We start from the raw sequence: 72,089 nt of genomic DNA, 5'->3' as shown, positions 1-72,089 counted from the left end.
ACACACACACACACACACACACACACATCAGATTCTTAGATTCTGAGGTTCTGGAGTCTGTCAGGCTTTACCACAATCAATACAAGCAGCTCAGGGAAACACCAGGTTTGCCATGATTCAAGTCTAGCGCCGACGCACAGTTCCCACTGGCAGATCTCCTGTTATGGACTGATTAGTGACATTCAGAAAACCACCATCACAAAGCTGTTATGGTCATTTGGTTCACAATTTCCATGGCTTCCTTGAATGAGTTACATTTGCTCCATGAATAAACACAGACTGGGCTGCAATGTTTTACCCTAGAAGTATAATGAAATCATTTTTCCCAATTATATATTTCCTGTGCTTCAAAACAAAAAGTTGGTTGTGTCGCATCAGATCAGCCTGGGTCTTCCAAGAAGCCTGTCATTCTTAAGCATTTGATACTCATGCATTTGTGACGACCGAGGAAATACCTGAAACCAATCATGTGAGGGTCTTTAAGAACAATGATGCTCCTTGAAGAATATTTTTCCAAAGGATGAATCTCACGTTTTATCAGTCACTGAGCTTGTACTAAATTAAAAAGAAATCATTCACCAGGCACCAGAGGCACACACCTGTAGTCCTTGCTTCTCAGGGAGGCTGAGATGTGAGGATCAAAGTTTGAAGCTGACATGGGGAGGGAAGTCCATGAGTCTCTTGTCTCCAAATAACCACCAAAAACCCAGAAGGAAAGCTGTGGCTCAAGTAGTAGATTGTCAGCCTTGAGCAAAACCAGGCCTTGAGTTCAAGCCTCAGTAATGGCAATACATACATACATGCATACATACATACATACATACATACATACACACACACACACACGTGAGAAGCCTCTCAGCTCCCCCAAAGGAAGCTTAGCTTCTGAAGAAAGCACAGTGAGTCAGCAAAGGATTCTGTACCCTCAGTGAATATAGAAAACCATCCCTAACATCTTCAATTCCCATTTATCTTTTAATGTGCTTAACACTGCAGGTACAAATTAAATGTTTCTAACATCTAGTCATTAACTCATCCAAAGAAAAATATTTTAAGTATTCATGGAATTCATGGAAAACCCAGATATTTCTAGGCAGACAGATATAACACATGAAATAGACAGAAAACACTCTGCCCTGATGGTCTTATTATTTTCATTCTTCTAAATTGTCACCAACATGACACAAACAGAATCATGGAGATGAAATCACTGAGATCACAAACCATGGTCCTCTTGGGTACCACATGGTTCTACCCCAGGGAACCACATGAGGAGAGTGGGGGGGCCTGGGAGTGGAGAGGGTGGGCAGAGGGATGGGGAGGGGAATGGATGAATGGAATGGAACTATGGGATTTACCAGAGGGACAATTGCTTTGCTAGAGCCTGGATTAATTGAAGCCATTTACAAGGTTATTGTTAAAAAAAAAAAAAGGTTATTTCTTCTCTTGCTTAATAACCTTTCAAGAATCCCTGAATCATTTCTTTTTTAAATCTTATTTCAAATAAACTCAGTAACTTTGCTTGTTGTACCAATAAAATCTATGAGTCCAGTGAAAGCAATCTAACTCAAAGTACTGAGAAGGAGAGAACACATTTGCTGAAATGGTCGAGACATCTGAGAGGTCACCTTGGATCTCAGAGTTTTGAGAGCTGTCTGCAAGATGCTAGCTCTTTTCCCCAGAACAATTCTCTCTCTCTCTCTCTCTCTCTCTCTCTCTCTCTCTCTCTCTCTCTCTCTCTCTCTCTCTCTCTCTCTCTCCCTCTCTCTCTCTCTCTCTCCCTCCCTCTCTCTCTCTCCCTCTTGGTCTCCCTCTCTCTGTCTCCCTCTCTCTCTCTTTCCTCCCTGCCCTAAATCTCAGCTCTGCTCCTCCCTGAAAATCAGCCTAATGGTCCCTATCAATGCACTCGCCCAGGTGGAGGGAGAAAGAGAATATGAGATCAAAATGTGCTCCGGCCTTAACAAAATCCCAGCCCAGTAATAGTGCTGAGAGAATGAGAGCTAGCTCATCCACACCAAATCCCTGAACGAGATCCTCCATCTTCAAAGCTAGTACCACAGCGTCTTCAAGCCTCCCTTTGCTTTCATCATCAAGTGCCTTCTGCCTTCTACATCAAATCATTTCTGCCTTCCTCTCCTAAGCACCCCTGGCATGGCATAGGATGCTTATCCCTATGCAGATAATCCAGGATAATCTCCTCCTGTTGGGAAACTCTCTCCACCACTGCAAAATCCCTTGTATCATTTAAGGTAGCTTTCACTGAGACCAAGGATTAGACCCTTCCCTCTAGGGGGTGATGTTCCCACACAGAAGATAGATAATATGACCAGACAGAAAAACCACATGATAAACTCTCTCTTAAAGGCAAAGCACTGTGGTAAACCCTGGAACATGGAGGTGGGAAGAGAGTTGATGAGAAAAAGAAATGTGTGTGTGCGTTTGTACTGAGACTTGCATTCCGGGCCTCAAGCTCTCTCTCATTTGGAGTTTTTCAAAGCTCCTATTCTACCACTTGAGCCACACCTCTACGGCCAGCAATTTTTTTTTGTTTGCTGGTTAAGTGAAAATAAGAGTCTCTCATATTTTTGTCTTATCTGGCTTCAAACTTCAGCCCTCAGATCTGTCTTCTGAGTAGCAAGGATTATAAGTGTGAGATACCAGCACCCAGTTGAAGAGAATCTTGGAATGTAAGGTTTGACTTAAAAGGCATAGATAGGAACACTCTCTTTCCTTTCTTTAAAATTACAGAATCTCAGATGCAGAAAAGATCTTTAAAATTACCATGCAGCAATGGCACTCAATGAACACTAGGTTAAACACTATGCAACTCATGGGTGGAGATGGGAAGGAAAAACTGGGAGAGAGTGAGGGAAGGGGTGATAATGTCCAAAAAGAAATGTACTCTTTACCTGATTTATGTAACTGTAACCTCTCTGCAGATCACCTCTATAATAATAAAAATTTTAAAACAACAAAAATTCATCTTAACAATTTCTCACTTTATCATTTCTAATTGGAGACAACTTGTAGCAGAGTATTATCATCTTTTAACATGTTCCAATCCAGTGAACTGTTCTTCATCATCTGATGTGAGCTCATAAACTTATAAAAACCAACAATACTCCCCTCTACCTGCATATGTTTACTTGCTTCTACAACCACACCCAAACTCGACCTCTATTTTGCAAGCATCCAAAGAGGAGGTGGATGAGCTGTACCCTCACCATCTGTGCTTCTCAGCCCTGGCTGTGGTATGCCATGGTGAAATCTCTCACTGATCTCATGCCAGATCAGAATCAACTCAGGAGTAAATGTGTTTAAATAGTATCTCCTTGATGGCTACATGGAAGTGGTGTGTAAAAAAGAAAAAGTATTACCATCATTCACAAAAATTATCACATTCTCATGATATGTATGTACAAAACTATCACAATGAAACACTTTGTACAATTAATACATGTTAATAAAAGAGAAAAATACAAAATGAAATGAAGACAAGCTCTTCTAGAAAAACAGACTCAATAAAGTAATTATCACCTTCTCATGTGCATACCTGTAGTTCCAGTTGCTCAGGAGGCTGAGACAGGAGAATCACTTAGGCACGGGAATTCATGACCAATCTTGGGCAACATATAGAGGTCATCACCTCCAAACAAAAAGAGGAAAAAATATAGCCCTCTCATACTAAAGACAGTGAAATTGTAGACCAGAAATATGAGGTGATTTCCTAAGGACCAGAATTGGAGGTGAATGAGGGAACCTGTAGGTCATTTTCCTGAGCCCAGCACGCTCCTCAAGCTCAACTTCATGGAAGTCAGGAACATAGGGGTCCTAGAACAGAAGGCTCTGATCATTTGGCCCGTTTATTTAGGCAAGAATCTACTGCTCTAATGTGAATAATTTCCACACCTCAAGAGGTCACTTGAGTCATAAAGATCAGAGTTATTGAAGGCACTGATTGAGAGCCACTGGAAGATTGGTAGAACTATGTCATCACATCTCCATGGAAGGCGATCGTAATTTCTTTCTTATCTAGTTTTATAAAAATGAAAGAAAATGGTCAGGCTGGGGTAGGCTAGCAGAGCCATCACTTGAGGACAAGGATAAATTAGAAATAAGGAGAAAATAGCTGGGTGACATTGATCAAGATACAACATATACATAAATTGACATGTTGAATTAAAACCCTTTTGTACTACTTAAAGATAATTTTTAAAGGAGAAAATAGCTACTCCCTCTATATAGTTCAGAGAGAAATCGCCGTGATAAAATCTCCATATTAAACAAAACAAGAGAGACATGAAGGAAGGAGTGGCATTGTCCAAAAAGAAATGTTCTAAGGCCAAGGATTTCCAGACTAGCCAATAAAATAAAATCACAAAATGAGCTATGAAAATGAAATATTAACTTCAATAATTCAGACCCCATTTCAAGAAAACTAATGAATTGTTATAAAGTTGTGGGGAGTTAATTTTTAAAATTAGATACTATATTAATATCTCATACCACCCATAAATTGTCTGGAAACACATACCTATACTAAAACCTGATTATACTTGTGAAATCTCTTCCCTGAAACATAAGTTACTTGTTTTGTAAATTCTATTTTTATAGATAGTAAAAAAAAAACAAAACAAAAGTACAAGTATCTGTCAACGCCCCCTTTTAAACTACAAATTCCAAGTGGAATCCAATTGAATTAATTTGGAAAGTCCCTTGAATTCTCAGGGATGCAACCAGACCTGTAGGTCATTTTTCTATTTCTTGCTTGGTACTCTAAGTATTTATAGTGACATTTTTCTAAACAATTTGAACAAGAAGAGAACAGTATAATCAAAGACAGTTAACCAAGTCATAAGCAAACAGATTTGTTTGAAGATAGCCTTTTTAGCAGCAACAGTATACTTTGAAGAAAACCAAATGTAGCAGGGGCCTCATTTGTCCAGGACTGCCAAGTTAAAAAGTTGTCTATACAGGCACATATTTCTGATAGCAGCTGGTCTCTTTTTAAATAGTAACATTTCAAAATGATGTTGATGGAGATTATTTATAAGATGTAACACATGCTTCCTTTCTGGTGTACTTGAGCTAATCTATAGTACCTTTGCTGTTTCAACAAATTACCTAAATATTAATTACCCAAATATTAATATCTATTATCACATTCATAGTACCCTAGGCTTGGCCACAGTACCTAGAGCTTTAGCTATCCACCAGCTGCAATGCTTTCTTGGGTAACCCTTTCATAATATACCCCTTTTTCTTAAAACTGACCATGTGTCTTGTCCCAGTGAACTTTTAATTTGATGCTTTTAAAAGTGTCCTCTTTTCTATTCTCAGTTATGAACATAGCATACTCATTTCATAAAACTTGGGAAAATGTGGACATTTTTCAAATATTCACCTACTTAAGCATTATGTTCCTTCCTTTTTAACTCACGGATTTGTTTTTAAGTCTATTGAGAAAATAATAGCTCTGTGGTTTTTTTGGTGGGGGGTGGTTGTCTGGGTTTTTTGAGATGGGTGTTTCACTCAATTGCCCGGGCTATTCTTCAACTCCTAAGGTAAAGTGATCCTCTACCACAGGTGTATGCAGGCATACAATACTAGGTGTGGATGTATGCTACATTCCATACTTAATGTAACAAATGTAGTTTTTCCTCACAAGAAATATTTTAGGTGTAATATAATAACCCATCCACCGGTAGTTAACACCACAATCTTAGCTACTTGGAAGGCTAAGATAGAGGTTCAAAGCCAGCCAGGAAAGAAAAATCTGCAGAACTCCTTCTTTAATTAACCAGTAAGATGCTGCACTAGAGGCAAGGCTCAAATATTAGAGTCTAGCCCTGAGTGGGAAAAGGTTAGAGAGAATCCAAGGCCCTGCATTCAAATACCAGAATGGGAATAAAAAATGTTCTTGTAAATCCAATATGGATGTCTACAGTTTTCCAATCTCATCTTGAAGTTGAATACCCTTCATATCATACCCCAAACTAAGTCTCCCTCTTAAAGCATGGCTAAAAATGTGAAGACTGCACTTATTATTGGAAAACAGATATTTCACTTTATAATTTAATAATACTCATCATAATGTATTGAAATGATCATTTAATGTTGTTATATAACACAGAGACTGGAGGCAATCATAACAGTCCAATTACATGGAGCTGTTTTTGTAGACCTATGAAGTGAAATGATATGTTTGCCACTTAAAAGCATTACACAGTGCCAAAGCACTAGTGGCTCAAGCTATAATCTTAGTTTGAGAGGCTGAGATGAAAAAGATTGCTGTTTGAGGCCAGCCCTTGCATACACGAGACCCCTTTCCCAACTAATACCTGGACATGATATTGTAGGCCTATTATCACAGCTATGTGGGATGCTTAGCTAGGCAAGCTCAGGCAGGAAAGGCCACAAGACACCATCTCAAGGGAAGAAACTAAGCATGGGGTGTTTACCTCCCATTCCAGCTATGGTTGGAAGAGAAAAATACATGAATTGTGGTCTGGGCAAGTTCCCTAGGCAGAGAAAGGCCCTATCTCTATCTCAAAATTAACTAGCTCCCGAACAAATAATGTTGAGTGAGACAAGCCTAGAACACAGAAAACAAAGGGGCATGATCTTCCTGATATATGACTGTTAACAAAGGGAGACGGAGAGACAGTAGAGACCAAGTCTGTGAATACTGTATATGTTCTTGATACATTGTATATTGCATATATGTCTACCTGACCTAGACAAGGGATAGAAAAACAGGTCGTAAGATATCACAAGAAATGTACACACTGCCCTACTATGTAACTGCACCCTTTTTGCACAACACCTTGTTAAAAAATTTATGTTCAATTAATAAAATAAAAAAAATTAACTAGCTCCAAAAATGACTAGCAATGTGACTCAGTGATACAGTACTTGTCTTGCAAGTGGAAGCAAGGCCCCAAGTTCAAACCAGTACTATCAGCAGAAAAAGCATTGTATACATTCTTATTGTAGACATGGAATGATAACTAAAATATGTTGTTCTATGAAAATATAAGTTGCAAATATATCCAAGAATATACTTGGAAGCAACAGAGCTGAGATTTAGACCTGGCAGATTGGCCTGAGTCTGCATTCTTAAGTACTAAAGCATAGAGGCATCTTGAAGTTGAATACCCTTCATATCATACCCCTAACTAAATCTCCTCTCAAAGCATGGCTAAAAAAGTGAAAACTGCACTGAAGATATTATGGGAAAACAGATATTTCATTTTATAATGGCATAAAGCCCTTTATACAGTCAATGGCAGTCCCATGTCCTTTCCTGCTTCCCACAACTGTCCCAGCAGTAACCCAAGCACAAACCATGACATGTACTTTTCAGTGAATTCTATTAGCTTAAGTTGTACTTCCAACTGTGTATTATTGCCAGGCACAATCCTAGACTTCCTTCAAGGCCAAGGCCAACTTTCAACTCCTAGGAGAAAATTATTTTGATCATCTACATCAAAGCTCATCTCTCCTTTGCCAGAGCATTCCAAACAGTTCATTCCCTGGACATGCAAGAATAAAGAATGCAAGTGATTTCACTTGCATATAGATGATGGAAATTGCTCTCTACCTCTGCCTTGCAATGCGAGTCGCAGCAGACCAAAAACAATGTCTTATTATTTATAACAACATCCTCACACTGTCTGGCACAATATTTCCATCAATACCCAATAAACAACAGCAAGAAATGGAATACTCTACGAGGGATGGCATGAGTCACGAAGGAAACCCCAGGCAGATAGAATGTGGCAGGGGTGAGCAGCTGAGCATGGGGGCTGAGACATCATCCTTCACCCAGGGCGGAGATGGAAGTCCTACTCACATAAGAAGCAGGGGCTTGCTGCTAAAGGAAGTGTGGATTTTGAATTTTTTAAGTGCTTGATTGGGGCCCACATTTCCTGCTGTGTTGGGATCTGAACAATATAGCAAACTTTCAAAAATTAAATGTACCTGGGAATTCTTGACACCTCTGGAGATGTGGTAATGGTATAAGACAAGTTTGGTCCCACTTATCACCTCAGCCTTCCCAGATCTGTGTGCTGTGTGTGATTAGAGTATGAAGATCTTGCTATAGATTATGACGGCCTGCATCCAAGAGGGAATATATATATAATATTATATAATATATATATTAGTTGTACAAGGGGGTTACTGTTCCAGAAGTTAGGTTATATGTACAATGCATTTTGATCAGTGTAACCCTTCTCTCCCCTCTTTCCCAACCCTATCCCTACATGCAAGAGGGATTTGTCGGGGGTTTGTTTTGTGCGATTTGTTTTTTGGCAGGAGGGTGGGATTGATTTCTTGGGTACAAGAATACAGTTACCAGAGCTTCTCTCATCCTCATCTAAACAAGTAGAGTTGTCTTCCTGGGGTAAAGGACAATCTGCAGGATTTGGTGGGATAAGAGGAAAGTAAGAGATTGGCCACAGGGAAAGGGACTCTGGGAGGCAGGCAAGGTAGGATTGCCCTATCCGAAGAAGAGAATTTTGTCTGCTCTCTGCTCTGGGCTCTGGGTGCATTCCTTCTGGCCTTGGATAATGGGTTAAGCCACCTCATGTGTATTTGCAGTTATTGCAGAGTAGGAGGCAACATGTGACCTTGAAAGAAGCCAGGGTACCCTGAAGTCTAGAACCCACTGTCAGGGTTTCATAGCAAGCCATGCCCGGTGACAATTTGGGAAAAAGAAATAGGTGAGGGGTGAGCACAGAATCTCATTGAGATCTGTAGAAGCAGGGAATGAAGGAGGTGACTGCAAGGTCAGAGGGAGTAGCTAGAAGCCCAGAGGACCCTCCTCCCGGATAAGACAGGAAAGTACCTCCTCAGCTGCTGGCTGGCCTGGAGAGGAACCCACAGGGAAAAAGAAGTGAAAAGGCAGATTCTGGGTACTATTCTCAAGGCAAGAACCACTAGCTCCGCCTAGCGCTAAAGCTAAAGACACTGGAAGATTTTTCTTCTTTGTTGGTCTCCTAGCTCCCTTATAACTTGCTTTGTTTTATTTACCTGGCTTTTCCCACCAGATTTGGAGCTTTAGGAATATGAAGGTGAGAAAAAAACATAATTTGAGCAGAACCCCCCCAATCTTCTCACTAAGTGATCCCATGTAACACAGATAATCACATAAATTGCCAGAATGGCTGCACCAGAGTTCTGAGAGTTGTTTTGCACAGACTTGCATTAGATTATGTCAGATGGGGTTCTTTCTCCTTTTCCTGTAGGACTGAAATGACAAATTCTTCCCAGGTGCAGCAAGGAAATTAGAAGTACAGCCCATCTGCATTCTTGTCTCAAATGAAAAAAAAAAAAGACAGAAATTCCATTTCAAATGAATCTCTGCAATAAACTCAAGAACAGTAACAGATGTGAGGCATAACAACTCCTCCCACCCACCCCATCCCACCTCCATCATTCTTCAGTAGACATGATCAGTAGTGGCTGCCATATTAAGCAGGGGCTTTTAGAATGCCACAGGGTCTGCCAGGAGTCTTCCTTGGAGGACAGCTGCCATTGACAATGTAGACTGCCAAGGGTGAGTTACTTGGAGAGACTGCTTATGTGTTTTCTGCAGAAGCAAGAGAGAATCGGTGAGGATGGAGGCAGGAAGAGTGTCATGGCATAGAGAGGATGAGGAATAATAAAAATGGAGAACATGGGAATCTACTCAAGAAGAACAACAAATAACTCTTGGTTATAAAGATCAGACATTCAGCCTCCTAAGGCCAAAGAGTTGTGTGGGTAAGCTGTTGTTCTTGCTAAATAGAAACCTTGTCAGATGCATTCTGGGAGGTAAACAGATGTCCGGCTAGGTCAGAGGAGCCAAGGCAAATATGGAAACCAAGGATGAGCCAAGATAAGCAAGAGGCAGTGACCTGACTGCTGGGTGGTTTTGTGTGTGGAGGTTGTGTCTTCGTCCTCCCTGTAAACTGATCAGTAGGAATGGTTTATGGTGCACCTCCATGCTTTGCTGTGCTGACACAGCACGCACATTCTTCTGGGATCAGCCATCAAGCTAACCCAGGCTGTTTCCAGGGTAGATGGAAGAATGTTTACCTTCATGCAAGTCTCCATGGGCACACAAGAAGACACACACTTAATGCTACAGCCAACTGCCCTAACCTACAGCCTAGGCTCCCTCATACAACTGGCCTTCCCCCAGCCCATCCTTGATTGATTGACCTCACCCATAGTTAGCCCATCTTTTGCTTCTTTTTTTTCTATTGTAAAGGTGATGTACAGATGGGCTGCACTTACATACAGGAAGTAATGAGTACAGTTCTTTTTAAACAGTGTCACCTCTTTCCTTGTTACCTCCCGTTTTTTTCCCTCCGAACTCCCTTCCCCTACAAGTTGTATAGTTCATCTCATCAAAATGTCTAGTGATTATCACTGCTGAATTCGTTCACCCTTTGTCCCACCATTTCTGTGCTTCCCCTTCCCCTCTCAAATCATATAAACAAAAGGTATAGAAATCAAAAACAGTGACAAAAGAGGAAAAACAGAAAAAATGGAAAAAACACAAAAAGTAAAATTAAAAAAACCTCTTGTCTCCATTTCTTTGATTTCATTTCAATAAGCATCATTTTCCATGAGCATATATATGCACATTAGGCCTTTGTGATCCTCTCCTAAGGAATTCTATGCTTCCATCAGAAAGAATGATATTGTTTCATTCGTCAGGAAATGAAAAGATTTGGAAAAAATTATATTAAGCAAAGTAATCCAGACCCTCCAAAAATAGGTTGCATGGTTTCCCTCATTTGTACTATTTAGAAGGTGCCTATAAATCAACAATGCATAGGAAAGGGCAAAAATATAACACTTGGACATGATAAGTTAACCGAGACTCTAAACATCCACACAGTGAGACCAAGTCTTTTGGCTTTGTTTTTGGCCAGTCCTGGGGCTTGGACTCAGGGCCTGAGCACTGTCCCTGGCTTCTTTTTGCTCAAGGCTAGCACTCTACCACTTGACCTACAGCACCACTTCTGGCTTTTTCTATATATGTGGTGCTGAGGAATAGAACCCAGGGATTCATGCATGCTAGGCAAGCACTCTACCGCTAAGCCACATTCCAAGCCCAGAGACCAAGTCTTTTTTTTTTTTTTTTCAGAACTAAGAGAGAAGTCCTCAGAAAGCTCTAAGGGAAATAGTTGCTAGGGCTCAAGATCATCCTTGAAAGGAGCTGGTTGACTAAGAACTACTGTGTCCCTCAGTGGATTGGCATAGCAAGGCCCAGAAGCCATGAAATCACTGAGGAAATCATTCATTCATGAGGGTCTTCTGTTCTTTGTACCCGTTTTAACATTGTTTTTAGTTAAAACAATGTGATATATATATGTGTGTGTGTGTACATATGTATATATATATGTATGTATACATATGCATACATATATATATATATACCATGTTGTGCAGTGTTTTAAAACGTGCATACATTGCTTCAGGATATCCCAACAGGCAAAAAATTTTGGACAAGACCCTCCTCCCCCAAAACATGGGAAACAAAAGCAATATACACAAATGGGGTTACATCAACCCAAAAAGTTTCTGCAGAATAAAGGGAACAATCCTCAGAAGTGAAGAGACAATATATAGAATGGGAAAATGTATTTGCAAACTACATCTGACAAGAGGTCAATATCCAGAACATAAAAGAAGCTAAAAAAAACAAACCCAGAACTAAAACACAAATTATTCTACTTTAAAATAGACAATAGACTGAAACAGACATTCCTCAAAAGAAGAAATCCAAAAGAGCCCAAAGGTTATATGGAAAAATAGTCTACATCACTAACCATCAAGAAAATGCAAATCAAAACTATAACAAGCAATTGCCTCTCTCCAGTAAGAAGGGCTAGTTATCAAGCAAAGTGAACAAATACTGGAAAGGCTGGGGAGAAAAGGGAACTCATGCTCTCCTCCAGCATTTCCTGTGGTAGAACACTAAAAGAATGTTGTCATATTATTCTATGTCCAGTCACCAAAGCTAAAAGAATGTTGTCATATTATTCCATGTCCAGTCACCAAAGGCCACATTTCCTCATTCCATGTAGAATCAGAACCAAAAAGATGAGCTCGGAACAACTCATAGAGATAAAGCTTTGAGCAGTGGTGATTACAGACTGCCCTGTGGCCTCCATCCCTTCCAGCTTGTAAAGCGGAGACAATAAAAGAGAAATGAATGGCATTGCTGCCAACAGCATAACATTACACGGAGAAAAACTACCCATGCACCAGAAAGGGAACAGGAGAGGGAAAGTTACAAGCACATCTTCAAAGCTACATCCAACTGTTTTGTTGTACATAGTCTAATGGGATTCTCCCAAACCTTAAGGTATTTACTTTGTCTTTAGTCAATGAAAATATAATTTTAGCTAATGAGATAGTCTTTGATATTAAATAGGAGTCTTATGGGACTATTAAAAGAGTACAGTTTGAAAGGATCAACATATATGACTATTATTTAAATATTACAAATATCATTAGAATAGGTTGTTATAGATGCTCACAGAGCACTTGGGACTTGTCTCTATTATTTTCTCTTTATTTAGAGCCCATTATTGACAGGAAGGATATTTATTTATTTTCATCATTTGTCTTAACTTGTGGACTTTCTAGAAGTATCTGAAAAACATAACTTCTGAAGGACAGGATACATGCATATATATTTAACAAAATCAGCCACTCCAATCTGCTGGCTGCACTTAGTACAGGGGCTACGAGAACAAATACACCATGTCTTCAATAACAAGATCATCAGCACTTTCTACTGGTCACCCATATCATGGAAACCAAACTAGTGAGCTCAGCTTGTGTGTATACCATGCAACCATCTCCATGGACAGGGTTTCCCTTTCTAATTATCTCCCTTGATCTTGGGATTCAATTTTAACACTCTGTTTTTTACCAAAATCCAATGGGTTGTCAACCTAACCAACTGCAGAGGAGACTTAATGCAATCAATTTCTCACAGTCAACTAGGGCTGCTTGGGAGCAGGTTTGCTCTTGGAAAACAGCCTACATTCGTGTGTGTGTGTGTGTGTGTGTGTGTGTGTGTGTGTGTGTGTGTGTGTGTGTATGGTCTGAGGGTAAAGAAATGTGGAAAAAAATTATTGAAGAAATTTAGCCCAAATCCATGTTGCTAACCTCAAATGATTAGTTTCCGTATAGAAAACAAAAATAAAGATGAGGACAAGATAAAGTTTATGCCCCAGACTGTTCTACTACATGAATCATCCCAACCATGTAACCAGGATACTTCCGTCCACAATACCTCAAAACAGACTCAAATGGCATTGAAATAAATTGTATTTCCCCAGTTTTAATGGCATAAAGTTCATTTGAGTTAAGAAATGACCTCATACACAGAGAAGAAAAACCAGCAACATTTCATTGTATATTATCATGGTAGACACTTTCCAAGTATGATATTTGGGACCTATCATAACAATAGAGTCCACAAATATCAATGTTAGGACTGTAGTGAAGCAACTGATAAGATCTGCAAATTCTATTACAGTATCACTTGTTTAACAAGGCAAATTATTTCCCCTAAGTAAAGTCACTAATCCTCATAGTTCTATTATGGATAAACATAAACATTTGCCTCTTTTAACTGGTGTGATAGAAGGAAATTTAAGGCAAGCTAAATTGATTATGGAGCAAGCCAGTGAAGAACCAACATTTCTAAAGAACAGTTGGCCTCCTACTTCTGAGTTCAAGCCTTTTTCCCCTGCACTGCTGAGAACCCATCACAGAGACATGAAATAGGCCAAAGAGAAATCACTACATGATATGTCTTGCTATTTGGGTTTGGTGATGCAAGGCTGCTTTGTGGGACTCTTCTTTACAGTTTTCTTTCCTAGACATAGTAAATGACCCTATCTAGGAGGGGTAAGGTAGGGCAACAAATAGTGGTAAAAAAAGGAAAAAGACCTACTTATGCTTCCTGTTTTCTGTTAGACCAGAGTTTCTAGTTCCTTCAGGACAATTATTTTCAAGATGTACTTAGCATCTTGCTATAACTTGTCCAGGTGCTTTCTGGAGTCAGCAATATCAAATGCATGCTCTACAAATAATCACTGAGCATGCACCAGTCATCCTACTAAGTGCTGAGGATATAAAAAGCAACACATCTCCTCCAGTAGTCCAGCACAGGAGGACACAGAGAGTGTGGCTTATCAGCCTGTGTCTGCCATTGTCACCACTTACAACTGGGGAGGACAACAGACTCTCAACATTAAACTCCTATGACATTACTTTTTCCACTGACCTGTTGAGATTATGTAAATCTTTCCTGCCTCATCCATCCATCCATCCAACCACCCATCCAATTATCCAACACACATTTTGCTGCTGGCTCATTGCACTCCCCACACTGTTCCAGGGTTAGGGACCAGCAAAGAATGAAACTGGCAAAGTCCCAGTTCCTCAAAGGTAAAGAGATGACAAATGAATAATTATGTCAGGTTGCATAAAAGCTAACATGGGAAATTAAGCAATGTAAAAGGACAAGAGAGATGGAAGTCTATTGTTCTTCACAGGGTGGTTAGTGAAGCAACATATATGAAGTGATCATCGGCTGGGCGCCAGTGGCTCACACCTGTAATCCTAGCTACTCAAGAGACTGAGATCCAGAGGAGCTCAGATTGAGCCTACCCTGGGAAACAACAACAAAGAGTCTACTAGGTTCCATCTCCAAAATTTAAGACAGGATTGAAGTTATAGCTCAAATGGTGGCATGCCCACCAAGCAATCAAACTCAGGGAGAGTAAGACCCTGAGACCAAACCCCAGAATTTGGCGGGGGGTGGGGCGGGGGGGGGGGGGAAGAAGGGGCAAAACAGTGAGAGTAAATATGGAGTACAACAAGCTTAGAAAAGCTAGTTATAAACGACATAGACATAATGGAGGATGGATAAGGAGGGGAAAGAAGGAACCAGGAAAGATGCTGGTATTGTGGGTCCAGTATGCTTCCTGAAACGGAGCTCAGCAGAACATGACTGCAATGGCCCACAGCACTTTTTGACTTCCCAGGTACCCTATGCTTGGTGTGGCTCCAACTGGTGCCTGTTAGAACAGACTGTATGCCCGGCAGGGAGGCCGATCTCCAGGTGACCCTATGAGAGAGGAGTTTCCTTTTCAGTGGCCAAAAAAATCGGGGACTTCCGCCTGATTCTGACAGGGGATGGAAGAGGTCAGCACATAGGCATTGGTGGTCAGGCTAGCCTAGGAGCCAAGCTGTTTGCATCAAGCTATGCAAGAGCCTGAGAAATGGCTCTGCAGGCTCGCCAGGACGCTTTTCCCGCAGGCTTTGTTGTAAGCCATAGGCTGTGCTGCTGTACCACCTTGAGGCTCAACGCGACACTGCAGCATTCGGATGGCAGTTTCCGTGGATGATCAAAACAGGGAGTCTGGCCTTCTAGCAGATTGGCAAGGATGCCCTCACTGCAGCAAACCTGAGGTGCCCCAGGCTTGCTCACAAGTACTAAGTGCTTCCTTTAAGGGAGCCATGGAGAACAACCTGTAAGGGATTTGGGAAGTCCTCAAAGTGAATCCTCAAAGCAGCTACTCCGTTCCTGAATCTCACCACCAACCTCCATGCCACCAGCATGGCGTATTGATAGCCGAAGGACCACAATGACCAGGGTGCAACTCTGCCCTTCTACATACTGGCTAAGGGCATCCTTCCTTCTCTCTCCTGGTGTTTAACGCATCCAGTCTCTTTGCAGGATTGAAGTCTGGGGCTGAAACTGTACATGGGAGATGACTGGGAGTCTGGAATAAGAACAGGGATGGAAAGGATTCCAGACTAGAAATAGGGACTAGGTGTAAAGACAGACAGATGACAGGCAGCTCAGCCCTCTTCTGGCTGCCTCAGTGTCACCGAGATCCTCACCCCATCCACCCCAATTTTAGGAGTCTAATAAAAGCCCCATAATGTGTGCTTTTCCCAAGAGGAAACTCGGAAATTATAGAAATGCTTTCTGGCTGGTTTTCCTTTCTTTTTAATAGGCTATCTTCTATTGTGTTTAAAAATATATGTCTCTTCAAATACCTCTGCAAACATTTCAGAAACCACCTAATAAATTCTCATCAACTCTGCTAACTGTCTTAGATTCTGTACTGGTCAAATACACAATTTTAAGTAATATATTTTGATGCATACATATATAAACACATATATGACTATAATCAAGTGCTGGTGGCTCATTTCTATAAACATAGTTACTCAGGAGGCTGAGAAAGGAGGACAGATGTCCCAAGCCAGCTCAGGCAGACAAATCCCCAAGACCTGTATCTCCAATTAACCACCAAAAAGCCAGAAATGGAGGTATAGTGGTAGAGTGCCAACCTTGACCAAAAAAGCTAAGGAACAGTGAGCAGACCTTGAGTTCAACCCCTAATAATTTCCCTAAACATACATGTATACAAGTGACAATAGTCATATCCATCTATTTGTGTGTATGTGTATCCATGTGTATCTCCTCCATACAACAAACGTAGTTCTGTCTTTTAGCCTTATTTAAATAAACACACTCCTGACATTCTTGCTTTTTCTTGCTGTTTCTACACTGCAATCATGTTGATGCATATCAATGTAGTTTTTGTTATGTTATATAGAAGGAACACAGCAATAGTTGTCCCTTGGTATCCATTGGTATCAGGGAGCGATTGGTTCTAGGACCCCCAGTAGACACAAGGCTCATATGAGAATTAGCTTATAAATTCTTAGGAGAGATATTTTTCCCCTGACTTACTACTAGAGTTTGGACAGAAAACTTGTCTTGTATTCTCCAGAGTGGAGGAGATTTTTTTTCTTCCTTTTCTTCCTCCTCCCAACTTCACCATTCTAATGTGAAAGTAGTCCTTTTTAGTTTAAATTTATTTTGAACTAGTAAATAAAAGCAGAAACATTATACATATTTATGAGGCATCATGTAATGTTTCAATACATGTACACATCATGTAATGGTTGTCAGGTTACAAACATCTATCTCCTTTGATATCATTTATAGTAAAATAAATAACACTCGAAATGCTTTTTATATTAACAGTACATAATTTCTTATGGAAATATTTTTAATATAAATATATATTTATATATAAATATAAATATATATTTATAATGGCTGTCTACCATCACTGTACTGTGCAATAGCATACCAGAACGTGACTGGCTCTGGTCTAACTTTAATTTTATTCCCATTGATCCACCAGTGTGCAAATTCTTTTGGGGTACACACTTCAGGCCCCAAAGCTTGGGGTGATAGTTGATTTTAAGTGTCAGCTTGGTAAGGCCATATCATCAAATATTTGGTGGAGATGCTGCTGTCAAAGTTGTTTTTAGATGAGATGAACATGTAACTCAGTAGGCTCAGAGTAACGCAGATGACACTCCATGAGGTAGGTGGGCCTCATCCAGTCAGCTGAAGGCCTCAAGAGAAAACAGATTTAAGGTTCTGCAAGCAAGTAGGAATTTTTGTCTCCAGCCTGTCTGGCCTGGGTACTCGCACTTGCCAGTCTTTTCAACTGCATGAGCCAATTCATTGAAACAAATCAATCTGCAAACAGACAAAATGAAGAGATAGAAAGGCAAACACCCACATGACTTACTGGTTCTGCTTGTCTAGACAACCTGACCGTGACCATGTTCCATTAGCCAATTAAGTCCAAAAGTTCAAGTGTTCCACAAATGCCTCCATAGCCAAAGTCAGAAAAGTCAGCTTTTGTACCTACTTGACCTTGCTACTTACCTTTACTAGGTTTCTAGTATACCTGTTCTATGCTCTCATGTTAGTTCATCAATATACACTTAGAATGATTACTAATGTTTTATCCAGAATGTTCAATGATTCCCAATGGAGAAGTAGGTTTTTCCTGTCCTATGAATAAAAACAGGTCAGTCAGCAAGCTGGTGGACAGCACTGTTCCTCAGCTGATCTCATAGACAATTTAGTCATGGAAAGGGGCTCATCACTTTGGTAACTGCTATCATCTGGGTATTACTCAGCCACCTTCTTTCTGCCAGACTCAGCGTACTGCATCAAATAAGTAAGGTGGTAATAATTATAATTATACACATCAGATCCAAAAATCACTGAGAGGCAAGGTAGATCTTCACTGACTCATGGCTGTGGAGTATGGGGTTACATCACATTATGTAACCAGCTATCTGACATATCTTTTAACTCTTCACATGCTCTTTGTTTCTTAACACCTGACATCTCTCCCTTTTCTCCCATGTGGCTCCCTCTCCCTCATTGCTCCTAGAGAGGAGTGTCAGGATGAGAGGAGGCAACCAAGAAGAATTAAGGATTACTCAAGAGGCTGTGAATATGGCCTAGTGGTGAGAGTGTTTGCCTTGTATACACGAAGCCCTGGGTTCGATTCTTCAGCACCACATATATAGAAAAGACCAGAAGTGGCACTGTGGCTCAAGTGGCAGAGTGCTAGCCTTGAGCAAAAAGAAGCCAGGGACAGTGCTCAGGCCCTGAGTCCAAGACCCAGGATTGGCAAAAAAAAAAAAAAAAAAAAAAAGGATTACTCAAAGGAGTTAAACGCGAATGGCTCAATAATGTAGAATAGGAAAGAGGAGATGTGTTTTCTCAGTTCTAGACAGAATGGAAAGATGCTGGGCAAGAGCAGAAGGGGCTGAAAGCTTGGAAAAGATGTCTGTCTTTGTCACTTTTCAGGTCTTAGGAGCATGGACACCATGACTGAAACAGCTCTGCTGTCAGAAGGATTATGCAGGAGACTGGCTCTGGCCTATGTTCTCTCTGAAGTCTCTCCTTGGTATCTCCTGCTGTCAGATGAGGGTTTCCCATCTGCTTCCACTTTACCCTTGAGGAAGACCTTGTTTGCAGCCTCACATTCAAATATTTAGTTATTTGGGCCTTACTGATGTCTTTATTGTATCTGACTGTCAATTTAACATACTGACTACACTCAGCAGCTCTGAATCAACTGTAGACCAACCAATGTGGCTCACTCCACCAAATGTCCCTCCTTTTGGAAGCCAGGGTTTCTTGGGGGTCAAGATTAGTGAAGAGGGAAGGGGCAGAGGGCAGAGCTCAGTGATACAGTGCCTGTTGAGCATGTACCTAACCCTTGTTTTCGCCAGCACCAAACAACCAAAAACAACAACAACAAAAACAACCACATGGGAGTATTGTGGTTCAAAGCCAGCCCAGGCAGAAAAGCTCACAAGACCACTTCCCATTCCATATGTTACAGTGGCATGGACCTGTCACCCCAAGCTGCTAGAGGGGAGGGGACTGATTGGGGAACACAATACAGTTAGACTACTACGGACACAAGTTTGTGAGACTTCTATCTCAAAGGAGAGAAGCTGGATGTCATGATGTGCACATATGATCCCAGCTACAAAGAAAGGCCTCAAGGAAGAGGATCATGGCTCAGGTACATGCCCAGGCAGGAAAACAAAACCTGAAACAAATAATTAAGGGGGAAAATTGCTGGAGGTGTATATCAAGCAGTACAACATCAGGCTCGCAAGATGAGGCTCTGAGTGCAAGCCCCAGTGCCAATTTAAAAAACAAAAAATACCTCAAAGCACGCTGGGATGCAAAAGCTTAAGTTGCCTAACCTTTCTCTTAGCCTTTGCCACAAACAGGCTGGCTTCAAAACAGGAGCTTATAGACTGTGCATGCTATTGTAACACGTCAGTCTCCTCCTCCAAGTGCCTTACAATCTCTCACAACTCATTTGCAAGCAGAAAAAAAAAGGGTAAGAGGAAGGCTACCTATTAATCCTGCATTCTTTTCTTTTGTTTCTTTTTGTTGGTGATGGTGGTCATGAGTCCTGGGTGCTGTCCCTGAGCAATTTTGCTCAAGGTTAGTGCTCTACCACTTTGAGCCACAGCTCCACTTCTGGGTTTTTAGTGGTTCATTGGATAAAAGAGTCTCTCCTAGGGCCTTTTCTGCCCAAGCCGGCTTTGAAATATGATCCTCAGATCTCTTAGAATTACAGGTGTGACCCATCCATACCTGGCTGCAGCTTCTCTGATGGCTTTGTTGCGTCTTTTCCAAAGCCCACAGCAATTTAAGTCATTGGCCTCATTCCTATGTTTTCACAAGTTCAGGATTCATGTAACTTAGAAAAAGAACCAACTTTCTATCAGGAAGACTATTTTGTAAAAACACAGTATCCAGAGGCAAATATATATAGAATATATATAAAAGCAATACACAAACATGGGCCCTTTCTACCTTTGGAGGAAAATGTCAAAATCTTGATTCAAAGGATAAAGGGAAGGATTGTACTCAAGTCCCTCACCAGCTCCTTTCCTTTCTTTCTAGTGGACTGAATATTGTCCTTCAATATGGTTTCTATGCAAAGCTCAGGGATGCTCTTTGGCACTGTGGATTAGCACAAACACAATGGCTGTCTGTAAAGACAACACAAGATGGCATTTGACATACCATGGTGCTGACTCCAGGTAGACTGTGAACTATTAACTACATTTCAAATATGGAACATATTCTTGAAATCCTAGGCAGCTGTCTTTATCCATTTCTTCCCTACATATAAAAGACCTCATTAGGGCTGGGGATATGGCCTAGTGGCAAGAGTGCCTGCCTCATAGACATGAGGCCCTGGGTTCGATTCCCCAGCACCATATATACAGAAAATGGCCAGAAGTGGCGCTGTGGCTCAAGTGGCAGAGTGCTAGCCTTGAGCAAAAAGAAGCCAGGGACAGTGCTCAGGCCCTGAGTCCAAGCCCCAGGACTGGCCAAAAAAAAAAAAAAAAAAAAGACCTCATTAAAATCTAGATAGCATCTGGCATTCTAATATGGCAGGATAATAATTCTACTAAAAACATGAAATAGAAATTGGGTAGAATCTGTTCTTGGAAAATCTATACTGGGTCTCCCTTCTCCGTATATTAAAAAACATACACATTTGACAATTACTATGTACTTTCTGTCCAGGAGCAATAAATTCACCATGTCTATAATTTCTAGAATGTTCTTCTCCCCTTTGAGCAATGTTAGAAAATGAAAGAATTGCTAGAATACTGGATTCTCTGCTCAAACTAACGATCTCATCTGCTTTAATGCAGAGGCTGCATGCTAGATGACTACCAGAAAGCCCAGAGTGGTGGTGCACAATTGTAATTCCAACACTTGGGAGGCTGAGGTAGGAGAACCACCAGTTTACAGCCTCATAGGGGGCTACCTAGTGAGACTCAGTCTTCTGCCCTGCTCCACACACTACCACCACCAAAACCAAGTGTACAGGTCCTGGCAAGCAACAGAAATGAAGGGCTGTAACATGACATGCTAGAAGCAAGCAAGCAAACAAACAAACCAGAACTTATTCTGGGACTAAAAAGACAATAATTTAGTTTCTACCAAATTGACTAAGAACCGAATGTTCCTGAGCTTTCCATTTTCAACTGGAAATAGAAAATATACTTGCATGTAAGAAAGATCTCATATTGGGCCAAAGCATATCAGTGACAGTGGGCAGAATACTGTATACAAGAGTCCAGTTCCAATCTTACTGTAAATCAAGATTTATCTTAAGATCTAATCCACTGAAGTATCTGTTTTAAAGAAGCAGTAATAGAAAAGTACTAAAGTCAAAATCTAAGCTCCAATTGAATCTTAGAAATGTTTTTCAATTTCATTGACTTTCCCTGGCCTGGAGAAACTAAAATCAGAGAGATGATTTCAAAACTACAAAGAACCGGGGTATACTCTTCCTCTTTCCTGTGGCCAGCATACTGTTGCAAAAAAACTTCATTTTCTTCTTGCCCTTTCTGTAACACAGCATAATCACACCACAGCACACAGCCTCATCCCAGAGGCTACAATGTCTCTATCTCCACAACCTGTTTCCCACTCTCTCTGCACTAGCCAAGAAAAAAAAAACCCACAAATGATTCTGATATGTTAAATAGGTCAAATATTGTTGGCCATTCTTCTGAGCCAGTTTTCCTTTATGGAATTATAATCCAAAGAATCTCCCTTTTTTTGCCAGTCCTGGAGCTTGGACTCAGGGTCTGAGCACTGTCCCTGGCTTCTTTTTGCTCAAAGCTAGCACTCTACCACTTATGCCACAGCTCCACTTCCGGCTTTTTCTGTGGTGCTGAGAAATCGAACTCAGGGCTCATGCATACAAGGCAAGAAATCTACCGTTAAGCCATATTCCCAGCCCCTCTGCACTTCTTGATTTCTTTGTGCCTGAAGGAAAGCCTTTTCAATGTTTGCCATTATCTCCTAACATTCTGAAATATTGAGAAACTTGGAAAAAAATCATATTAAGTGAAGTGAGCCAGACCCAAAGAGACATAGACTCTATGGTTCCCTCACTGGGAATAATTGGTACACGTCTAAGATAATCCTAGAAGACCACAATAGCTCAATAGCTATGTCCATGTGAACACATAAGATGATGCCAAGTGAAATGAACACCAAGTTGTGGAAACAACTGGTTTATCATTGTTATTATTTTCAACATACCATGTGAAATTATGCCCTTTTTCTTTTGTTTTTCTTTTCCTGGGGTTTTACCCATGATATCACTGTAACTGACTTTGGTACCCTGGATATTGTATACATATTTATTGGATCTAGGGAAGGGAAAAGAAATACCAAAATCAAGAGACAGGATAAAAAGACAAACTAATGCAACAGCAATACTTACAAAACTATATGGTGTAAACCAACTGTACAACTCATAGGTGGGAGGGAAATGGGAAGGGGGGACGTTAGGAAGGGGGATGGAGGAGGAGGTAACAAGTTGGATAAGAAATGTACTCACTGCCTTACATATGAAACTGTAACCCCTCTGTACATCACTTTGACAATAAAGAAATGAAAAAAAAACTTAAAAGCTATCCACTAATTCCTGGGTTTATAATACTTGTAGTAGAACTACTTACATCAACATTCAGTGGTGAACACACCATCACTCACTTGCTAAAACCTGTAACACTGAGCCTTACTTTGCACTACAGACCTTGGGTAATGATAGTGTGTCAATGCAGGTTCCCAGGCTGTAATAATCATCCCCTTCTCAAAGAGTTGACACTGAAGGAGGTTGTGGGGGGGGGGGGTGGGAAATAAGGGTAAGTGATATTGCTGCAAAACCTAAAGTCTTACTTGACAGGAAAAAGAAGAAAAAAAGCACATAAGCCAAAGTTAAAATTCCACTAGTAACAAAAACCCAATGCTAATGTCTTTTTTCTTACATACCTTGTGTGACAGGAGTATAATCTCTATGGGTTGCCAAAGAAAGCACAAGCCAGACTAGCATAAATTTCATAACCATGTTCTTGTTTCAAGAAGCAAAATGCATTAAATCCAAAATAGGGGTGGGTAGCCAAGCTTCTAAGTCCCTTCCATCAGCACCCAGAGGCACTTAAGAAGTATGCAGAATTCAGTGTCCAATTAGAAACATTCCTAACTTGTACTCAAAAATCATGATGGAGAAAAAACAAACAAACAAAAAACTCCCAAAATAACAAAAAGCTTCATGTCCATTCTTAAGAGTTCAATACTTTTTTTTTTTCCAGTCCTGGGGCTTGAACTTGGGGCCTGGGCAGTACCTGAACCTTTTTATGCTAAAGGCTAGTACTGTACTACTTGAGCCACAGCTCCACTTCCAGCTTTCTCTGTGTAGTTTATTGGAGATAAGAGTTTCACAGACTTTCCTAACAGGGCTGGCTTCAAACCATAATCCTCAGATCTCAGCCTCCTGAGTAGCTAGGATTACAGGAATGAGCCACCAGTGCCCAACTAAACATCATTTTATATAATCATATGCACATAGCTATTGAGCATTTGTGGTCATCTCCTGACAATATCCTCCTTTGGTCTCACTGTGTGAATGTTTAAAGTCCTGTATATACAAGTATAATTTTTTTCTGTAACTTTTGTCTTCTATAAAGTTTATTGGTTTGGGTGAGGTAAGGGAAAACACAGAAATAGAGGGACAAAGGATGAACAAATTGGTTTGGGTGAGAGTAAGGGAAAACACAGAAATAGAGGGACAAAGGATGAACAAATACAGCAGTGGTACTCATTAGACACTATGTTGGAAATGATCTTTACAACTCATGGCAGAGGGGGGAGTCAAGAGGGAAAAGCTAGGAGAGAAGGAGGGAAGAGCTGCTACTGTTCAGAAAGAAATGTACTCATTACCTGACTTACGTTACTTTAACCCCTCTGAATATCATCTTTACAATAACAATAAAACATTTTTTAAAATTATGATGGGAACAGATCCCCTATGTGCTCTCCTAAGCAGTCCCACATGCCTTGGCTTCAGTTTAACACAGAGTAGCTGACAAGATGTGGCAAAATGAAAACCAACACCAAGCATTTCTTAAATTTATTGAAGAATTCTTAGTTGGGAGAGGAAAGACCACAGGCTTAAACAATTGAAAGAGAAAAGAACAATTAATTGGAAATTATTACAAACGTTATTTCTGAAACTTTTTTTGAGCCATTGCTAAAAGAAAATTTCAGCGCAACCTGCAGTTCATAGTTTGGTAAGTGAACATTTACTAAGGAGCAAAGAAAATTTACTGTTACACAGTACAAGACTGGTGTACTAACTGAGCACAGCCAAATAAACAGCTATAATTATTCAAAACTGCTTTAGCTTATATCTGGTAAACAAGAATGTGGATTACTTCCAGCACTGCACAAGTAACCAAACATTGCAAACCCAGCAATATTAAAACCTGATATTAAATAGTATCCAAACTTTACCAAAAAAAAACAAAGTGAGAACTTGTAGACCTACAATTCTAACTATATGAAAGGAATGTACATGGATGGTAAAAAATAAATAAATAAATAAAGTGGCCGGAGTGACTAAGACTGCATCTGCGTCTTCAGAGCAGGAGTAAACAAGTGAATTGCCTGTAGGGCTGCAGCTGAAAATAGAAAAAAATGCACATCACTTCATACCTCACTTTCTTTCCCTCTCACTGAGACTAATTCTTTGGGGCAGGGCTTGAAAGGAAAAGCATTTTTCCTACCCCAAGTATGGGTGCATCAACTTCTAGTTTTCTTCAAAAAAACATGAAATGTAAAATGATATTCCAATGGGAAATTGATAGCATTTAGCTGTGGAATAATAATCTACCTAAATAATGAAGTAGACATTTCACTTTGGACTCTGATAATGAGTGAAGATTAAACCATATGTTGGGAGAAGGTGCACTAATGCCAAAGACACCAAATGTCTAATGGGCTACAACTCCTTCACTTTATACACAGTACACTTAATATATATTAATTGTAATATAAAACTCTCATTTAAGCAGAATTAAGGTATTTACTATAAGCAATATAAAATCCTTATTTAGGCAGAATTAAAGTATTATGAACTGAGCTAATTCCCATCAAATATTTGAAATTCTAAGTGGAACATTTTTCAAAGCATAAAGACATCACTTATGTTCAATGAGTGAATAAATACTCTCAAAGGTTTCCCTGTCATTAAATCATATCAAACCAACCAATAGGTATTGTCACTTTCTTCTGCAATTTTAAGTCAATCATTATTTTGAATAAATCATGGAATATTTTCAAAATCAACATTTATAATAGCAAAAATATAAATGTAATTTAAACTTGGCTTTGGAAATGCAGAAGAAGAAAGGGCTACCATATTTTGGTCAGAAGTAATGTTCTAATCCATTACAGCAGGCCTCCTTCTTTCCACAGATGCCACGGTGGGTTAGAAATTAGAATATAGACAGTTCAGCTCACTGCACATCACAACTGAACAGTTCTGAATAAGACATACCTCAAGAGGACCAAAATGTGCAAAACGGCAATATTACAATGTTACAATATAAATATATCAAGCAGATCTGTAGTAAAATATGACAGAGCTGACCTCAACACAATTGTTCTAAAGAATGAGCAACCATACAGATCTAGAAAGTCTTTGGAAAAATCAAAGTGCCTTTTTTAAAGAAAGTTAAGTTTACAATGTACTTGATCAAAAGATACTGATCTAGACATGTTTTCTCTCTATGTAAGGGAGCTTAACTCGGAGCTTTCTCCATGTTTGCCAATACTTAGTGTTTTTCTCTCTATGGCTCTGGCACAGAACTGATAAATTGATACAGGTGTGGAGTTCCAACAGTCAAGAAAGAGAACTCTAAGCCAGCACAATGCCAGCAAAATGTAAAGGGGGGAGGACAATCTTACCTCAAAATTACACTTAACAGAAATAAGCATAAACATTTTCAAATAAAAAAAGTTTCACAAACCTAAAGTATTGTCATGTTTGGGTAAGAGAAAACTCAGTTGTGCTGTCAATCAAAGTGCCCAAATACAATTTGATAGCTAACTTTTAACTATACTTGGTGACCAATAAATCTACCTTGTATATTCCTGGTCCTAACATTTAAAACCCAGTTTCATAAGGCTGTATCTCAAGCTCTGAAAGGCCACAGGCAGAAATCAGTTATACATTTCCTGCATTTCTCTACCTGAAAAGAATACTCAAAATTTAGGAAATGTTATGCTTTAATGGTTTGCCCCATGTCTCTATATTAAGTTGAAAAAAAAAAACATACACTTCAACCTCAAAGTATTTCAGGAGCTTTGGAGAGCATTTTTATAAAGCAAATTTGAATCTTTCACAACAAAACACATTTTTTCAACAAGATTAAAGTTTTGGATTAATGTAAGTGCCCTGACTCCCTGCTTCCAGACAGGTGCTATGTCTTCTATATTCTGTGCAGTTTCCAGAACAATGAGTGTTTGGGGAGAGAGGGAAAGGTAATGGAGCAAAGCCCCACAAAAAAAAATTATTTAACTGGTATTACAAGAACTACCATTGGAAGAATGAAAACCATCCACACCCCCCACAGCCCTCCATACACAAAAACAAGATACAGTCTTGGTCCTCTTACTCAAGTTTCTACACACAAAGGGGCAGGACATTAAGAAAGGCCAGAAAGACCATGTCAGAGAACTCTACAAAATAGTGAGGTTACATTTGATTGGAAGAGGAAAAAAAATCCTTTTGTTAGAAAAAAATTCTTGGTAAAATGGAGAGTTATTTGTTCAGAAATCCACAATGAAAACCTTTATAGGTTCCAATGAATGCATTTCTATATCAATACTAATTTTAAAGTTTTCAATGTTTTGTAATCTGAATTTTTATTTATAGGATAAGTCAAAAAGACAAAAATTCTTACTGCACAATCTTTAAAGACATTTTATTTTAAGCACCTTTTAATGTATCTGGAGGGTTTCTAACTAAGACAACATTAAAATAAGAGGTTGGAACAAAGCAGTGGCAAAATTGAAGTTCTCCTTCACTCACTCACCACACACACACACACACACACACACACACACACACACACACACACACACACACACACACACAGGCATGTGCATATACTTCACATACTTGTTTCATTTCTAGAAAGTGGTTGACTGCCAAAACAACTGGCAGCATTAGCAAATAATGTTATCTGATGGCAAGCAAGGGAAAGTAACACTCACGGTGTCAGTTTAGGAAATCAAAAAGCTACCAGTAGCTGAACTATGAAAATAAAGTCAATTTTTACAACAGGACAAAAAGAATAAACATCTACCAGAAACAAAAAACAAAATAGACTCGGTTTTATTTTTTTGATGCTAGATATTAGTCAGAGGCATTTGTTTGCAAAGGAGCAAAATTTTAAGTCTCATTCACTGGATCCTCTCCCCAGCAGCTCAGTGCAGTTTCAAGCAGCACTATTTGGATCCAAAAAGAGTGCTGTTGGATAATGTCCCAGAAAACCTTAGGTTAGACCTTCCTTCACATACATGTTCTTAGGATCTTAACATACCACACATGTATTTATAGAAGAATAAGTGAGGATAATATTTTAAGAGATTATAAAAGTATGAATTATATACAGTGTGATGACAGAAAGCACTTAAAAAAAAGCTGTATTTACTTTTCTCCCAACTCATTTAAAATGTTAATATTCACTATTTGAATTTTATCATAAACATATTAATCTGTTTCTTCCTTTCCCAAACAAATAATAAAATATATTGGCTCGGGGTTTGTTCTATGCATTTTCCAGGAGCCAATCGAACAGCGACTTGCACCTCTCTTCGCTGGAGGGCTTTTCCACTGCTTCATAATATTTAAGTACAGCCTGCAGGAGGTCTCCTACTTTCCATCCTTTTTCTTGTAACTGTTTTGAAAGCTAAAAATAAAAAAAAAAGGTTAAAAAGATATGTCAAACAGCAAAAAAATAATTTTATACCACTGAAGTTTTTGTTTTTATGATGAGAACTGAGAATCATATAGTTTACTAACAAGTAGTTTTTCCCGATTTTAACAAGATCTTCTCAGCTAAACCAGCACCTCTTTTCCCAAATTAAACATTTTCACTTCCTGGCCTTTATAAACATAGCTCCTCCACAGAAAGACACTTTAGGAATGCTGGAGACAAGAGCTCTACAAACCTCAACCAGCAGACCGTGTGGGAAGGCACAGGTTAAATTTCTACAGGAAATTCTTCACCTAACTAAATGCATCTGCCACACCCTTGATTAGAACATAAAAAAATAAAATGTCAAGCTTAATAAAAGGATGTGGCTTTTCCCTCCACAAAATACAGCGTGGGTTTTTTCTGGAATACACATTCTACCCTCATCGGAAATAGGGCTTTCTAAGTTAAGAAATGTTAATGCTTCAATTTTTTAAAAAAGTAAATAATGACAGGTTTACATAAACTCCACCATGACTGATTAGAACATGACTTCATTCACATTTTTATTTAGCTCTGTAAAAGGTCTTAAATTCTGAAAGCTCTGTAAATTAAATTCTGAAAACTAGGTTACATTTTTTGCACTGAACATAAGCTTAATCTTTTCAGAGCAAACTTACTGAGATAATTTATATGCAATGGCTTTTAGTATCACCACAATTAGAACATTTTAGAACATTTTCTCACATCACACCAAAAGAAGGCCTACCTGTCAACCTACTCTCCACTCTCCTCAGCCCTACCTTTGGTCTCTGTAGACTTGCCTATTTGGACACTTCATAGAAATGCAATGATAAATTCTGTGTGTAAGTCTTCTGGAACCACCTTCTTTTGCTTAGCAAAATGTTTCAAGTTTCTGCTGCCATAGTAGCATGTTTCCTTCCTTCCCTGCTCCATTTCACACATACACCATACTTTCACTTGTCTACTCTTCCACTGGTGGATAGCTGCAGCACTCCCATTTTTTATCTATCATGAATAACGTTACCATGGACAAGTTTTTGTGTGGACATGTTTTCATTTCTCTTGGGTATATAGCTACAGATGAGAATATGGGTTATATGATAATACTATAATTAACCTTTGAGGAACCTGCAGAACATTTTCCAATGCAGCTGGTACCACTTAAGATTTTCACCAGCAACCTATTGCTCCACATTCTTGTTAACAGCTGTTACCTACTTTTCTGACTATATTCATCCTGGTGGGTGTGAGACTCACAGTGGTTTTGATTTACATTACCTAGTGGCTGAGGCTGAATATCATCTCATGTACTTAGTGAAGATTCATAATGATTTTCCTGTCCAGGCTGGCTTTGAACCGTAATCCTCAGATCTCAACTTCGTAAGTAGCTAGGATTACAGGCATAAGCCACAGACTCAAGACCTTAACACCATTTTCAACTGGATTATTTGACATCTTCTTTTTAAGTTATAGAGTTCAGTATTTATGCTACTTATAAGGCCTTTATCAGGCAGACAATTTGGAAACATACATTTTCACCCATTCTGTGGGTTCTTTTCCCATTAATGGCATCCTTTGTAATACAAAAGATTTTCTCTCTCTCTCTCTCTCTCTCTCTCTCTCTCTCTCTCTCTCTCTTTCTTTCTTTCTTTCTTTCTTTTTGTTTGAGACAGGGCCTCACTATGTAGACCGGGCTGGTTTGACTCACAATCTTCCTACCTCCCAACTGCCAGGATCACAGGTAAATGTGCAACCATGATTGGGACTTGGGGGCGTTGTTTTGTTTTGTAGTACTGGGGTTTGAACTCAGGGCTTCATAGTTACTAGGAAGCCCACTCTATCTTGTGAGCCTTATTCCCAGCTCTATTTTGCTTTAGTTATTTTTCAGATAGGGTTTCATGCTTTTGCACAAAAGCTGGTATTGGACTGTTTCTCTACCTACAGCTTCTCTCTGGGTGGATCCTAAGTATGGACCACTATCACCATGCTTGGCTTATTGGATGGGATGGATTTCACTAACTTTTGCCCAGAGTGACCCTCCCACTGAGCCTCCCAATATCTGCCTCTTAATTAGCTTAGACTGCAGACATGAAGAACCTAGGGGCTCTAGCCAAAGTTTTAAACTTTTAACTACTTATCTTTTTTCATTTATGTAAATATGTTTGTATTTTCTTTTTTCTACATAATTATAGCTCCCACGTTCTAATAATGCTTATGCTAATGATACTTATTTGTCCGATTTAAGATTAGAATTAGTAGCACACTGACTAGAAAGACACAAAAAAATTGCTATTTCTATTCTCATTATCACTAAAGATAATCTGTACTTAGCCCTTAACTGCTTCATAACTACCCAGCAGTCCTGTGGAGTTCTAGCCAGACATTGTCAATAAGGATCATTATTTAAAATCAGCCATGCAGTTAAAATAAGCCATAGAAGACATTTCTACCCATCCACCCACAGTTAAGCAACATCCTACTCAATCACTAGGCAAAGGTCCCCAGGGCTAGGTCACCTGGTGACAAGATTCCCTTACATAATCTTATCACTCTTAGGTCTATCTAAAGCCTTCCTTAGGCCTCAACTTACCAAGACTACTTGACTCCCACAAGTGCTAGCCTCATTGAGGTCGGTTCTAACAAATCCCCTACTTATTCGTTCCCTTTGGCAATTCATTTCCTAAGCACCCCTTTCTGACCTATTTTCTCTTTTGGCTCCAAACAGAAACCTAACGACAAAAAGCTCAGTCTAGGTAAAACAAACAAAGAAAATGTTGTTGCATCTTTTCACAGTTCTTCCAACAACAGTTACCTAAATTCTGAATTAGAAAATAGTGTAACTTGAGTGGTCTCCTTTTGTTATTAATGATAAATCTATCCTAGTTATTCATTAGACTGTTTTACATCCTATAGTAAGATTAAATCAAAGTTTTCATAAGGATCATTATGAGGAATAAAAACAAAACCATAAAACTGTAAATTGAAATATTTTGATGAAAAAGGTGCATGGCACATATGAAGCGCTTTATAAAAGTATCTTGTTTAAACACGTACTAGTTTTTGATTATACCAGCTTCTTGTGTATATAAGGCTGGATATCATTAAAATGTTCTTACTAATTATTAAATACAATTATGAATCAACTAAACAGAATAAACTGATCTTTCATAAAAACATATAAAGTGCCTACTAACTCTATCTAACTTTAAGGACTAAGTATATACCAAGCATTAGACTAAACATATGGTTCCTTTAGTGTTATACTTAAACCTCACATATTTTGTAACACAGTTTCCACATCCCCATTTCTGAACTGCAACTAAAGAAGGTGGTACTTGGTGTGACTCACCTGACCTAGGTTACCCTGCTGCAAAGTGGCAGAACTGACATACATGAAACTATCTCATAGCCTACATACTAACCACCCAGACATCCTAGTATAACCAACAACATGACAAGAACACTGTATACTACTGCTAAACGTACCCTTACAACCACTCCAGAAGGTAGGTACTTACTAGTATAAACTCCTTCTTTGAAGAGTCGTGAAGACATAGTTCTGCAACTTCAGCCTCAGAGGCAACAAGCCACTGAAGAACAATCCGTAGCTGTGGGTCTACTGTGCACGGCTCCATATCAACATTCGTTATCAGCAGAGTCTTTCCATTTGGCTCCAAACCTAATAAATTTAAACAATATCATATCAAGAGAAATGAATCAATTCAGCTTTAGTTTCCAGTACTCAGGGTTCCAACTATACACCAATGTTTTCCATTTCTTTTCTTTTTTTTTTTTTTTATTTTTACTTGCAGTACTGGGTTTTGATCTCAGGGCCTTCTGCTTGCTTGGCAGGCAATCTACCACTTAAGCCATACCTCCAGTCCAGAGAAAGTTTCATTTTTTGACCAGACTAGCCCTAGCTAAGATGCTATATGCATACAACCATGCCCAGATTTTTGTGTTGAGATGTGGTCTCATGAACCTTTTCCCCAAGCTGGCCATTAACTATGACCCTTTTAATCTCCGCCTCCCAAGTAAATAGAATTATAAGCCTGATCTACAACACCCAGCTTCCATTTCTTAAGATCCCAATGAATGCTCTTCTTAACCATATCATAACATGACTAAAATATTTCTTTGAAAGGAAAAAGTAATGCTAAAACAAAGAAATAACTTGGATCATTTATTGATAGCACAATGTCAAATAGTGTTTTAAAGTATTCAAGGGCTGGGAATGTGGCCTAGTGGCAAGAGTGCTTGCCTCGTATACAGGAAGCCCTGGGTTCAATTCCTCAGCACCACATATGTAGAAAAAAGCCAAGTGGCACTGTGGCTCAAGAAGTAGAGTGCTAGCCTTGAGCAAAAAGAAGCCAGGAACAGTGCTCAGGCCCTGAGACCACGCCTCAGGACTGCCAACAAAAACAATACAAACAAAAATAAAGTATTCAATTCAAGTACTACAAATGCCATAATTTGTGTCAAAACTCCCAGGTAAAAGAAGAAACAATAAACCATAATGCTACCATTGTGATTAAAATTAAAATGAAACATACAAATATAAACCTCAAATAAAGAATAGAAAGCTGGGTGCCAGTGGCTAATGTCTGTAATCATCGCTACTCAGTCAGAAGAGTGAGATCCAGACAATCAAAGTTTGGTCAGAAAAGTCTGTCAGACTCAGTCTCCAAACTAGCCAGCAAAAAGACATGATAGAAGTGTGGTTTAAGTGGAAAAGTTCCAACTGAACTTTGAGGAGGCCCTGAGTTCAAATCCCAGTACCAGTAGAGACACACACACACACACACACACACAAAATAGCAGCAAATAGTTAACATAGCTTATATTATATCCTAAGTATTGTTCGACACTCTTTATGCATACAAATTCCTTTAATCCTCACAACACCCTATGAAGTAGGAAATATTATCTTTATTTTATAGGTAAGAGCTCTCAGGTAATCACTTCACTCTTTAGTTTGAATACTGGCATACAATCTCCCTAAACGAAGTCTAACTGGCAAAAAGAGTTATTCTAAACTCAAAAGGGCATAATGTATATTTCAAGATGTCCTGAAGGTGCTTTTTTGAAACAGGGCCTTATTTTGTAGTCCAAGGTGGCTTTGAGCTTGCTATGTAGGCTAGTCTCAAACCCATGATTCTCCTGTCTTAGCCCTCAAGTGCTGGTATTAGAATGTGCCAGCATGCAAGCTTGGCACATTTCAAGTAATTCTTTTCAGACTACCTCTTTCTCCCCTTCACCTAACTCTCAGTGCTGTAAAGTGAAGAAATAAGTCTCCCATTGGTAGGGCACACATAGCCCTCACCTAGTTCTAAAGAAATAACAAAAATGTACTGGCTCAAAAATAAATATTTCCAATAGTGTAAATATTTTTATATGTAGATATTATATATGTAATCTATATATTATACAGATTATATATAGATGTTGTTTGCATTTCATTAAGAAAAAACATGGAGAAAATTCAACAATTTTCTGAATATAATGAAAACTCAGCTTCAATTTGAGGAGTTTTAGTTATATATCTTATAGTCTGTCTAGTACTAATATGTTTAGAACTACAGCCATTAAAGGAAGCAAGGCTTGACTACGATCTTCAAATATGTCTATGTCGGAACGCAGGACTGTAACTGCGAGAGAGAAGAATTGCAGGGAGATTTAAAAATAATGTTTCATTTTTACATACTGATTTATTTAAGTCTGACATAAATTACTAATTCTAGCAGTTAACAGTCTAGAAGGAAACTATTAAGAGAATAGTATGCTATACTATAATAAATTGTATAAAAGGTCAAGAATATACTGACTTCAAGGGCTGTGGGGATAGCACAGAGGTAAAGCATTTTCCTAGTGTACACAAAGCCATGGGGTCCAACCCTAGTTCCACAACAACCACAAAAAGAAACTATGTTTTTTTTTAATACATAAAATCGATGGCCTATCTGATGAAGATACATAAAAACAAATCATAAAGACTATACAAAACAATAACTATCACTTACATTCTATTTCGTCCTCATGCTCTTCATCTTCATCTTCTGGCTCATCACTTTTTGAAGAAACAGCAAACAGCAAAAGCAGTTAAAAAAAAAAAAGGAGCTTAGTTAGTAATGCATTAAAACTACTTCTTAGAAATGCAGTAAGCAATGGATGTTACATATGACATTTAGAAGGAGGAAAATGATAATAAAAAGGAAGCTTTGCTTCTCACATCATTTCATGTTAAAAAATAAAAATTGTAAATGATGCCAAAAGTTATTTTAAAAAAATCAAGAAGTCCTACCTGATCATATTTAGAGCCAAGTAACTGCTTAGTAAATTGAATATAAAATTAATGTAAATCTGAGCTATTCTAATCTGATTTTAATTCCAATATTTGAATATCATAGAATGTCATAAACAATGGAATATTAATGCTCCTAACTGCTGTCATTTAATACTTTTTCACTTAGCAAAAAACATTTTCCTATACTTTTATTATATATGAAGTCAACATACAAAGCCAAAATGAAGCAAAACAAAAACAAAAAAACAACAGAAATCCTGTAGGAAGCAAGCTCTTTTTAATAATTGGCAGAATGGAAAAAAGCAAGCAGAATAACCCATGCATAACAGTCACTCATTTGCAATTAGATGTCAGTCATATTTTAGATAGTTGAATGTTTTCATTAGATGTAAATGTATCAAGCAGAATCATGTCAAAATACAGAAGAAAAGCAAGTGGATACATATTGATACTGTGGCCCACATTCTCTTAAGAATATGACATCATGCATTAGAGGTGAGAGACTCATCAGTTTTTAAGTTCCCAGACTGAACCAACCTGTCTGATGTTGGAAAGGATAAATTGTCCTCATACAAATCTCCTTCTAAACCAAGACTGCTCCAGCTACTGCTGTTACCATTACTGCTAGAGGAAGAAAACAACAGAGCTGAACTAGAAAATGAATAGTAAAGACCACCTTCGTTTTCCTTGGAACAGCTGTCCTTGGTCACTGTACATGTCCTGAAGATGCCAAAATGGAGTGGAGCCTCCACAGAAGGGAAGAGAGACCATTACTGCTACTCTAGGGTACTTGACAGGGGTGGGAGACTCAGGAATCTTCTTCTTTGTTCTCAATAAATCTTAGAAATTATTCTAAACTTACATACATTTTTGTAGACTAAGACAACAAAATGGCTTCTAGGACAGCAAATGAATGCATGACAAAATTAAGGTCATGTAGTAAATCTTAGGATATCATATCTTTAAAGGCAATTCCTTTGGTTTGGATAAGGTCATCAAAGAAAAAAGTTAAATTTCTCCTAGGTTTTTCAATATGCAAAACAGTGATAGGCTTGGGTAGAGTGTGGGGGAAAGGAGACAAGTACATCTAAACAGTCTCAGACGGATTTTAAAATAATCTCGTGTCACTATGTCAGTTACTTCACATATTGTGTATAATTCAGTAGGTGGTAAATAACATTTATTTTCTTCAGAGTAAAGGTGGAATAACAAAGGTTTAATTAAGTACTGTACTTGTTTGTCAGCCAGTCACTAACGCTATACACAGAAAACTTATAGTACTGAACCAAAAGAAAAGAAAGCAATTATATCCTACAACTACAGCAAAGCAATTGTTTAAAAAAAAAAAAAAGCAACCATGTTCAGAAACAAAATTCAATTCAATTCTTCAGATTAAAGCCTTCAACATGCAATTAAAAATTCTAATCATCCCTGAGGATTAAAAGAATTAGTAAGCACATTAGTTTGCAGTGATAAGCAGCTATTAGTCCCTATATTAGCCTTACCAGTTATAAAAATTAATATTATCACAAGCCAAAACTTTCTCAAGTATCAGTAAATACTGATTGACAAGGTTACCCTCAAAAGGCTGATTACTTATACCAAAGAATTTATATACCTTTGTGTTTTCTCCTCTTGTCCCCACAGAACATACCATTTTATCTATCAACAAAATGCTTGGTTGTTGGGAATAATGGTGAAAAAGGTGACACTGATCAAGATATATTATAAACTCACTGAAACATGATGTGAGTAATAAAATACATTTTTAAAGTAACAAAGTTGCACATTTTGAATTTTAAAATATTCAATGTAAATTTATAACTCATTCTAGCGCCTAAAATTTTACATGACTATATACATAATTGTAGTTACCTTTCACTTAGATGATGAAAACTGCTGCTTTCATCTTGGTGATCATCCTCAAAACTTAAATTGGACCAGCTACCCGTGCTATCCTCACCAACACTGAGATTCATCTGCTGGCTACTAAATGACTCATTGGACGGAAAGTCTTCTATGTCTTTTGAACTATGAATAGAAAAAAATAACAAATAGCATGGGAAGAATCACAGATTATAAATTATTGGACCACTGAGTTGATGATAAAGATGACAATAACAAGAAATGATAGAGTCATACTTGTGTCCTTGGAACAATTTGTTGTATCTACTGACAATAAGATCTTGCATGAGAGTGCAGTGATTAAAAAGTTAATTGAGGTACCAATCTATTATGAATACATTCCTGATACATCATTTATCTAAGTTCTGTTTAGTTTGTACTTTTAACTGAGAGATTACACAGGAGTGTAATAAACTTTAAGTGCTTTGTAAAATAGTACTTCTATTTGCACTAGCGGAACCTCTTTCTAGCTTTAAGAACAATTTTTTTAAAGTACTTAAAGGAATTATAGTAGTACCAGTCAAACCTACAATCAAACTAGCTAAATTTATTCAAGATTAGAGCATGGACCAAAGCTCTTTTCATTGTTTTCAATCAAGAGGCGTTTATATTTCTACACATTGTTACAAAGTCCATGCATTGCTCAACTATCTTACTTGTCCCTTTACTGTACTACTGTTGGCACAGTGTTTGAGAAAGTGATGCTTGTCAACAAGAAGAAAAATGTCAGACTTCTTAGCGAAACCTACCAAGGCTTCTCACCAATCAGAATGAGTGTAGGTTGCTAAAAAACATACTAATCGTTCCATCTCATACTGTTCTCCTTATCACTTGCCATTCTTCAGCAACAGGAGCCTCTTTGCTGCTTCCCAGACATGACCATGACTACACCTTTGCCTGGAATTCACTTCTCTCTAATTCCCAATGATTTATTCTCTCTTCACCTTCATGGTTCAAACACTACTTTGCCCTGTAACCCATTTAAAACTGCAACCCATCATTAAGTGCTGTTGCCACAACTGCACCAACACTCTTTTTTTTTTTTTTTTGCCAGTCCTGGGCCTTGGACTCAGGGCCTGAGCACTGTCCCTGGCTTCTTTTTGCTCAAGGCTAGCACTCTGCCACTTGAGCCGCAGCGCCACTTCTGGCCATTTTCTGTATATGTGGTGCTGGGGAATCGAACCAAGGGCTTCATGTATACGAGGCAAGCGCTCTTGCCACTAGGCTATATCCCCAGCCCCTGCACCAACACTCTTTTGACTCCCTTTCTTGCTTGTTCTGAAGCACTTTTCAGTATGGAACACATAATTTATTTAACTAGTGTCTGTCTTATTCTACCATTACATAAGCTCCAAGATAACAAATTTTCACCTATTTCACTTTCTCTATACCCCAATAAGCAGAATAGTCTCTGAACTAACATCTTCCTCTCTAGGTAATGTTTGTGTTATATTTCATTTTTATTTGATTGATACAGTGAAAGAGGCTCACTATAATTCTGAACAATAAAAGTACTACTTTCTTTTGGAAAACTTCTCATATATGCTACATTTTGGGGGGAAACAGCCCACAGAATGAAGTCCAATACAAAGTTTTTAGTGACTGCTAGTCATTGAATGATTGAGTCATTTCATGAATAATTTGGGCTGAGAGTCTAGATGTTCTGTTCTTCTATGACACGGTACCATGACAGTATATTCCACTTGATGGCCATATGCCATTCCTGTGAACATAATAGCTGTGTGACATACTTATCATTACTTCCTTGAATCATACATTTATGAGAAAAGGAACAGTACTGACAACTCAAATAATGTCTTAGAGGATAATTCATTTGAATGAATTTTCCTTCCAGCTTGAAAGACAATTTTAACATTTGAAACAAAATGTACAGACCAAAATCAAACTTTATTGCCAGTCCTGGGGCTTCAACTCGGGGCTTGGGCACTGTCCCTGAGCTTCTTTTTCTCAAGGCTAGCACTCTACCACTTAAGCCACAGTGCCACTTCTGGCTTTTTCTATTTGTGTGGTACTGAGGAATTGAACCCAGGGTTTCATGCATGCTAGGCAAGTGTTCTAATTCCCAGCCCCCGAGTCAACCTTTAACAGTCAACATGTACAGGATCCTAGTATAATTAAGAGAAACAGGCAAAGAACAACAAATTAATATTATTTATAAACACCACCTGGATAAAAAATTGGGTTACAGGAAGACTATTCCCCAGCTCCAAGAAGTAAAATTATCATAGTGAAGAATGAATGAAAAGTAATGGTATTTTCTAGGCCCTGGTAAGATGTCTTAGCACTTTCAATCTATATAGTTTTCTTCCTATAAGGCTAAAATTTGGAGACTAAAGGATAAAAATAACCTGAGGTCACTTGTATGAGGAAAGTTCCATCAAATATTAAAAAAAAACAACTTATCTTACTGCCACTTACTCATTTTTAGTATTTACTAATGTAACAATGTATTATGCTTATCATCATAACATAGCAACAAAGAAAATGTGAGTCTATGATAGAGGTTCATGAACTTTTTCTATTGAGTCAGATAGGTGTTGCCAGCCACTGGGTCTCTGTCTCACCTACTCAGAAAACCAAGACTGAAGGTATAGCTCAAGTAGTAGAGTCATCTAAGCAAGCACAAGGCCCCAAGTACTCCAGTACTGCCCCCACCAAAAAAGAAAATTTTATTTCAGAGTAGCTAATTAATATATGCTAGTGATCCACAGCTTATAAAATTCTCCAGCTGTTCTTTGATCCAACTTTACCTGCTTCATAGCTCCATGAACTTGGCAAGGTGATTATGTTCTCTAACCTTCATCTTCCAGCCCTGTAAATGGACGATCCTACCCTCAAAAGGGATCAGGAGACAAAAATGTATGAAAGCCATGGGTAGAATATGAAGCCATACATAAATGCAACAGAGAAATTTTTTGTAAAGTTAGGTTGAAAATGATCATACTTTCATGAAGTCCCTAACACATGCTGAAAATTAGCTTTTCATTCTATCACGACCCAAAGGAAATCTGAAACTTACCTGCTGACATCATGCCCAACATTCATCATGGCGGATGTCATTATTTCTGTGGTAAGGCTTTCAGCAAAACTAATGCCATCTTGTCCAATTCCACTATCAGCTGCCAAACTGGTGTTGCTCAGCTCTCTCTCTGCTTTCTCAATGGCTTCAGCAACTATTTTCTCAGCAAGCATTGTCTTTTTATCAAGATTAACATGTATCTGAGGGACGTCAAGATGAAAAATTCTAGATTTCTGATAGATGTTGCTAAGTTTTGGATTTGAAGCTGGCTTCCTACTACCACATGATCCCTGTTTTGAAAACTGCTGGGATGAGTTTCCAGTACAGTCATGGAGTTCTTTAAGGTCACAATATCTGCAAGCTTGACTTATAAGAGGTGATAACTTTTCAGCATAAGTGATTCTATCTGCCAATTTCGTGGCCTCAGACACTTGGAAAACTGTGGACCCTAAGCCTAGTTCTAAAGTATCATCCACTACTTTTTTTGCATACTGTTCTATGGTTTGGATAACATTATTCCCAGAACCATATTCACTGAAGCTGCCAGCATGATGGTAAAAGCCATGATTTTGTGTGGAATACTGAAGAGATTTAGGAAATTCTGGTCTAATAACACTTTCAGTATCTTCAACACATCCAGATTTTTCAAAAAGGCAAGAATCCAGTAGGGATCTTGTCGAGTCAATGGCAGGTACTGTTAACTCTTTTTTAACATCTCTTGTTATACTGTGAGCAAGAGAGGCTGAGAAACTATACAGTTCAGAGCAATCATTTCTATACAAGTCTTGTGTCTTTTCACAAGTCTGGTTTTTGCAAAGATGACCTCCATTTCTTTTCCTTTGTCTTGGTTTCTCAACTTCAAGGTGCTCCTTATTTGAAAACAGTTCATTGCTATTTTTCACTTGTGAGCTTTGCTCAGGGAATATTTTTAAGTTACACTTCATCTTGACTGTCTTAGCTGCTTCTTGTAATCCTGACTTAACAGACCGATAAGCAAGTCTATTGGCATACTGATCCATTATTAACTCACCATTACCACCTTCCTGTTTTAGTATTTGGATAATATGACCTGCATATTCATCTGTCACACTTTCACAGCTAGGATACTTATGTGTCAGACCTGACACAAAAGAACTTGGTGGTAAGGACAGAATAAATGGATCCACTTCTCTAGGGTGTGCTACAATCTCTGTATCCAACTTTTCTTCTGACTTGTCTTGGTCATCATCACAATAACAACTGTTCTTCTGCCTGAAAAGTGCACAATTCCTAACTTTTGCTGTTTTCTCAGCTTCTGCAATAACTGCTGCGGCCATATCACCTGCAAAATTGCAAGTTTGTACATTTTCATCTGAATGACTTATAAAAGTAGGCAATGTACTTCTTGGACTCTGCACACTTAAGCAAGGATTTTGAATCTTAGGTTCTCGAGTTACTTCATGATCTAAATGGGAGGCCACCATCTCAGTTGCAAGAGATATGATATGTGTAGCCAGAGCTTCTGCAAACTGAACTTTCTTCCCTGAGTTCTCTGACTTGACATCCATTTCTGAATGCTCTTCACTTTCACCACTTTCAACTTCTTCTGAAAGAGATCGCATGAGTTTTAGCATAAATTCTTCTTTCTCTATGGTATTTTGTTCATTTTCAGTTAAACTACCAACAGAGGAGTTATGAGGCGTAGAAGGTGGTGTAGCAGGTGCAAATTCTTTGGCTAATTCCCCCTTGAGTTTTTTGGTTAACTTCTTGATGTCCCATTCAGAACTAGCCTGGGAAGGTACCAGAGGAGTTGATGGAGGAGTATCAGGTATTACATTTTTCTCTCTGATTTTCTGTTTATCTTCCACATGTAGACTATCTACACAGGTGAGTACTGTAGATGACAAAGTGTGTGAGTGATGAAAAGAGCAATCTTGTGCAAAAGAGAAGGGCTCAACTGCTGTATTATTTACATGTTTTTTCACTGGCTTATCTTTAGGCAATTCCTTCAAATCAGGTTTCTGAGTTGGAGCAGGTGGCACCATCTCTAAAGGAAGTTCATAAGAATCCACAGACATTTGACATCCTGGAACACAATCTTTTCCAAATGAAAGTGAACAGTGAGGTAAGTGATCATGAGCCTCAAGTACTCTTGGGAATTTTTCCAAGGTCAGCTGTGATCCTTCTCCAAGAATAGGCAAGCCTCTCTTATATATTGCATTTTTATCTAAATTTGGGATCACTGTTTTGCTTTTATCTATGGAATGTTTAATAATAGATTTAGATAATTGTTCAGCAAACATATCCTTATTGCGAGCTTCACTCTGCTGTGATGTTGCTTGATCACAATGAGGGAAAGAAGTTTTCCCTTTTATTGTTTTAGTTAAATAGTCTGTCTTTTCATCAACTGTTCTTGTAACTTTGAAAGATGTCATTGATTCTAAAGTTTCATTTACTATTGTATGGACCATTGCAGCAGAAAAGTTGCTAATAATCTCCGGACCACTTGTTAGTTTTGAAGAATTGTGCGTTTCAGTAACAGTAGTTGGTTTTAAATCATTCTGAGTATCTGGACTAAGTTCTGAAGGTAAACATGCATTTCTGACACAAGCTACTTCCTCTTTGTTTTTTGTGGCAACATCTACTTGGGTAGAATAGCCATTTGGATTATTATCAGTAGATGACACATGAGACTTAGCCTGAAACATAGTAGAGGAAATATGATATGGGAGGAGGGCACTTCCTGCCAAAGGCACTGGGATGGAAGTGACAACTCCTGAAGTACAAATCAAGGCCTGCTGCACTGTGTATTCCTTTTTGTAGTCCAGTATTGGTTTTGCTGCCACACTTGATGGAGAAAATGTGAAGATCTGTGTGGATGGCATACTTTCTGCACTCCCATACTTGTTATCCATAGAAACACTAACTGCTGCCTTTGTTGTGAAGGTCACATCAATCTGTGATAGCTCAATGAATGCTTCCTGTATAACAGATTCAGACAAATCTTTTGCATATGATTTCACTACTTTTTCTTCAAAGTCAAATGAACGGCCCTGTGGAGATGCAGGTGTTGGAGGATATGAAAACTGACACACCTCCATGATGCCTTCAAAAACAAGTTCTTCTGCAAGATCTGCAGCAAACCTAGCAACTGTGTTTGTAAATATCTGCCTCCTCACATACTGTAAATCTTTTAAGGCATTTGATAAGGCTTCACTCACCAAAAAATTAGCCAGACTACCAATGGCACGCTCTTTCAGGTAAAATGCACGCTGTCTTCTTAGTTCATTAAATGCCATCTGAAAAACCGATGATGTCAATTTGATGGCTAAGTGGCACAGTGCATTGGTACATGAAGAGACTCCTTTCTGTAAGTCTTTAAATGCACTGCCAAAACTTTTCTCTACAAGATCTGCTGCAAATTTCTGAATGCTATCTTTAATCATTAAAGATTTATTTTTAGATTTATTTTTAAGGTTTCCATACTTAAAAGCTATGATCTTATCTCCCCCTTTAAAGCTATTAATGTTTGACATTGCATTAGCATTTTGAGTATGGAGAATTGAGCCTAGCACTTCACATGAAATACTATTTGCATAATCTCCGTAAGTGTGATAAGCAGAATTGTGATTTTCAAGACTCTTATCTCCACCAATATCTGTTTGGCAAAAACATTCAACAGGAGTATAGTTTCCAAGAGGACTAAAAGCAGAGGATCGAACAGGGCTAAACAAACCACTGTCATCTCCTGACGCCTTTGCTGGGCGGGGAGAATCTGGAGCATCGCCCAGGTTGCTATATGGAGATTCTGGTTTACGAGGAGTTGGCTTTCTAATGTTAGCTGGGAGAGCTGGACAATCAAACTTGAATTTTTGAGGATTCATACAAGATTTTTCATGTTTGTGCCCTTTCTTCTGCAATGACTTCCCTACAGCAGGATCTTTTATAAGGAGACAAGAAGTTTCTAAAGGTTGTTCTAGTTCATCAAACTGGTCAAAACTGTCAAAAAATTCACTGACTTCTGAGTCTGAATCCTCTATATCATCTTTCATCACAGGAATTTTAGGCAGCTCAAGTTTAGCTTTTAAACTTTTTTGATATCCCTCTTCATCCAAGAAAATAACAGGACTTGGACTAGAACATTCCGATTCAGATGAGTAAGCAGGAGAAGAAGAAAGTGTTTTCTGTATATCACTACCTTTATCTGAAGCATTAGATGACCTATAGAAACTCCTTTGGATCCAAGGCTCTGAAACAGATGTTGTGACAGAAGTTTTCACAGAAGGTGGTTCTTTGTGTCCTAGAATATTTACTAAAGATGGAGGTTTAGCCCATGACTTTGGCTGTCCAGAGCTAACCAGTATCTTTAAATCACGAGTTTCTAAGTGATGACCAGAAGTAGTCTGCGAGGCAGCATCACACTGGCTCTTTAGTGTGGTAATATTTATTCCTATAAGAAAAGAATAAAGTGGTTGCATTATTCTAGAATAGAACTTTTACAAACTTAAATCAAAATCATTTGTAGGAAAGTGAATGGAGCTGATGTTGGGCAAGAAAAACCAAGCAAATATCATGTTGTCACCTCACTTTCAGAATCTAGACTTAAAAGGTATTATATAGTCCCTGGTTAAAGTATAACATAGGACAATGTGTTGTTCCATACAGTTTCAAAAGCAAAACCTGTTAAAATTGTTTTAAGAAGAAGGGAAATATGGAAAAGAGAGGGATGAGTTTGATCAGGTTATTATACTATATGAGTGTATGTATATATGTATATTATAAATATATAGTAAAATATATAGTGAAACCCCCCCTGTACAACCAATACGCACTGATAAAATTATTGTAAAAGTGTTAAATCAATGGAATAAATCGATACTAAAGTATAAAATGTTTACTTTAATATGTCTTCTATACTATGTGGTATAACAAAAAGATGCATCCCAAGTAACATTTGGATGAAAATATGTCTTCTACTATTATAATTTGCAGACATCTGATCTATGGAATGCTTATAGCATGCTATCATGCAAATGAGAAACCCTACTATAGTGACTCTACAGATGTTTCTCCTGACATTTAACCTAGGAATGTACAGACACTTGATAATGGCATTACTTAAATAAGAATAGAAAGAACAAAACTAGAAGCCAGGTTAACAATGAAGGTAAAAATCACAGAGAAAGTAATTCCTCTATAGTCAGATAAAAGGTTAAAATGTTTAAGTTAGACCAAATTTTAACACAAATTTCAAACGAACAAATATTCTTAGCTGGGCTCTGGTGGCTCATGTCTATAACCCTAGCTACTCATGAGGCTGAGATATGAAGATTAAAGTTCAAAGCCAGCCAGGGCAGGGATATCCATGAGACTCTTATCTCCAATTAACCTCTAAAATATGGAAGTAGAGCTGTGGCTCAAGTGGTAGAGCCCTAGCCTTAATCTGAAAAACTCAGAGACAGTGCCCAGGCCCAAAGTTCAAGCCCCAGGACAGACAAAAAATAAAAACAAAAACAAATCTTCCTTTGAACCTTAAACTAACTTTCAACTTCAATCTCTTATTTTTTTAAAAAAATATCTAGCAAAAAAAAAAACAAACCATCATCATGTGGCTTTGAAGTTTCTTCTTCTAATTGCTCAAAAGCTGTGACAAAATCATCCTCTATGGAAGACACAGACTGGTTAGTATCATCATCATCATCATCATCAGTGGTCTGGAGCTGATGCTTCTGATGCAAGAATGTGTCCAGGGTGTATCTTATACCAGTGGCGTATTTACTTAGAAGATTAAAGATAAAATCAATTCTGAGTCTTGGTAATGTAGGTGACACTCTCATGACACAAAGCATTCCAGAATGATGATTCTAGGAAAAGAAAAAAGACCATAAAACAATATTAATTTTAAATACAAAACATACTATCTGGTAGTGACTGCACTACTACTAGAAATGCAGACTCAGAGGAAAACCAAAAGTGAAAATTATACCAAAAGAAAAAATGCAAGAAGTACTTGTATCCTGAAATTTTGTAATATTTTATTCTTTTCTCTCTCCTTTAATGTCTTACATTCTAGTCTCTCCAAGTTTTCTCTTATCTATGTATTCAAGTTTTATCTATCTCCTTAAATGCTATAGAACCTACTATATATTCCCTTGGACAATTAGGTTTCCAATATTACTGTGAAGCCTTATCATCTGTCTTGTTAAATCATTCACTTGTGTTATCAACCACATTATAAACTGCCTAGAACAGAAACCAAGTCCTATTTCATTTTTTGAACTTTTTTTTTTTTTTTTTTTTTTTTTTTTTTTTTTTTTTTGCCAGTCCTGGGCCTTGGACTCAGGGCCTGAGCACTGTCCCTGGCTTCTTTTTGCTCAAGGCTAGCACTCTGCCACTTGAGCCACAGCGCCACTTCTGGCCATTTTCTGTATATGTGGTGCTGGGGAATCGAACCCAGGGCCTCATGTATATGAGGCAGGCACTCTTGCCACTAGGCCATATCCCCAGCCCCTTTTTGAACTTTCTTGAAGCTTTCAGCATGATGTCACTTTTTCTGTCAAAATAAAAGATTGTTCCCTCTTATTTAAATATCTCTAGCATTAAAATTTTAAATCCTTACTATTGATTAAAAATGTAAGTTATGAGATTTTTCTCTTACATATTATTAGTGTGATAACTGCAAATACTGACAAATTATTTATTTGAAAAGGTAGAAACTAAAGACAATAATCACCCCTTAAGCCCAACAAATAAAGAATATGAATGAAGCACATAATTAGGGAACTGAGGCAAGCAGTTCCATTTTTATCCATAGACTTCACAAAGAACAAAGCAGTATCTTACAATGAAATAAGAAATCCAAATTTTTACAAGAAATGTATCCAATGCCTAACGTATGAAACTGTAACCTCTCTGTACATCAGTTTGATAATAAATATTTGAATAAAAAAAATCCAAATTTTCAACCTATTGGTTCAGTTATGAATGTTATGTCTCCTAAGATGTAAAGCATTTTCCTTTGATAAATTATCAATTAGTTAAGATCTAAAGGTTGATTATAAAATTAACTATTTGTTTGAAATTAACATTTTCTATTTTTAAAAACAGAAACATGGTACATATAGAAAAATAGAAAAATGATACATATATTTTTGGATGGCAATTTCACATGGAAAAATTTTAACCAGAAAATGAATGAAGTACAGTCTCTAAAACATATAGCATAATATTTATATAAATCTATATAAAGTGGCTATAAGGAAATATCTATGGTTTGTACAGAAAAATAAGAATAAATTAACATTAAACAATTTATATGAGGAAGTGGAGCTGTGGCTCAAGTGGTAGAGTGCTAGTAGCCTTGCGCACAAAGAGGCTCAGGGACAGCACCCAGGTCCTGAGTTCAAGCCCCACAACTAACATAAAAAAAAAATTAATATGAGCCAGGTACTAGTAGCCTCACACTACGTGTAATCCTAGCTACTCAGGAGGCTGAGATGTGAGGACTGAGGTTTGAAGTTGGCCTGGGCAGACAAATCTCCGCAAACTCTTATCCTTAAAAGCCAAAATTAGAGGCATGGCTCAAGTGACAGAGAACTAAGCCATGAGCAGAAAAAGTAGAGCAAGAGTATGAATCCCCAAGTTCAAGCTCAAATAAACAAAATGCACTTGCACATCACTTATAGAATTTCACAGATGGAAATCTAATTTATGAGCTGTGACCAAAATTACACTGTGTTTCAGGGATATCAATAATGCATGAGTTAGATTTCTTATGAATACTATTACCTTAAGAGAGCATTAAAACAAAAACCTTCACCCAAGAAATTTAATACTACTCAACAAAAACACTAAAACTTGCTCTGACAAATTCACTATAATTACCTGATTTAGAGGACAACTGTTTATATCTGATGTTTTACTTATATCCTTCAAACATATAATTTCATTTTCATTTAAACTGCAGAAATGGAGTGAATTCAGAAGATCTGGAAGTTCCAAAGAAACTGCAGCTAAGTCCTAATTTAAAATAATAACAATAAGTAAAACTATAAAACAATACTATTAAAGTTACAATATTCTATATATCCAAAAATCCTACTAGTAAATTGTTTCATAATTAATATTTAAAGTTTATTATCCACAGATACTCAATATTTTTAATTAAAAATGCATACTAAAATCATTGAATATTACTATTGCCATAGCCTGTGAAACATATTTTAGTAAGCTATAGTGAATTTTAATATGGCACCTCATATATCCAGAACAATTGGGAATTTAATACTTTTTTAGCCAATGTCAACCTATGATTCTCAGATATAACTCAGGAAGTTTCTCACAGGGTTCTTTGCTATTGGGTGTACTTCCTTGGAATTTAAGTTTTCATTTTGTAAAGTATAAATCCATTTTTCTACCTCTCTTCTTGAAGGTATTGTATCAGACTCTAACTAAAAGTTTTATAAAGGTTAAAGAAAGTAGTTCTTTTTCATTTTGTTTGCTTTTTCATGTAAATATTTTATCCAGCTGAAGAAATATTCATCTTTGACCCTTAAAGAGTACTTTGCTTTGTAAACATGGTTTTATCAGTAACTGTGAAAAAAGTATTGGAGGAACACTTTGGACTATTTCTCTTTCCAGCAAATGTTCCCAAGAAGATATCCTCTGTTCCTTCTGACCAAGTGACTTCCTTCCAGCAAAGACATACAACAGAGTTTTCATCTATAATCACTTGCTGGACAGTATTCAGAAAGCTGTAATGTTCCTCTGAATAATGTTCCTAATGCTCCTCCTATTAGGAGACACTAATCTCAACAGGAAACCTGAAGCAATCAAATTCAAGCTGTAGCATGAAGAAGTGGTCTATCAAAGGAGCTTTGACCACACTTTTTTGTTGATATTAAATCTCAAGTATCAGTCCCTCTAGGAGTGTCTCAATAAAACACACTAAAATTTTTTTGTATAGGCAAATAATGACTTCCATAAATTTACTTTTAGAGTTAAGTGTCTCAGCTAAAATATATAAGAACTTAAGACTGTTGATATCAAATTACAAAAGCCATCAAAATGAGGAAACAAATGTCACATACTGTATATCACACAAGGGAGAAAAGGTCCCAAGAATACTCAAAGGTTACCATGTATTTTCACTTAATATGAAGAAGAAAGATACCAATAATTTAATGTAAATTTGAACTACTAAGGTATACTTTTCAGTTTCTAAATCTGTTCTAAATAATCTCCTGTTGTCCTTTCCAGTTCAATAAATTGACCATACCTGTATTTGAGCAGCATCTGTTTCTTCATTAAAGCCTAGAAATGTCACCTGAATAAAAAATAAAGGTTTTAATTGGAGTTTTTAAATCTTGTTCCAGATTGCTGACAGAGCTGAGCACAGTAAGATATAAACATGCCAACGGCCTCAATGAGGTATTTTTTTCAAAGATCTGTGTAGTCTTTGAAACTCATCTATATGTCATCCACATCTTCCTCAACAGCAGGTATAATCAGTTTTATCCCTAAACATTTTACTTACCTACACCTACTTTCCTCCACTTAAACCTCCTGGTCCCCTTCCTCCACCTGCACTACTACCATCCTCTCCTACTTAGTTGTCTTGTCATGCCACTGCTCCACAGAAATATCCATGCTTCCTAGAGGGAAATCCTAAGTTAGAAGGCTTTCAGCCTTCACATAAATTCATAGACTTAGATCACCTTCCTAGATCTCAAACATCCTACATATCATGTATAGTTGTATTTGTTTGGAGGAAGTATGGGGTTTGAACTCATGACCTCACAGTTGCTAGGCAGGCTACTAGCCAGTCAGTCTACCATTTCAGCTATGCCCCCTTTGCTTTACTTTTTTGGGTAAAGTCCTGTGTTTTGCCATGGGCTTGCCTAGATCAACATCTCCCTGTGTACATCTCTCACACACACATATGGAATGACAAAGCACAAGGGCTGGTTTCATTGAGGTTTCACTAAAGTTTTGCAAGGGCTAGAGTGGATTGTAATCCACCTCCTCAATAACTGAGATTAAAGGCATGAGCTATTGCATCCAAGCCCCAAAACCTGTACATTCTTGCCTAAGGCTCTCAAAGCTGTGCCATTTTAATCTGAATCTTTTCCCCTTAAATGCTGATATGCCTGGCTCCACGTCATTCTTCATGTTCCAACTCCAATATCACTTCTTCAAAAAGGTCTTCTCTGAGTAGACTCCCAAGGCTACTTTCTCATCAGCTGTATTTGTTACTATCATTTATTTTCTTTAACACCATTCTACAGAGTTTAGAAATATCTGACAGCAGGGGGAAATGTCACACTAAAAAGAAAATTACAAAAATGATATATAATATACACAATTTCACTTTATTTTTTAAAACATATGCAAGAAAGCCAAGTGCCCATGGTTCACTCCTATAATCCAGACTACTTGAAAGGCTAAGAACAAGACAATTCTACCAATTCAAAGGCAACCTGAACTGGAAAATTTTTGAGAACCTTCTCATTCCATAGCTGAGCACAGTACCATTTATCTGTCATCTGAAGCTTCATGGGAGTGTAAGATTGGGAGGATCGCAGTTCCAGAACAGCCCAGACCAAAAGAAAAAAAAAAAGAAGTCTACAAGACTCCCTCTCAACAAAAGAAGCTAGAGATGGTGGCAGCTAGACATGGTGGCATGCATCTGTTATCCCAGCAACAAGAAGCCTAAAGTAGTAGGTAGATCAAAGCTCCATCATGGGCTGGAGTTTTGAATGAGATCCTATTCTAAATGTAACTAGCAAAAAGCAGAGCTGGTGGGCTGGGAATATGGCCTAGTGGTAGAGTGCTTGCCTTGCAAATCAGAGCTGCAAGTATGGTTCAGGGGCTCAGTTATATACTGCCAGCCTAGTAAGCATGAGGCCTTGAGTTCAAACCCAAATCTGTACTTATGTATATAAAAATAATAATAAAAGAAAATACAATATATGCAGATACACATATATATATATGAATGAAAACTAGCACTAGAAGATAATGCACCAAATTGTTGGCCGTGATTAAATAGCAATGGAATGATAGATGATCTTACTCTTTTCCTTTTTCCTAATTCATAGAATCAGTGATAGTCATTTTTCTGTTTCCAATATTTCTCATTTTTCCATGAAAAATATGCACTAACTTTATAACCTGAAAAGGGTTGTTTTTAGATTTTGTGTTCTATCTGTCACTGTTTTAAGAAATTATGTTGTTTTCAGGGAAATTAATGGACTGGGAAAAATTACACTGAGTAAGCTAAGTCACACTCAGAGAGACAAAGGGAACATGTTTTCATACATGAAAGTTAGATCTAAAATATACATTTATTCACTATCAAACTGATTAAAGTATAGTTATACAGGGGTAGGTTCCATGATGTAAACCCTTTGAATAGTTAAAAGAACAAAATGAATGTTAGGAAGCTTACATATTAACTGAGAAGGTGGGAATTAAGAGAAGTGGAAGGCCAATGGAAAGAGAGCCACATGGTAGGTACATAAAGTCATAATACTTATATACATATGTAAAAATAGAACTAAGAAATGAGAGAAGAGGTAGGGGGATAGTGAAAAGAGGTGGAGAATGATGAAAGGGTGATACTTATCAAGAGACACTATACACATAAACTGACATGTTGAATTGAAAATATAAAAATGAAATTTTGTTCCCTTTAAGATAAATGATAAATTATTTACTAAGCAATACTGTGGCTAGATTGATACACTAGTAAGTGACAGGACTATGATATTAAGTTCTCAAGAATTAGGAATTAGCACATAAATAAATACTGAATACACTTTGATCTCTTTCTGATTATTTCAGAAACAACTCAGAATGTTAAAATTACCTTGGCAACTGTATTGTGACAAATTATGGTTATTTCAAAAAAGTGTTAGTCAACCTCTGGATATCCAGGGAAACTACTGACCTCCAGTAGCCTATTCTCCCTCCCTCAAGTTGTATAGTTTGCTTTCAATGGAGTGTCTAGTGAGTGTCACTGCTGCATTCTAAATTATGTTTACCTTCTTATGAAAAGACATGTAGTAGAAATTTTCTCAAGGAATATAAAAGAAAAACATTCCCTAGAATAAGAATAATCAAGGCTCTCATTAGAGCTTTCATTTTGAACTTTCATTTTGAATTTAATTAACATATGCATCAGTTTTAGGCTACAAAGACCCAATATGACACTTTCAAAAATTGTAGTACTAGGGATAGAGCCTAGACCCCATGCTAGGCAAGCTTTACCACCGAACCCAACACTCACACCAACACCAACATCTCTTAATTGCTAATATGAATATAATGAAATATGGCTATTTTCTTTCAAATGCTTACTCCTTTCAGAAATAAATTTATCACTACCTTTAGATTTTAAATTAAAGCACTGATGCAGATAAAAAATTACAACTCAAAAAGTAAATATTTTACACTCACTTTTATGTTTCAGGACAGAAAAACCTCAGGTCTGAAGTACAATTATTGAATTCAGGAAGAATCACTGAATACAGTACTATCTACAAGTCCAATGAGTTGTCAATAACATCTATACAATGATTTAGATATCATTACAGTTCATTAAGACAATTATGTGAATATTCTAAATAGGTACTTCAAACTGTGTTTTATTTTTTAAAAAAAGGTTAGAAAGGAATGTGTCAAACCTCTGTTAAATTGGCATGTTCATTCTGTCTTACACAGTCCTCTATGGATATACTGCACAGTTCCTTCTCGCTCTCTAATAAAGACTTCACAGATTGGAACACATCTTCACTGAAGCTCTGAAAAAAGAAATACAAGAAAGACATGCTTAGATTCTTTAATTCTAAGACAAGGAGGAGATCATGAAGATGCTTGAGTTTTAGAAGTATTTCATTCTTCAGTTCATTCATTTGGCACCTTGTGAACTCCAGGCTACACTTAAGTTGAGTTTTATGTCCAGACAACACAAACATACCAGAGCCAAAAATTTCTGCTCACTGGAAGACCACCCAGTCTGTCATACTCCTTGTTTACTTACTCTTACACGAATAAGGTAAAGAATACATATCGATTTCCAAGTTACATGCAGAAAAGAAGCAGCAATTTATATAATGGGTGAGATATTAGAGCTACAGGAAGGCACAGTAGATAGCAACAAAGATTACTCTAAACCAAGTCAGAGACAGAAAATCAGTAGCAACTGAAAATAAGGTTTTCAAAGGTCTTAGGTAGCTGTATGATGAAAATGAGGTGGGAGATTCTACATTTGGGGGACAGCAATGCCACAATTGCAAAAGACCAGAGACAGGAAAAATTACATAAAGAAAATGAGTATTATAGTCAAACATAAAGAGACCCCATTAACTTCCTTCCAACCTCATTTACCATACTTTTATACCTCCTTCCCTATCTGATTTGTTGACCTGCTCTTCTACCAGTAATGTCCCTGGTTTCTCAGTCTCTTACATTCAACCCACCTCAATCTTGCAAAGATTTTTCCCATACTTTAGTCATAATAAAACCCTTCAAACTTCCTATTGTATTGCTTGTATATGGAGATATTTTAATTAATACCATATATATTATAATTACTATTCTCGTAACTATTTGTCTTTACTACCTATTAAACCAAATTACTAAGGTTAGACACTATTTTACTCAACTTTAGTTCCTCAGATTTCAGAACCTCACATCTATATGAACTCAACAAACAGCTGCTCACTTTTAATACATCAATTAATGCTATGTTCTAAGAAAGCTATACAAATATGAAAGCACATAATTTAAAGAAAACAAGACATAATGTTAAGTTTCAGTGTGACCTATCAATACAAACCAGTAAATCTTTAAATACATGTTCAATATTATTCCACTAGAAAGTTCTTAGGGGCTATGACCCTCAGAAGCAATAAGCAAACCAAGTACCCAGATTTTTATTTCCAAACATCACCAATTAAGAGAATGAAAGCTCCTCAGGAAAAAACAACCCAAAAGGCTGGTTCCAAGTCTGAGAAAGAGAAAGCAAGGTGAGCCTGTAACATATAACTGTGGCAGAATACAAGGAAGTGCTCAAGGCTAATTGTCTCATTTCAAAATAACAGAGGCCTACTTATTCTGGCTGGACAAATTTGGGATAATTAAGACTCCAAAAAGAAAATGGTAATGGATTGCAACTCCTAAATTTAATCTTGGGAGTATTCTTATTTACTTGTGAATGCAAGTTAATAAAGATGGACAGAATAACCAGAAAATTCTACTTGTAACTCTGTGGAACTGAACATATCCAACATTAAAGCAATTTAATTTTCATTTATGAATAGAAGTTTTATACTAAAGAACATAAGGGCTAGGGATATGGCCTAGTGGCAAGAGTGCTTGCCTCATATACATAAGGCCCAGGGTTCAATTCCCCAGCACCACATATACAGAAAATGGCTAGAAGGGGCGCTGTGGCTCAAGTGGCAGAGTGTTAGCCTTGAGCAAAAAGAAGCCAGGGACAGTGCTCAGGCCCTGAGCCCAGGTCCCAGGACTGGCCAAAAAAAATAAAAATAAAAATAAAATAAATAAATAACATAAAGTCAAAACAGGGATAAAATGGTATATAACATCTGAACTTGAACTTGAAACTATCTATATAAGTTCCTAACACTGTAGAACCCAGTGGCATTTCCCATACTCAGATCTTGATTTCTAAATCCTTTTCATGGCTCTTTGAAAAATAGTAATTTCAAGTATGGTGAAACTATGTCACTCTATACACCAATAGGATGCAACCAAAAAGCAAGGAAGAAGGAATTAAAAGCAAGAGACAAAAGAAGGCTGCACTAGCTAACAGGGGTTCCTAAACACTTATCTGGGGAAAATTTGAGCAATGATACACAGATAGATACATGATTATATAAATAAAATACTGTAAAGTATAGAATTATATATCCACACATCCAGAGCAATACTAATAAACCAATGAGAGACTGTAAACTTACTTGCTACCAATGGATGTGACTAAACCAAGTTATTTGTTAGAAATTTGGTAATTAGATGGCATTTACTCTTTCCTCAGCCACCTTACTTTCCCCACTCTGAGTATGACAGGGGAGGATAGTTATCGAAAGGGAGCAGAAAAGAGAAGCAATGAGAAGAAAAACAATGTGCTGAAACTCAAAGATCATCTTATCAGGTAAAGATCAGTATCACATAGTACAGAAATTAAAGAACAGGAAAAGGGCCAACAAAGACTGTTAAACATCCTCCAGTCTCCATTCTCTCTCCTGCCTTTTAGTGACATCCTCAGTCTAGAAGAAAGAATGCTACTGCATTTGTTCAGCACTAGTTTCTGCTACTGCATTTGTTCAGCACTAGTTTCTCAATATGTATCATAGGGCCTAACATAAAACAAGCACTCAAATTCCTATTTATTAAGAGAAAGAATGAATATATATGCATACATACATTTGGGATAAGGCCAAAAGTATATAGGTAAGTTTGCTCTATATTCCTAATAAAACAGAGATCAATTTACTGAAAAGAAATGGGAAGGAGGCAGTACAATTTAGGAAATAAAGATTTTGGGGAAAAAATCATATGGATCTCATTTCATATTGTCTTTATACATGTCAATCTGTAGTATTTTAATGTTACTAACTTAAACAATGTGTTCATCTTAAAATTAAATACAAAGGTGCAGAATTTCTTTTAATTCAACCTTCTTATTAAAACTTTGAGTGAAAGAATCTAATAGAATGAACTTACTTTTCGGATAGATGCTCTAGTCTTCAAATGACGCTTCCTGAAAGGCTGGAACGTCGCCATAATTATATACTAGGTATGTAATCACTGAAGAATAAATCCACAAAACACCTAAAGAAAATGTATTTAAAAAAATCTTAGAAAAAGAAGCAAACATTTTGTGCTAAATTAATTTCTTTAAACCCAAGCATTAAAATGAAAATTAAATTTTCAGCCCTAAAAATCTATTGACCATATACATATACATGTGTGTATATATGTTTGTGTGTAGAGAGAGATACATATATAAGAAAACATTTGAGTATATTAGTCATTTAGCAGAATATAAAATTATTATAAAAGGGCTGGGGATATAGCCTAGTGGCAAGAGTGCCTGCCTCGGATACACGAGGCTCTAGGTTCGATTCCCCAGCACCACATATACAGAAAATGGCCAGAAGCGGCGCTGTGGCTCAAGTGGCAGAGTGCTAGCCTTGAGCGGGAAGAAGCCAGGGACAGTGCTCAGGCCCTGAGTCCAAGGCCCAGGACTGGCCAAAAAAAAAAAAAATATTATTATAAAATCGTATTTGGGGATTAAAAGTTATAAAGTAGTATACTTATATCTTTTTCTTTCAATCTCATTGCCCCCTTTCACTGCGAAATTTCAATAACAATTAAAAACCTTTTTAAATCTTAGATATCACACCACTCCCACAAATACATATACACTTACACATGCACATGATTCCAGCTTTCTTTACTCCAAAAGTCATTCTTAACTCTACAACAGTGAATGATGCTGTTTTATCTCAGTAAATGAACAGAAATTATACAAATGAGAATATGTAATCTGTAGATACAAAATTACACAGATGAACTAAAGAAAAAAAAAACCCACAGAGAAATTTAACAGCATGCCAATGGCTAGAATTCAGAAACACTCAAGTTAAATGATTAACAGTACTTAGCAAGCACAGGAATATCAGGAGAACTCTAAAACTGCTTTTTTTTTTTTTTTTTTTTTTTTTTGCCAGTCCTGTGGCTTAGACTCTGGGCCTGAGCTTTGTCCCTGAGCTTCTTTTTACTCAAGACTAGCACTCTACCACTTAAGCCACAGCGCCACTTTAGGCTCTTTCTGTTTATGTGGTGCTGAGGAATCAAACCCAGATCTTTGTGCATGCTAGGCAAGCATTCTACAGCTAAGCCACATTCCCAGCTCTAAAACTGGTAACTTTTTAATGATGCTTTACTAACAGCTCTTAAGAACTTAAATCATTCAGAGCATTATCCAATCAATATTTGTATTTGACTGTAGATCCTAGTCTATTCATTTAGCATCTGTACCCAAGGATTTAAGAGAGACAGCACAGATATGGTACTCCTGGGTCTGGGAGGTAGTAAAAATTAAAGAGAAGTAAGTTTTAAATAATCAAAAAATTTAAGTCAAATATTTAGGAACTGCTTAGTTTCAAATATCTTTAGTAAATCAAGTTATTCTTATCAGGGATTACCTATTTGAGGTTTCCAAGACATTCCAACTCTCATAAATTTATACTATGAACAGATTTATATGCTAAAACAAACTCAAAGCTGATTCCAATGGCTCAACACTTATAATCCTAGCTACTCAGGAGACTGACATCTGTTGATCAAGGTTCAAAGCCAGCCCAGGCAGAAAAGTTCATGAGACACCCATCACCAATTAACAGCAATAAGTTGGCTTAAATATTACAGTGAGCAAAAAAGGTCGACAGTGCCCAGGCCCTGAGTTCAAGCCACAAAACTAAAAAGATTTAAAAAAAAATTAATCTAGGTCCCCTTTAGAATTAAAAAAAAATTAGCGAAGTTCTAGTTATCTATGATTTTCACAATAAGCTTATTGTTATTGTGAAAATAAAATGGAAAATACTTTAAAGAGAGCACTTCGAGAAGTACAAAGCATGAACAAAAGAAAAATAGAATACTATGGAACAAAATGATCAAGCAAAACAAAACTATCAAGCAAGCTTTAAGTATAAAGGTTTATGTGGACAAAGCAATAAAATTATCCTTTTATTTGTACCATACTAACTCTCCCTCCTTCCTTCCCACAGTATTCTTTTCCATTGCCCCAGACTCAGAGGCAAAGGAACTTACCTAAACCTCAAATAAAACATAAAGTACAAAAGCCCACTCAAGAGTTCCGGACTCTCAAGATCAGCTCCTAAGTAAAATGGCACTATCTTTCTAGAAAGCAAATTTATAATGCCTGTCAAAATTTGGAAAATATTCCTACCCTTTGACCTAGCAATTGTACTTTTTGGAATTATTCAAAACAAATAACGATCCTGGAGCAACATTTAAGGTTCTAAACTAGGACTCATGATTAAATAAGTGCATGCTAAGAGATTTACATTAACATCTCACTGTAACAACCCAGAAATCTGAGGCAAGGAGAAAGAAGTTAAATAATTTGCCCAAGCCCAAACAAATCCAAACATTCTAACTCCAGCACCAAAGACAATTAGCCACTCTTCCACTGTACTTAAAGTTTTAAGAAACTGTTATCTCACATCATAATAGAAATAAGAAACAGGAAAGTAAATGGCTTTCAGTTTACTTCTCTACCATGAGGCAACAGTAGCCATTAAAAACAACACTGACAATAGGCCAAGAACAGTAGCCCAAACCTATAATTCCAGCCACTTAGAAGGTAAAGATCATCTAGGCAAAATTAGAGCTCATTAAAACCAATAAATCAGGCCTGATGGCACATGTCTGTAATCCCAGTGACCTGACACTACCCCAGGAAACACAAGACCCTATCTGAAATAACTAAAGTAAAAAAGGGAGCCAGGAGCTGGTAGCTCATGCCTGTAATCCTAACTACTCAGGAGGCTGAGATCTGAGGATCACAATTCAAAGCCAGCCTGCACAAGGAAGTCCATGAGACTCTTTATCTCCAATTAACTACCAGAAAACTGGAAGTGACACTGAGGTTCAAAATGGTAGAGTGAAAAAGCCGGGAGACAGCACCCAAGCCCTGAATTCAAGCCCCACGACCAACAAAAAGAAAGGGCTGTGACCATGGCTCAAGTGCTCTAGAGTACCCTAGTAGGTGCCAGGAAGCCCCGAGTTCAAACCCCAGTGCAAAAAAAAAAAAAAAGTCAGAGAAATGCCATATCACATCTTTGTTTCTGAATAGATTTCAAGTCTTGACTGAAAAGGGAGTGGGGAAAAGAGAACCAGAACTGCTTTGAGTAAAGTCAACAATAGTAACTCACTGAAGATTTTCCATAAAACTCACTGGCTCTGGAAGTGAAGTACCTACCCTATGGTGTGACGTGCCCTGAGGCAGAAAACACAATTTCAAAGGGATATTGAGGAACAAGTATGAGTTCATCAATTTAAATAAATTATAATACATTTTCTTGACTCAGTTGGAAAAACTGAGTTCGACTTACATGAACAAACTGTAAAATGGTATGAACTATGTTCTCTCATTTGTGATAAAACACACACTTATACATATAAACTGATGGCAGAGACACCCAAGACAAGGATGGGGGATGATAGGAGTATAAGGTTGGTTCCAACACAAGTGTATACATAACACAAGTGTGTGTAGTATATATTATGCAATATGAAAGAAGAATGGGTACTGTGGTTTTATCTAGGTAGATGCAATCATAGTTATTTGGTCTGTTTTTCTGGTTTTGGTCTGTGTATGTGCCTTCTTTTCTAGATGCAAATACTTTTACAATCAAATAATATTCTCAACCATGTGTAGTAGTGCATACATGTAACCCTAGTATTAGAAAGAGGCTAAGGCAGGAAGACCACAAATTTGAAGCCAGCCTGAGGTACCCAGAAAGACCCCATTTCAGATTTTAAAAGCAATCAAATATAACAAACGATACATGTGTGTATACATGTGTATAAGCATATATAAATGTGTATCTGTATTCAACTCTTTCTACCTCTCCTGGCGTAAGAAATGTTCAAATCAACATCATCTACTTGATTACTATGTCATTAATAACTGGAATTAACTATGCTAAGGAGTATGAAACACTTTTCCAGTGTTGTAGCAACAATTCTTTTCCATTTAGACTTGCCTCCTGCTGCCCTAGTTTGCAAACTTCCAGACAGACAATTTTCTGGTTTAGGTTTGTTTTGTGCCAATACTGAGGTCTCAAGGTGTGACTCAACTAGCTTGCTTATATGGCTGACACTCTACCACTAGACCCATGCTAGCAGTCCAATAGTTTGGCTTGAGTCCCATAGGCTTTTCTGCCCAGGCTGACTTTGAACCACAATCCTCCTTGCAGGTCTCAGCTTCTTGAGTAGCTAGGATTACAAGCATGAGCTACAGCACCCAGACTGTTTTATTTAAATGAGAGAGGGTCCCACTTTCTGGCCGACATAGTCTCAAATCATTGCATTCCTTCCTCAGACTCCTGAGTATAGGATTAGACACATGCCACCATGCCTAGTTCAATCAGTTTATTTCTATAGCACTCACAGAGGACCACATCTATATTAAAGTCATTATAGAAATCTGTATTGTAAACAATTACAATTTATGATTGAAAAAGAAACACTGTATCTCTCTAATCATACTGATTCACTTCCCTAAATTCTTACCTTGATTCTCAAGTGTTTGTATTTCTTTACCTTCATCCTCCTCTTTGGTTTTCATTCTATTTCAGTTTACCCCTGGTTTGAACTATGAGAATAACCCCCTATATCTTCAATTCGGTTGTGCTTCCATTTAAATTCCTTATATCTAGTTTTCTACTAGATAAATCCATTTAAATATTCCTGGGAGGGATTGGATGTGGCTTCCACTGAGAGGTTCATGTGCTGAGTGGTAGTGAAACCTACAGGGAGATATTTAGACCCTAGGGGCACCTCTCTCATGAGTGACTTTATACTGTCTTTTGGAGTTCAGCTCTCATGGAACTGGGTTAGTACTCCAAGATGGCGCTTATATAAAAGAGAGCTAGGCTTCTCCCTGCTTCCTGGCTCTGTCCTACCATCTAATTTCTTACTATCATAAACAAGGGCATCTTGTGATGTATCCAGAAGGACCTCATCAGAGGTTGAACAGATGGAGCTGCCTGGACTTTCAACCTCTGTGAGGTAAATCTGTGAAATTAAATCAAAACTGTGAGGTAAATAGGTTTCTTTTCTATATAAAGTATTAGCCTCAAGTATTTTGTTAGAGCAACACACAAAACTGACTAAAATAATCCCAGTTACTCTTTAGTATGTTTAAAATCTGAATAAAACTTCTCCCTAAACACTCTCCTCATTTTGTCTAACTTTAAAGAGCCAATAACCTAACTGAAGAAAGTATCAAGTCCTGACCTGCTATGCTTCTAAACTTCTTGCTTGCTTCTCACTTTCACGTCTATTAGCTGAACTTACTCTGTAAGCACAGTTCAATGACCTCTCTCTTTCTTGGCTCCTTTTCCCCTCATTGTCCAAATAGTAGCTACCTCCTTTGTTATCACAAGTGGTTTTTCTTTTAACCCTTTTATGCCATTATTTGCATACTTCCCTCTTGTGAGTTCTTTGGAGACACAAACATTTTATGTACTTGCACTTTAACATGGTAAACACACAAGCACTTGCTGAATAAAAAGGAATTTTATGACAGGAGTGGTAGCACATGCCTGCAATCCTAACACCAGGCTAAGGCAAGAGAATTGTGAGTTTAAGGCCAATCTATGTAGCAAGTCTCTGCTTAAAAAAACTGAAAAAGAAAAACCATCTTGAAGAGCGAAGTATGCCTCTAAATGTTTAAATGCATGCCTCTACACTTAATGAGTTGTAAGAAATATTTAAAAGCTAGTGACACTGAGAGATCATATTTGCAATAAAGGCTCCAAATACACATTTTGACCAAATGCCATTACTATTCTGTTCAATATTATTACAACAAAATAGTTCAAGATAGAGAGATACACAACACACACACACACACACATACACACACAAACACACACACACACACACGGGTATTCAAACATTAAACAACAGGCAATGCAGGACTATGAGCTCTTAGAAGGGAAACAGTCTGCCAGGTGTTTCCAGGTCACAAAACAAGGACAGGAAAGCCAAGCAGTCTGGTCGTCTCTATGAGTTTTGGACACAGAGCTCAGTTTAGGGCAAACAAGGTGGCTAGAATTTTCAGGACATAGTGCCAGCTGGATGCAATAAGAGCAAGAGCCCGTCATCTGGAGAAGGATTGGTTCCTCAAGAACTTTTGGCTCAATACTACCTGTGCTGAGTACCTGAGGTTAGAAAAGTAACAACCAGAGAACAACAAACTAAAGTTTACAACTTATTAACCAGAGTGGAGAAAATCTTGCAGCCTATCAGGGAAAAGATAGACAAGAGTCTTGGGAAAGAAATGGCCTTCATAGGGAAAATAAAGCATCAGTACACAATCCAGATTTTGTCTTGCTGAGACAGAATAACAGAACTTAAAAGGAAGAAAGGATTAATATGGTTCATGATTTCATAAATTCTGGTCCATGATGACTAAAGCCTGGGCTCTTGGACTTCCCTCTCTTGCCTTTCCTTCCTGCTTACTGGATGGCATCTCCCACCAAGATTTCCTCCCTTAATTAATCTTCTGCAGAAACACCTCCACAGACACAGTAGAGGTATGCTTTACTAATCTAGACATCTCTCAACCAATGAATTGACAATTATCAATTATAATTAACCATCACATTAGCAAGGCTTAAAATAAGCAAACCACAAACAATTAACAGATTCCAAGTAATCCAAGCAGGTACCCCAACATATCCAATACTAAATTCAAGAAGACAGCAGCTGACATACAATAAAAAATCACAATGTACACAAGGTAGAAGAAAAATGAGCCATAACTGAGGAGAAAAAAGTTAGTGAATGCAGAACGATGATGAGATGAGGGCATGAACAAGAAAAAGTTCTAAAACTGAAGTATAAATATGTCCCATACACAGAAGGAAAAAAGATATGATATGGGAAGAAGCAAGGAATGAAAGAAAACAGAATTTTTAGAGCTGAATGTAAACTACTTCTAAACAGTGAAGAAAAGTTAAGCAAATTTGTACACAGTTTAATAGAAACTATCCAAAACAAAACAAACATCAGAAGCAACCTACTCAGCACTGTTAAAAAAAAAAAAAGTGGATACATGAAGGCCAAAAATGGAGAAAAAGAAAAAAAAAATAATCTAAGGCTCCACTGTGTAATGCTCAGCACTATGCACTTTGAATAAATAAGTTAAGACTAAATAAATGGTCCAGAATTTACCAAATATGATGAAAACATAAAGTGACAATCAAAGAAAACCCAACAAACACCAAGAATAAAATAAAGAGAATCAAGGCACATCATTACAAAATTTGTAGAAACCAATGATAAAAAGAAAATCATAAAAACGATCATAAAAGGGCTGGGGATGTGGCCTAGGGGCAAGAGAGCTTGCCTCGTATACATGAGGCCCTGGGTTCGATTCCCCAGCACCACATATACAGAAAACGGCCAGAAGTGGCGCTGTGGCTCAAGTGGCAGAGTGCTAGCCTTGAGCAAAAGGAAGCCAGGGACAGTGTTCAGGCACTCAGTCCAAGGCCCAGGACTGGCCAAAAAAAAAAAAAAAAAAAAAAGATCATAAAAGGATAAACCACATATAGAGAACAAAGGGCAACATGTTAAAACACTGGAAAGGAAAAACAGCAAAACTAAAATATCCATACATAATGAAAAATCTTTCAAATTTTAAGGCAAAATAAATTTATTTAGACTAGTAAGAGCTGTGAGAATTCATCACCAGCTGCTCACATTAGAGTAACTATGAAAGGAAATCCCCTGAGCTAAGTTAGTTCAAAATTTACATTACAAAAGGAATAAAGAAAGAGCACCTAAATACCTAAATACCACAATCATATTAAAATTATTTTCTATTTCTACTCTTCTTAAAAAAATTCCTGCTCAAACTAAAAATATTGTATATGAAATGATATTATTTGAAGAAAGACTGAAGCAAAACTAGTCCTGTAACCTAAGCAAATACCAGAAAAAAGCCTACTGAGCAGTAGGATAAGGTGATGTTACCTGGCCTTCCTGCAAGGAAGGCTGATAAGGCCTCACCTGCACTAGAAGGCAACGTAGTAAAGAGGTAGTAAAGAATAAGAACAGCACCTGATAAGGCAGGTAGATACTCCAAAGTTGGCTACACCCTTTGTGGAAACCACCCTTTTTTAGCCTCTGTGAATACTGTTTATTGGATTTTTAAAGGTTCAAATAGCTGGGTGTATGCTTGTAATTCTAGCCTACACTCTGGTGGAGGCAGGAGAATGTCAAGTTTGAGGTCAGCTGGGGCAAAGTTAGTGAGATCTTATGTTAAAAACAAAAAGTATCTTCCCACCCCCACCCCCCACACCCCCAACAGAAGGGCCAGGGATGTTGTCTGAAGTAGCATAGGACTTGCCCAGTGTGCTCTAGACCCTGGGTGCTATCCCCAGCATCAAGTTAAAGTGTGGTTTTAATCTGTTTTCAGGAACATGTTATAGTAGAGCCAATGGGCTCTGGTTTAGTCTTGTCTTCAGTTGTTGTAGATCTAAAAATTAGAAAAGTAACATCTATAAAGATTAAGATAATCTACACAAAGTGCCCAGCATTAAGCCTGTCATATATGCCAAGTGTGTGTTTTGTGTGTGGACCTATTGTCTGACTTATAAAATTTAAAGTTACCACAATATTAGTTACTACTGTTTTGCCTTTCTAAACAATGATCGATCATATTTAAAATACTGATACTCATGCACTTCTTTATATTTTCTAACCTTTTTACTGTAACTCAACCTCATTTTTTCACATAAAGTATACTATTTTGTTCTTCCAGTGCAATATCTTCACCTCAGCACTATGGGCATTTGGGGCCAATTAAGTCTCGGCACTGTAGTGAGGGCATTCTATGCCATCTTTGGACTCTACCCAATACATGCTAGCAACACCCACTTAGCTGTTAAAAAATCAAAATTCTACAAAAACTGCCAAGTATCTCCTGAGAGGCAAAACTGTCACTGCCTTATTTTTTTAGCATTTTGTCTATATTGCCTCTTAACATGCTTATGCCCAGCATTAACTTGTAAATATTAATAACATTCAGCACTGATATACAGCAAAAGTCTAAGTTGCAGTAATTGGGATACAATAGAGGAAAGTCTTTCCTCTCAGTCTACAGTCTACCGCCATGCTCACTCATCTCTGCACCCTTCCAACTGTATCCACAATACACAACTATTACTACTGTGAGGGAACTTTCATCACAAACAAGAAACTCTGAGAAGCATTTGATAGCAATAATGATACACGAATAGAAAATATGGTTTCCATTCTAAAGACTTTCTGAAAAATTAACCTTTCTGAAAAATTAACCCAGGAGAAAGTATTTGTCCTGCCATATTTTTTTTTCAAAATTAAAAAAGAGTGGGCTGGGGGTATGGCCTAGTGGCAAGAGTGTTTGTCTCGTATACATGAGGCCCTGGGTTCAATTCCCCAGCACCACATATACAGAAAACAGCCAGAAGTGGCGCTGTGGCTCAAGTGGCAGAGTGCTAACCTTGAGCAAAAAGAAGCCAGGGACAGTGCTCAGGCCCTGAGTCCAAGGCCCAGGACTGGCCCCCCCAAAAAAAAAATTAAAAAAGAGATAATGTTTGAACTGCTTCCTGATTAGGGCTCACGCCTAAAACATTTGAGCCCCGGCATTTAAAGTATCTACATGAGCCTTCTTGACAAATACCAAGTATGCCCTGCTACTGACTTCAAAATTCCCTGTTCAGCAACAGTGAACACAACTTAAAAACATACACACAAGGACTTGGAATATGGCCTAGTGGTAGAGTACTTGCCTTGTATATATGAAGCCCTGGGTTCAATTCCTTAGGACCACACATATAGAAAAACGTACACACAAACTAAAAGTGTTACATTGTACTTTCAATGTGAATATGGTAGCATCAAGCTGAAGTAAAGTCCTTATCCTTTGACAATAACCCATCTGAGATTATTTCTGACAAAGAAAATTTTGTTCCAAATTTTAATCTAGGAACACAGGTCTCTTTATCAGTGGCACTTGTAACTCTACCACCTGTAAAAGTATTATCACTGAAAAAAGCTCCTGCAAACTAGACCCTAGCCACAAGCAGTCAGGAGCTGAAAAATATGAATGCCTCTACTCTGCAGATGGTCAGTGTCTGGAACATAGAAGGTACCTATAATGCCACACTGATAAGCCCACCAATAGGATATTTAGGGCATAAAAAAGGGAGAGCATAAATGATCACTTTAAGATCTCAAGCCTGAGAAATGGAAGGTAGAGCTCATTGTCAACTATACAATAACCATAAGACAGTATTTTGTACCAATGAAAATATCTAAAGGCAACTAAAAAGTAGATTATTTGGTAATCAGATCTAGAAATGTTGCTATACAAATCATCCACACATTCAGAATTTAAAACTGATTACAGAACCCACTGCCTTACATATGGAACTGTAACCCCTCTGTACATCACTTTGACAATAAATAATTATTTAGAAAAAATGATTACAGAGACCCAGAAAGAAGATTAACAGAGAATCTAAAAGGACATGACCAAGACGTCCAGGAATAACATATAAATGGCAGTCTGAAAGGTGATAGAAATTCATAAGGATTTTATCTTCTGAAGTCAAGAAACAGTTTTAAATATATGTGGTCATCCCTATATTTCTATCCCCTTTAACAGCAGAAATGATATTCCTTCATCTCTAAGCACTCCAGAAAACCAGCCACAGTTCTTAACACAGGGCACTCAGGGACACCATACTCCTGTGTTGTACCTGTTATTACATATTACATGAACTGCTTTACATACATGTATTCAGAACTGTCATAGCAGAAGCAGCTTCAGGGAAATGCACAATGCATTTAAGTAATTTGCACTAACTTACACAAAATTTGTCCTGAAGATCAGTGAATCTGGTCTCATTACAAAGCTGAAAACAAATTCAATGTAAGAAGTAAGTCAAAGTACAGCGTACAGCTTCTTAAAGTACCCCAAAGTTGTCATTACTCCTTCCTGTTCACTCCTTATCAAACATGCTGTGGTAGTGTGAAAAGTGTAGACCTAGAAACTGTGAGACAAGCCAATGTAATCCAGCCATTTCCTATTCCCATCTTCCCAAGCCCCCAACCAACTCAGCTAGAAGTACAAACTTAACCAATCAGATTCTCTCTTCATGAATTCAGAATTGAGATATAGAGATACTTGCTAGGAACCATGCAGTAAAGTGAATCTTGTGTAGACATTCTGACAAACCAAAGTGACAGGAAAGCAGAAATCAAGAGCTTTCAAGAGAAGGCCAGTATCAGTATGTAAGGAACTGGAACAGACCTACGGGAGGACAGAGATACAGGATTATGTGTTTACAGAAAAAAAAAATTTCAAAAGTCAGATTGAAGCTTCTGGTTTCCAGGATGGTGCACTGGAACCAGAGGCAATGTTCCAAGTATATAACAAATGCCTTTTTTAGATAAGCTCATTCAAATGGCTTTTTTCTTGCAGCCAAATAATCTTAAAGCTATTAAAAGAGGTCAAAGAAAGCATTATTAGTGGCTAATATAAAATGTAATCCTGGGCTGGGGATATAGCCTAGTGGCAAGAGTGCCTGCCTCGGATACACGAGGCCCTAGGTTCGATTCCCCAGCACCACATATACAGAAAACGGCCAGAAGCAGCGCTGTGGCTCAAGTGGCAGAGTGCTTGCCTTGAGCGGGAAGAAGCCAGGGACAGTGCTCAGGCCCTGAGTCCAAGGCCCAGGACTGGCCAAAAAAAAAAAAAAAAAAAATGTAATCCTAACTATTCAGGAGGCTGAGATCTAAGGCTCATGATTTGAAGCCAGCCCAGGCAAGAAAGTACATGAGTCTCTTATCTCCAATAAACTACTCAGAAAAGGTTGGAAGTGGTGTTGTGGCCCAAGTAGTAGAGTGCTAGCCTTGAGCACAAAGAGACTCAAGGACAGCACCCAGACCCAGAACTCTAGGACCAGCCAAAAATGTAATTTTATAATTTTAAGTTTTCTTTTTGTATCATGTTCAGTCCCTATACATCTCAAATCTGTACTCTATATTTAAAGGCCTTTACTCCAGAATGTATATATGTCTGTGTGTATGTGTTTATAGGGGGGTGCGGGGAAAGGAGGAGAAGAGGGAGAGAAAGAGAAGTGTACCAGTACTAAAGTTTGACCTCAGGACCTGGGCACTGTCTCTTAGCTTTTTCACTGAAAGATGGTGCTCTACCACTTGAGCCACACCTCTACTTCCAGCTTTTTGGTTATTAATTGCAAATGAGAGTCTCAAAAACTTTCCTGCCAAGGATGGCTTCCACCAGCACACAGTTCAGCACATATTTTAATACATTTTACATAGAGAAATGAAGAGAAAAATGCATTTAGAAATGACCAATCTGTTTTAAAACTAATAAAGCAATTTCCTTTCTCTTCACCATGGTAGTACTTTACATATCACCTTAACTCATACACAAGTTAGACCTTTTCCTGACCTGTCTCCACCTCTCATTCCATCCAAATGGTTGTTTTATCACTAATAAGCAGGTCTCTTCATAAAAAGAAAATCAATGTGCCTAGGTAATTAATGATTACCCTATCCAAAGTTACTTCAATTACTTTTCAAAGCAACAGATGGCCTAAATTTTGAAATCCTTACAAAAATCATTGTAAAAAAAAAACAAACAGCAGCATTAAATTCTGATTTTCTACCTATTTGCCAAGATGGCATGGCAGGGAGCTTTTCACATGTAGATTGGCTTTCTTTGCCCATTGACTAAAGGACATTCTCTAAGTTTTTCACATTTTTTTAATGTATGGACAAAACTCTTATACCTATTTATAACTAGAAATCTCCCTTTAAATAAGGAAGTATTGCATATTATTCACTCCAAGTTCCTTTTCCAGATAGTTAAGTTCCTGGAATTAATTTTTTAAAAGTTAAAAAAGTACCATGCTTTTTTTTCTCCAGAACCTAATTAAAAACGTGGAGGGACTTCTTTAGCTTCTAGATTTATTCTTGGACTTGAGAGGTTAGAGAAGACTATAGAATTTCTCACTGTAGCTAGGGGTCTTGGGCAACTGCACATTTGAAAAACTGCGAAACAGGGGGCTGGGAATGTGGCCTGAGCAGTAGAGTGCTTGCCTCATGTACACGAAGCCCTGGGTTCAAGTCCCCAGCACCACATATATAGAAAATGGCCAGAAGTGGCGCTGTGGCTCAAGTGGCAGAGTGCTAGCCCTGAGCAAAAAGAAGCCAAGGACAGTGCTCAGGGCCTGAGTCCAAGCCCCAGGACTGGCAAAAAAAGAAAAAAGAAAAAGAAAAACTGAGAAATAGTACTGGCATGAGAGTACAATCACATGACCTAGGAGTACAGAGTACAGTCACAAAGCCCTTACAATCTTTTCAATAGTGAAGCTCTATGGATTCATACACTAGTCATGAGCTCAGCTTGAGCTCAATTCTTTCCTGATTCCTTCACATTCTTTAATCTCTCACAAATCATCGTTACAACCACAAGTAAATATAGAATTCTCTATCAACCTTTGGGTCAATTTTGCCTGAAGGGACATAAAACAGTATGACTAACCGAGTTTATTACTTGAAAAATGTTAAATGCTTATTTAAAAGCTTCACGAAATGGCACTATTTGAACAGGTGACACCAATCTTGCCACGGCCTTGAGGTACCATCTAAAATCAAGACATTTTAAAAACTCATCTTTGCATGATTAAATGCTTCATCTTTTCTGAACACTATTTTCTGTTTTCATATATAATGAAATCAGTATCACTCGACATAAATAACAAGGGCAAGGAAGCTAAGGAAAGCTAAGCGTTTGGAAGGGACAGGATAATTACAAAGCTAAAATGCTAACAGGATTATCAAGCCCAGTGTGTCTTATTAAGGCCACAAGCTCTTGCCAGCATTTCTCACCATCTAGTGGCTTAATACCTAAGCCCAAAACATCTCCAATTAATAAGATGTTAACGACGATAAGAGGGAAAAAATTAACTTAATAAGCCATACCACTGCGATGTTACAGATTTTACTGTCATTTTGCCAAAGGATTTTGTTTTAGATGCTAATGCTTTGGCTACAGCTACACTTTCTTCTTTGAATCATACAAGTATTATCAATCCGTTCGAAATTCTGAACCGTCAAGATACAAAGGCTTTAAGCCTGGAGAGAATGTGACCGCAAACGCAACCACCAAGTCACTGGACGCCTTTCCCATCACCAGATTTGGTTCCAGGGCTCAGGGGTTCTGACAGCCAAAGATGCTGTCTGGAGACCAAGTGCAATGTCCTCCTCTTCCTGTACCAGCTCCCACGCACGCACCGCGAAGACGACCAGCTCCGCACACCCAGCACCGGAGACCACCCCGGGGTGGAAATGGGGCCCGTCCCTCCGAGAGGCCGCAGGGGCGACGCCACATTTGCAATCCCACCCCCGCCCCCTTCCCTCAGAGCCCGCGGCCCCATCCTCCCCATCCCCAGCGCCTCCCACCGCCCAGCCGAGGGGCAGCTCTCTCCCTCGCAGCCAAAGCCGGGACTGCGGACTGGGGAGAGGCCCGAGAACGGCCGAGCCAGGCAGCTCTCCCATCCTTCCATCCATCCTTCCATCCAACTCGGCCCACACCCGCCGCCACCCTCGTCAGCGCGCAGCTCACAGCGCGGGCGGGCGAGGCCGCGTCCGGCTCACCTGGCGGCCGCAGCTCCCGGGCAAGTCACCGGCCCGTCATCACCGGCCCATAACGACGGGCGGCGCGAGCCCAAGCGAGCAGCGAACGCCCCCTCGGGCAGCGGCCCCCAGCCCTCCCCCCCTCCCAGCCCCGTGGCCCGCCCCCGCCCTCGCCCTGCCCACCCCCTCGGCTTCCGCCGCCGCCGCCGCTGCTCCAGCTCGCGACCCAGCCTACTCCTCACGCCTCCCACTCATTCTCGCGAGAGGAGGAAGCTCACCTCTCGCGAGAACAAGGCCACGGTCGGGTCCAGCCCGCGCAAAAGTAGGTGGGATTTTAGGAGAGGGAAGAAAAAAAATTAATAATAAATAAATAACGCCTTCCCACGTGCTCAGGGCGCGAACGCCCAGTCGGCCCGCCGGGCACGGGACGCCGAGGCAGCCTCTCCATTCGTCGAGATCCCGCTCCGCCGTGGGACTTTTAAGGTGACTTACGAACCTGCGGCGGGCTGCGGGCGCCGCTTCCTCGTCTGTTGCCTTGGAAACGCGTTAACCCTTTCCACCCGCAAACGTCCCGAGCCTCGGTTTGTTCTGCAGGTGTGTTTGGTTGCCGGGTCCCTACCTTCTGTCCCACGACCCCTTAGGCCTCTCGTCCGGGGTCTGAGCGATGCCTTCTGCTCCGAAGGCTGGCTTGGCTGCGGTCGCCTGCCCCGGGTCCTTCCCGGAGCGGCCGGCAGCCCCGCTGGGTCCCGCGGCCTAAGCTGGGCCTGTCCTTCCCGACGGCTCCGACCCGCCTCCCAGCATCTCCCTCCCGGGAGGACTGCTCCCAGCGGACGCGTCCCCTCCTGAACCCCGAGAGCCAGCACGTGGGGCCCCCGGGCCCTAGTGCTCATCCCCGACGTCCCTGCGGTGTCCCAGAGGAAGCCGAGACGGTGGGCACCCGGCAGCCGCCAGGCCCCGGTGACAAGCCAAGAGGTTGAGGTTGACTGTTTGCAGTCAGAATCGGTAGGGCCAGTTCAGTCGCATTGACTCGCAAGGACAGCCAGCCCTGCCTCACACTGGAAATACTTTAATACAGATGAGAAACTTTTTTTTTCTCCTCAGTGTATCTTCTAATAGGTTAACTTCTGCCCGATTTAGAAGAAGAGAGGCACTGGAAGAAACATATATAATAAAGCTTATTCACTTCAACGAATTTGTGGTTGACCCTTAGAAATGTTCGGCGCTATCCCGGGGTGTCTATTAAACTGATGAAGAGGCAAAAGTCATAGAAAGCTAAGAGGAAAAACGAGAGAGAGAAAATAATCTGTGGTGTTAAGCTATATGCAAATAATGATAAGTAATATGGTATTTATATCGGTCGGTGACTACTTGAGGAGAGGGCGATCCTTTTGAAGAGACGTTTATGTGGCAGTTCAATAAAAAATCACGCACCTGTGCCTGGTGCCTGTAATCCAGCTAGCTACTCTGCAGGCTGAGGTCTGAGGAGCACAGTTTGAAGCCAGCCTAGCCAGAAAGTCTTAAGATTCTTATCTCCAATCACCAGTTAAAAAAGAAAGACATGGATCTGTGATTTAAGTGGTAGAGCACCAGCCTGTTCAAGCCCCAGTACAGGAACTAAAATAAAAATTAGATCATGCAAAAATAGGAGAAATGAACATCTCTCTGGCAAAGGAAAACTGTAATTGATGTCCCTTAATTGAGACTTATTCTAGTGCATTTTCGCAGGTGGGAGATTGAGAAAGTAAGAGGACATAAGGTTGGAAGAGTTAATAGGGGCTAGACCCTTTAGAATATTGTTCTTTGTTACCCAAGAAAGGAATTCATTACTCCTCAGTGCTTTAGAAAGAGTTTTAAGCAGGGAAGACCATTGGAGAGTTTTGAAAAGGGAAGAAACCCCCAAGGTTTACTCAAACAAAAGACACTTCCACTCAAAGAATGGATGGAGGAAGGATTATAAAAGTGGAGATTTATAGTCCAAGTGAGAGACAATTTGTGAAACTTCAATTTCCGCTGACCTTGGCATTCTTTGAAGATGTATTAGGTCAAAGCTCCAGTACTGTGTGCTGCCTTTTCTTAAAACTG

The 72,089-nt window shown here is 38.4% G+C and overlaps 1 protein-coding gene across 6 annotated transcripts; it reads right to left on the bottom strand.

Annotated features, from left to right (window-relative positions):
* Window positions 1–22,573: 22,573 nt before the first annotated feature.
* Akap11 (A-kinase anchoring protein 11) lies at window positions 22,574–70,736 on the bottom strand. Of its 6 annotated transcripts, none has more exons than XR_007210332.1 (12): window positions 70,029–70,166; window positions 55,254–55,361; window positions 52,187–52,303; window positions 48,778–48,825; window positions 47,385–47,519; window positions 45,100–45,364; window positions 39,522–43,950; window positions 36,452–36,607; window positions 35,114–35,200; window positions 34,293–34,339; window positions 31,698–31,951; window positions 22,574–22,584 (listed from the first exon to the last, which is right to left on the bottom strand). XR_007210332.1 is itself a non-coding variant. In XM_048341298.1 (12 exons), the coding sequence occupies exons 2-12, from the start codon at window positions 55,311–55,313 to the stop codon at window positions 28,102–28,104; spliced, it is 5,646 nt and encodes a 1,881-aa protein (XP_048197255.1). In that variant the 5' UTR covers window positions 55,314–55,361; window positions 70,504–70,736; the 3' UTR covers window positions 27,637–28,101. The 6 variants fall into 6 exon arrangements, 5 of the variants coding, with proteins under 5 accessions (XP_048197255.1, XP_048197256.1, XP_048197253.1 ...); XM_048341298.1 differs by lacking the exons at window positions 22,574–22,584; window positions 70,029–70,166 and adding exons at window positions 27,637–28,242; window positions 70,504–70,736 and having other exon boundaries at window positions 31,791–31,951; XM_048341299.1 differs by lacking the exons at window positions 22,574–22,584; window positions 70,029–70,166 and adding exons at window positions 27,637–28,242; window positions 70,286–70,472 and having other exon boundaries at window positions 31,791–31,951.
* Window positions 70,737–72,089: the final 1,353 nt, after the last annotated feature.

Source organism: Perognathus longimembris, chromosome 3 (genome assembly GCF_023159225.1).
Source record: "Perognathus longimembris pacificus isolate PPM17 chromosome 3, ASM2315922v1, whole genome shotgun sequence".
NCBI lineage: Eukaryota > Metazoa > Chordata > Mammalia > Rodentia > Heteromyidae > Perognathus > Perognathus longimembris.
The sequence above is the reverse complement of the archived record's forward strand: the minus strand, read 5'-3'. Positions and strand labels throughout refer to the sequence as shown.

Bases quoted from the DNA above. Each gene is read 5' to 3' on its own strand.
- Akap11 (XM_048341298.1), bottom strand. From the start codon at position 55,313: ATGGCGACGTTCCAGCCTTTCAGGAAGCGTCATTTGAAGACTAGAGCA. The intron at 48,826-52,186 runs GTTTGACACATT...TTTTTTATTCAG, and splicing joins AACATGCCAATTTAACAGAG to GTGACATTTCTAGGCTTTAA. The intron at 35,201-36,451 runs GTAACTACAATT...TTCTTCCTCTAG, and splicing joins TTTCATCATCTAAGTGAAAG to CAGTAATGGTAACAGCAGTA.